This window comes from Chiloscyllium punctatum, chromosome 34 (genome assembly GCF_047496795.1).
Source record: "Chiloscyllium punctatum isolate Juve2018m chromosome 34, sChiPun1.3, whole genome shotgun sequence".
Taxonomy (NCBI): domain Eukaryota; kingdom Metazoa; phylum Chordata; class Chondrichthyes; order Orectolobiformes; family Hemiscylliidae; genus Chiloscyllium; species Chiloscyllium punctatum.
The window spans coordinates 58,986,190-59,058,278 of record NC_092772.1 but is presented as its reverse complement, the minus strand read 5'-3'; the positions used below and the strand labels follow the sequence as shown (position 1 = coordinate 59,058,278).

The 72,089-nt window shown below is 43.3% G+C and overlaps 1 protein-coding gene across 1 annotated transcript; it reads left to right on the top strand.

The window, feature by feature from the left end:
• Positions 1–39,921: 39,921 nt before the first annotated feature.
• Positions 39,922–67,524, top strand: LOC140458892 (sialic acid-binding Ig-like lectin 13). Its single transcript, XM_072553632.1, has 9 exons — positions 39,922–39,993; positions 45,193–45,558; positions 50,536–50,904; positions 51,689–51,970; positions 55,389–55,670; positions 57,733–57,829; positions 60,369–60,453; positions 60,901–60,990; positions 63,302–67,524. Exons 1-9 carry the CDS (start codon positions 39,954–39,956, stop codon positions 63,407–63,409), a joined length of 1,719 nt encoding a protein of 572 aa, XP_072409733.1. The 5' UTR covers positions 39,922–39,953; the 3' UTR covers positions 63,410–67,524.
• The last annotated feature ends 4,565 nt before the right edge of the window (positions 67,525–72,089 follow it).

Sequence of the window (72,089 nt, the reverse complement as noted above, 5' to 3'; positions counted from 1 at the left end):
TATTCTAATCCCATTTTCCAGCACTTGGCCCATAGCCTTTTGGGCTTTGGTATGGCAAGTGCATATTGAAATACTGATTAAATGTTTTGAGGGTTTCTGCCTCTACCACCCTGCAGCCAGTGAGCTCCTGATTCCTATCACCCTCTGGGTGAGAGTGCATCTCATCAAAACCCTTTTCTTCCTAACTTAAATTGCTGGTCATTGATCCCTCCACAAAGGAGAAAGGTTTCTTCTGTCTACTCTCTGTGCCCCCCCATAATTTTATTAATCTCAATCATGTCTCCCTCAATCTCCTCTCTAGGGATAACAACCCCAGCCGATCTGATCTCTCTTCATAACTAACCGTCGCCAGTCCAGGCAACAACGTGGTCAATAATTCTGCACCTTCTCCGGTGCAACCACATCCCTCCCATAATGTGGATTCCAGAACTGCACTCGATACTCTAGCTCTGGACTAACTAATGTTTTATACAGTTCTGGCATCACCTCCCTGGATTTGAACTCCATGTCTGGGCTAAAAAAGGCAAGTGATCCATACGCCAAACCATATCAGCCTTTTCATCTCTGTATTCACAACACAGAAAAATTAAAAATGTCCAAGACCCCGAATAGTCACTCCTGAGCAGACTTTTGAATAATTCCCATACTTCATGAATGATTAATTCCAGACACTGGTTTTATATTTTAACAATTGATAACTTTAGCAGAGAAAAATTAAACAACATGGTCGTCTAAACTAGTCTATCCTATAAACTGGAAACATTTGTTTTCAGCCCCATTCACACAGACAGACAGGCAAAGAAACAGGATTCGTGCATAAATAAAAGACAATAACAAAACTGGCCATATGACTTAAATGGTTTTCAGGATGCATTATTTCACAGGTATGAACATGAACTCCTTGGTTGCTTTTTTCTGGAAATGTTGATCAGGATCACCTTTTGAGTTAACTCAGATAAAAGTCGTCATGATTTGGAGACAGAGAGCACAGGGGGCTAACACCTTCAACATATTGTCTAGCTATCACCATTGTTAACAGCTAACCCGAGAATGCAACTTAAAAAAAAAGGTTTTGTGATTTACACATGAAAAAAGTGAAACTATCACTGTTTTCTAACAGATGAAAGGCTTAACAGACAATCAAGTTTTCAATCTATAATTTCAGTTACATCACACTGTAAATTTTTGCTATAAATTCTGTTACGATAGGCGGTGGGGGCGGGGGGAAAGGTGACAGGTCACAGAGGAGGGTGGAGCAGATAGATGGGAAATATAATGGACAGATCAAGATGGCGTTGCTGAGTTGGAGGCTTGGGACCGGGAGAAGGTGGGGGGAGGGCACAAATGAGGAAACTGTTGAAATCCACATTAATCCTGCGTTGTTGCAGGATCCCAGGGCAGAGGATGAGGTGTTCTTCCTCCAAGCATCGGGTGATTAGGGTTTGGCGACGGAGGAGATCCAGGATCTGCATGTCCTTGGTGGAGTGGAAGGGGGAGTTGAAGTGTTCAGCCATGGGGCGGTGGGGTTGGTTGGTGTGGGTGTCCCAGAGGTGTTCTCTGAAACAATCCGCAAGTTGGTGTCCTGTCTCCCTGATGTAGAGGAGACTACATCAGGTGTAACGGATACAGTGGATGACATTAATGGAGATACAGGGAAATTTCTGTTGGATGTGGAAGCACCCTTTGGGGCCTTGGACAGAGGTGAGGGGGAGGTGTGGGCGCAGGTTTTGCACTTCCTCTGGTGGCAGGGGAAGGTGCCGGTAGTGGGTTGAGGGTTGGTGGGGCGGGCATGGATCTGACAAGGGAGTTATGGAGGGAGGTCTCTCCAAAACGCTGATAGGGGTGAGGATGGAAATGTCTCCCTCATGGTGGGGTGTGTTTGTAGGTGGCAGAAGTGGTGGAGGATGATGTGGTGTATACAGAGGTTGGTGGGGTGGAAGGTGAGGACTTGGGGATTCTGTTCTTATTGTGTTGTGAGTGGTGGTCTTCAAGGGAGGAGGTGCGGGAAGTGGAGGAGATGCTCTTGAGGGCATCATCAACCACGTGGGAGGGGAAATTACACTCTTTGAAGAAGGATACCATCTGGGATTTTCTATGGTGGAATTGGTCATCGTGGAAACAGATGCAGCAGAGGCAGAGGAATTGGGAATGAGGGATGACGTTTTTACACCCCTGCCCTTGAACCCTACCCCTCCCATCACAATAAGGACAGACTCCTTCCCCCGGTCCTCACCTTCCACCCCATCAACCTCCATATACATAGCATCGTCCTCCGCCACTTCTGCACTACAAACAGGCCCCACTATCTGGGATATATTTCCCTCTCCATCCCTTATAGTGTTTCTGAGAGACCATTCCCTCCATGACTCCCTTGTCAGATCCACGCCCCCCTCATCAGCCCTTTGGACATCTACTGTATCCATTGCACCTAATGTGGTTTCCCCTCTATCGGGAAGACATTTGCCAAATTGTAGATTGTTTCAGAGAACATCTTTGGAACACTTGTATAGACCAACCCCACTGTCCCATGGCTGAAGTCTTCAACTCCTTTTCCCACTCCACTAAGGACATGCAGGTCCTGGGCCTCCTCCATCTTCAAACTTGAACCACCTGATGCCTGGAGAAGAATGCCTCATCTTCTGCCTTGGGATCCTGCAACCACACAGGATTAATGTGGAATCCACCAGTTTCCTCATTTTCCCTCCTCCCACCTTGTCCCAGTCGCAAGCCTCTAACTCAGCAGCACCCTCTTGATCTGTCCGTCATCTTTCCCATCTATTGCTCCAGCCTCCTCTACGACCTATCACCTTCTCTCTTACCTATATACCTATTGCATTGTCAGCTACCTTCCCCTCAGCCCCACTCTCCTCCCATTTATCTTTCAGTCCCTCCCCCTAGTCCACAAGCTTCATTCCTAATGGAGGGCTTATGCCTGAAACATCAATTTTCCCAGATGCTGTCTGATCTGCTGTGACTTTCCAGCACCTCACTCTCAACTCTCTTCCAGACTTGCTAGAACTAATTCCCAAGTGCTGACCTAATTAATAGCCAACTTCTGCTTAAACACCGTGGGCGGCACAGTGGCACAGTGGTTAGCACTGCTGCCTCACAGCGCCAGAGACCCGGGTTCAATTCCCGCCTCAGGCAACTGACTGTGTGGAGTTTGCACATTCTCCCCGTGTCTGCGTGGGCCCTCTCTAGGTACTCCGGTTTCCTCCCACAGTCTAAAAAATGTGCAGGTTAGGTAATCCTTATGGACCCCACTCATCCCAGCATATGCTTCTATATGCATAATAACCTTCGTTTAGCAATTTGTCAAATGCTTTCTGTAAATTGAAACACAGTACATTTACAGGCTCTCCATTGTCCACAATACTGATTATTCCTTCAAATAACTGCAATAAATTGGTTAAACATGATCTCCCTTTCACAAAACTTTGTTGAATCTTCCCGAGTACATTGAATTTGTTGAAATGCTCAGTAATAACCTTCTTAATGATCAATTCTAACAGCTTCACCATGAGAGAAAGTTTCATCAGAACAAGAGTTTCCTGTTTTTGGCTTCCCTCCTTTGAGTAGATGGGTTATATTTGCAACTTTATAATGCAGTGGAATCTTCCCAGGGCCCAGCAAATGTTGTAAAACTAAGAACAACCCATTAACTGCGTCTTTTACCACCTCGGTTAACACGCTGGGATGAAATCCACCAGATTCCAGGGATTTGTCAGCCCACAGCTCCATCAGTACCACTTACCTCATAATTGTATGCACTTTCATAAAGGTTCTCTCTCTCTTCCTTCACCTGATTTACATTTCTCTGTGTGGAGTTTGCACATTCTCCCCGTGTCTGCGTGGGTTTCCTCCAGGCGCTCCGGTTTCCTCCCACAATCCAAAAAAAAGTGCAGGTTAGGTGAATTGGCCATGCTAAATTGCCCGAAGTGTTAGGTGAAGGGGTAAATATAGGGGAGTGGGTCTGGGTGGGGTCACGCTTCGGCAGGTCGGTGTGGACTTGTTGGGTCAAAGGGCCTGTTTCCACACTGTAAGTAATCTAATCTAATCTAATTTGTTGGGGCAGAATGACGAAATAAATCACTAGACACCCAGAGTCCACCTCCAGCATCAAAGTTTATTGAAATTATATTGGTCGAAAGAAACCTCTGAGGTCAGACGCTTCTTCAATGAACAAAGGAAAGATATAAACTTTTATACGCTTGTTTTCAGTCTGCCTTTGGTATTTGCTGGGCAATCATATTATTATTAAATGCACACCCAATCAAGTTAATTATGTGACAGTATCTCAATGATGGGCAGTTTATGGATAACCCTCGGTCTTCCCCGATGTCATGATGCTTACCAGACACCTTATCTCTATCCTTGGGACTTTCTCAATGCCTTGTATTCAACCACATTGGAATTCTGCTGACATCTGCACCTATAATTCAATCCTCCCTGTAAGCAGTGTGGGGGCCTCTTCCTACGGTCTCAGGCCATCTGTTGGTAGAATCTCTTTAATGCTTATTGTACTTTAGAAGATTAGATATATTTGTATATATTCAAAATCTATAACTCTGATGATCTAGGAATTCTAACTAAAGTAATGGATTTGTAATGGATCTCAGCTAGGTATGGAGTTCTTCAGTCAGCATACTTAAGCATGTCCTTATTAAGCTGACTCGATAGAAAAATCTGCAACTGTTTTTGAAACTGGCCTCTTTGTCTGTTATCTTAATCTTGTTACCATCTCTACAGAGCTGCTATTGTTCTAATTTATGGTTCACCGTAATATTACAATAAACAAGCTATTCTAAGTCAACTGAAAACGACTTTCAGCGATTTTGTGCTGCTTTTAGCCATGGCAGCCTGAACATATTTATCACTGGAATGTTTTTGTATTCTCCATAGTGATACATGGGAAGAATACTTATTTATTTCATTCACTATTTCCATATTTTTCCCACACTCCCGAGAGCAACAATACGCACCTTACTTCAGTTACTCATTTTTAGATATGAATAGAAACAATTGCTAATCACTTTTTCACTTTCTGGTTAGTTACCTCGTGCTTCAATTTCTTTCTCCTGATTAACCTTTTAGGGATTCTCTACCATTTGATACATTATGATCAGTCATCTGACCCACCACTCATCTTGTGCACAACTACATGCTTTTCCTCAAGCTTGATGTTTCCTGAACCCCTTTACTTAACCACAGATTGTCAGATTTCCCTTTAGAATCATTCTTCATAGGATGGGTGTATTTACTCTAAATATCCTGAAATATCCATTTACTTGCTTTCCACTATGTCTCTGTGTCTATTGATCTATTCCTAGCCTGTTATGTAAATTTATTCCAGCTAGTTCAGCTTTCACACCCATATACTTGTCTTTATTTAAGTTTAAAATACCAATCTTAGTCCTAATTTGAGCGGATGCCTGTACTCTAAGGTCAGACATTAATCCTATCACATTAACCAATGTCAAGTCTAGTACAGCCTGCTGCCTTCCAGAATGTGCTGCTCTCAGAATTTATTTCAAAATTATTCTATCAACTCTTCATCCAGGCTATGACTGCAAATCTGATTTTTCCAGTTTAGATGTAGATTAAAGCCACCCAAGATTATTACCATCCCTTCATTGTGTATACTTTGAGGGTATTAGCTATGAGGAGACATTGGATAAACTTTGTTTTCACTTGAATGTTGAAGGATGAGGGATAGAACCTGATAGAACCTTACAAAATTATGAGAGGCATGGATAGAATGGATAGTCAGAGTCTCTTTCCCCAGCTAGAAAAGTCAATTATGAGGAGATATAGAATTCAGGTAAAATGTATAGGTTAAAAGGAGATGTAAGTGGCAAGATATGTGACTGATAAAGAGTGGTATATGTCTGGAATGTGCTGCCAGATGAGGTGGTGGAGGTGGAGACAATAGTAATGTTTAAGAGGCATCTTGAGAGATATATGAATTGGCAGAGAATTGAGGAATACGGACAATGTAGAGTCATCATGATGTGTGATGGAAGCAGATTCAACAGGAACTTTCAAAAGGGCATTTGGACAAAGTGTGAATGAGTGGGAAATTGGAACCAATTGATTAGGTCAGACAGCCAGAACGAGCATGATAGGATTAATGGCCTCCTTCTGTGATGTATCAACATGTGCTTTAATGAATTTTAACTGATTAGAGACAAACAGGTAGGCTCAATAAATTTATGACTTTGACAAAACTTTACCTGGTTTGTATTCTGTTTAATTCCCTTCTTGTGGTTGCTGTGTTGGGGAGAATGGGCAGGAAGTATGAGGCTGGACACTCTATTCTGAATGCTGATGTGTGGGGAGAGTCTCTGTGAATCTCCTCCAGCCACAAGGTTTAAGGAGGGAGTTCCAGATTTAACCCAAGATTTCAAATAGTGTGGGTAAGCTGACAAAATGTGATACTACTTTTAAGCCGACAATTTTCAATCAATGTAGAGTTTAATTGATGTATATCTGCAGATCAGCCTGAGTATTTTATTCCACTCTGTTAATAAATGTAATAATGCTCAGAACAGACACGCTCCTCACAAAGCCTCACTGCATTCAGAAAGTATGTTCCGGTCTGATAACAAAGTTGAGTGAAGTCATGTTTATGTACAGGACTATTCATCCACGTTGGCTACACTCAGTCTTGGATTTGATAGGGTCACACAGCAGCACTGGGGAGCAGAAGGGATGAGGAAAAGTCTCAGCTTATTGAGGAGGAGAAGCTCTGGTTTGAGGTTTCTCTCCATACACTAAGAAGCAACATGCTGACGTTTAATTGCACTCCATTCTGCTGGCAAATGGCTGTTTGTGTTGATGTTAAGAATAAGAACTTTATGTATTGAGCTGTCAAGGACAAAAAGAAGGAAGCAACGCTGAACATATATCAGGCTCTGTTAGCTCACAAAGACAGTATTGTGTCTAGTTCTGGCCACCACACTTTAGGAAGGACGTGAGAGGCCTTGGGAGGGTAGTTGAGAGATTTGAGAGGGAAAGAGGGAAGGGTGTTTAAGAGGGTGTGGTGGAAATTGATTGGAATGGTTCCTGGAAGCAGGGATTTTAGTAACAGAGTTCACTTGGAGTAGCTGGGATTGCTCCCCTCAAAGTGGAGGAGATTGGTGGCAGTCTGACCGAGATGGAACAGATAGAGACAGGTCTAGATCAGGAAGGCAAAGGAAAGCTGTTCCCATTTGCTGATGATACAAAGACCAGGGGGGGACAATTGGAAGATTCTTGGTTGGATAGACAGAGTGGAGTTTGTGAGAAAGGACTGTTTTACACAGCAAGTGACAATGATCTGAAACTCACTGCCTACAAGGTGAGGTGGTTGGGGAGATGCTCACTGATTTCAAATAGAAATTGCACAGACATTTGTGGCAAATAAACTCTAAGAACAATGAAGAGAGAATGGGGAGATGGGACTGATTGGCTTTTCAGAGAGAGCTGGCATGACACTGGATGGGCTGAATGGCCTTCTTCTATGCTGTAATAACTCTGTAATATGAAGATGATCCTAACCAGTGGTATTATCTGGATTCAGTGTAACTTAAACCAACAGTGCTTTGGTTGCACTGAAAAAGCTTGAAACAGCCTTTTAGTTTTGTTTAACTGTTTGCCTCTCACAGACACAAACACCAGCACAATGAATATCCCAGCTCGTATTTCCAGGATCAGGATTACATGCAGACTCTCTCCTCTGCAATCTAGAAAACACAGAGAAAGAATTAATCTCTTACTGTCTACTTGCAATCTCTTGCTGTGGATGAACACTCAGCTTCATTTTACTGCAACATTTCCTATAATATTGGTGGTGATGCAGTAAGAATGCCTTTGGGTTAGCAACTCAGAATGCAAAGCTAATATTCTGGGGGCACGGACTTAAATTCCACTGTGTTAGACAGTGAAACTTAAATTTAAGTAAAAATCTGGAATTAAAACTTTAGTCTAATCCAATTTGGTTCACTAATGGCCTTCAGGGAAGCAAATCTGCTGAAATTTTACCCGATCCAGCCTATATGTGAATCTAGTCCTACAGCACTCTGATTGACTCCTAACTGCCCTCTGAGCAAGAAGTGCTGGTCCATCCAGTGACATGCACAGCCCATGAATGAATTTTGTAAAAAAATCCACTAGGATGAAATGTAAAATATGTCTTTCTGAACATCTAATGGCTTCTCAGAGATCTCAAAGTCACCTAGACCTTTTCAATGTAAACCCTAGGAAAGTGCCCAATCTGGCCAAAACACCAAACCTGCACATCTTTTGATTGTGGGAGGAAACCAGAGCACCAGGAATAAACCCATGCAGACACAGGGAGAATGTGCAAACTTCACACATACTGTCACCCAAGGCTGGAATTGAACCTGCCATCGTGTTGCATCAGAGATGGTACAGGTGAATTTGAGGTTAGGGTGGAAGGTGTGGGTGAAGTAGATGAACTGTTTGAACTCGTCATGGGAGCACAGGGCAGCGCCGATATAGAAATCATTGAAGATTGTCAGCAAAACACATCAGGCTCACTATGATGTTTAGGGAAGGACAGCGTTGACATTATCAGGCCTCGCATTTGACTCCAGACCCACAGTGATGTGGGTATCTCTTAACTGTCCTTTGGGCAATTAGGGATGGGCAATAGAAGCTGGCCTCACCAGTTACATCTGCATCCGGCGAATAAAATCAAAGAAATACCGGACATTGGCGATAATGAGAATCAGCAGGTAACCCCCATGCCTCACAGTCCTCTGAGATCTCAACACTTCTCCACTTCCAGCCTGTTCAGTATTTCCTGATGTGTATCATTCTGCCTTCAACCATTTGGAGCCTGAACATTTGGAAATCCCATCCTCATTTTACACAAAAGCTGATCCCAAGCCACATAAGGAGATCTTCAGTTACTGAGCAAAAGCATGATCCAATAGGCAGAGTGTTCCCTCCCAGTTGGAGAACATTTCAGCAGTCCAGGACATTAGACCTCGGACCTTAGGGTGACCATCCTCCGAGGCGGACTTCGGGACTGGCAGCAGCAAAAGGTGGCCGAGCAGAGGCTGATAACTAAGTTCCGTACCCATAGGGAGGGCCTCAACAGTAACCTTGGGTTCATGTCACACTACAGGTGGCCACCATTGCACTATACACACACACAGACACTCCTATGCACGCGCGCACACACACACTCCTATACACAGACACGCACACAGGCACTCACGCACACTCCTACAGGCACACACACTGCCACACTCGGACATGCATCCTCTCACAGGCTTAGATCACTTTACAAGCACAGACACTCACACACACATACACACTCTCTCTCACAGACAACTGACAACTCCCAACCCCAAACACACACACTCCTACTGACACACACACTCCCACATTCACACATGCACCCTCTCACAGACTTAGACCATTTTACAAGCACAGACACACACACACATATGCACTTTCTCTCTCACAGACACTCACAAACCCCCACCCGAGACACACACACACACACACACACAGACACACACACACACACATATACATATACGTTTGTGTGATGAATTTGTACTTGTAGAGTTACATTGTATTTTGCTCAAAAACTGCATGAATCCATGTAAGTCTCTGTTAACTCACCTTTTAGATTAGAATCAGTCTAAACATTATAGTACAGACAGGGAACACAGGGGGCTAACATCTTTAACATCTCAACATCTTATCTGCGCTGACACCAATTGTTACAGTTAACCTGAGAATGTAACTTTTATAAAAAGGTTTTGTGATTTACATATGAAACAAGTGAAACTATCATGGTCATTCCAACAGATGAGAGACTTAACAAACAGTCAAGGTATTTTTCAATGTATAATTTCAGGTCCATCACACTGTAAACTTTTGCGATAAATTCTGTGTCTTACAAGTATGTACTTCACAACCACCTGATGAAGGAGTGGCGCTCTGAAAGCTAGTGCTTCCAAATAATCCTGTTGGACTATAACCTGGTGATGTGTGATGTGTAATTTAAAAACTGTCTTAAAGGAGGGAAAAGTATTATAATGTTTGTATCCGTGTTTACGCACATCTACATGCCTGTCATAGAAACTGTAAATCGAAGTCTTTTGAGGATATGATAGTCACAAATGAGGTGCTGGAAGACTGGAGGTTGGCTAACATGGTGCCACTATTTAAGAAGGGTGGTAAGGACAAGCCAGGGAACTATAGACCACTTGAGCCTGATGTAGGTGGTGGGCAGGTTTTTGTGGTGAATCCTGAGGGACAGGATGTACATGTATTTGGACAGGCAAGGACTGATTAGGGATACTCAACATGGTTTTATGCATGGGAAATCATGCCTCACAAACTTGATTGAGTTTTTTGATGAAGTAACAAAGAGGATTGATGAGGACAGCGTGGTAGATGTGATCTATATGAACTTTAGTAAGGCATTCGACAAGGTTCCCCGTGGGAGACTGATTAGCAAGATTAGATCGCTCGGAATACAGAGAGAACTAGCCATTTGGATATAGAACTGGCTCAAAGGTAGAAGACAGAGGGTGGTGGTGAAGGGTTGTTTTTCAGACTGGAGGCCTGTGACCAGTGGAGTGCCACAAGGATCGGTGCCGGGTCCTGTAGTTTTTGTCATTTACATAAATGATTTGGATGCGAGCATAAGAGGTACAGTTAATATGTTTGCAGATGGCACCAAAATTGGAGGTGTAGTGGACAGTGAAGAGGGTTACCTTAGATGACAACAGGATCTTGATCAGATGGGCCAATGGGCTGAGAAGTGGCAGATGGAGTTCAATTCAGATAAATGCGAGGTGCTGCATTTTGGGAAAGCAAATCTTAGCAGGACTTATATGCTTAATGGTAAGGGCCTAGGGAGTGTTGCTGAACAAAGAGATCTTGGAGTTCAGGTTCATAGCTCCTTGAAAGTCGAGTTGCAGGTAGATAGGACAGTGAATAAGGCGTTTGGTATGCTTTCCTTTATTGGTCAGAGTATTGATTACAAGAGTTGGGAGGTGATGTTGCAGCTGTACAGGGCATTGGTTAGGCCACTGTTGGAATATTATGTGCAATTCTGGTCTCCTTCCTATCGGAAAGATGTTGTGAAATTTGAAAGGGTTCATAAAAGATTCACAAGGTTGTTGCCAGGGTTGGAGGATTTGAGCTATAGGGAGAGGCTGAACAGGCTGGGGCTGCTTTCCCTGGAGCATTGGAGGCTGAGGGGCGACCTTATAGAGGTTTACAAAATTATGAGGGGCATGGATAGGGTAAATAGTCTTTTCCCTGGGGTTGGGGAATCCAGAACCAGAGGGAATAGGTTTAGGGTGAGAGGAGAAGACATAAAAGAGACCTAAGGGGCAACTTTTTCACACAGAGCGTGGTACGTGCATGAGGAAGTGGTGGAGGCTGGTACAATTGCAACACTTTAGAGGCATTTGGATGTGTATATGAATAGGAAGGGTTTGGAGGGATATGGGGCAGGTGCTGGCAGGTGGGATTAGGTTGGGTTGGCATATCTGGTCAGCATGGACGGATTGGACCGAAGGGCCTGTGTCCATGCTGTACATCTCTATCACTCTATGAGTAGTGGAATGAGGGAGGCTTAAAGTATTCCACAGAGTAAGCAAGACAGTGGCAGTGGAGCCTGTGACGATATTTAACAATGAACAAATCTCACATTACACAGTGATGGTTATGGAGCCCTCCAGTTCTCCATGTTCATTCTTGCCACACACTGATAGTCTCCAGTCTCCCTGTAAGTAATGAGAGGAATCTCCAACCACAACTCATTGTTGGACTTTGTTCTGTTCATTGTGACATTAAGATGTCTGCACATCAAGTTAGAAGTTGGGAAGCTCTCAACAGGGCAGTTAATTACTGCAGAATTCCCATCAATGGTAATGATGCATTTATTTGGATAGGCATGGACTGATTTGGAGAAAGTGAGAATTGCAGATGCTGGAGTATCAGAATCGAGAGTGTAGTGCTGGAAAAGCACAGCAAGTCATGGCAGCATCCGAGGAGCAGGAGAATTGACGTCTCAGGCATAAGCCTTTCATTAGAAATGAGGCTTGTGGGTTGGGGCTTAGATAAAGGGGAGGGAGTGGGGTTGGGGGGAAGGTAGCCGGGAAAGTGATAGATCGATGAAGGTGATAGGTCAGAGTGGGGAGTGATGGACAGGTCCGGAGGGACTGGGATAAGGTAGGGGGAGAAGAAATGAAGAAGCTGTTTCAATTCACATTTATCCCATGTGGTTGCAAAATCCTAAGGCAGAATATGAGGCATTCGTTCTGCAGGTGTTGGGGGGAAACGGTTTGGCAATGGGGGAGGCCCAGGACTTGCATGTCCTTGATGGAGTGGGAGGGGGAGTTGAAGTGTTCAGCCACGGGGCGGTAGGGTTGGTGGTTGCGGGTGTCCCAGAGATGCTCTCTGAAATGATATGCAAGAAGGAGTCCTGTCTCCTCGACGTAGAGGAGACTACACCGGGTGCAACGGATGTAATAGATGACATTGGTAGCGGTACAAGTGAATTTCTTATGATCGTGGCAAGATCCCTTGGGGCCTTGGACGGAAGTGAGGGGAGTGGTGTGGGCACAAGTTTTGCACTTCCTGCGGTGGCAGGGAAAGGTGCCAGGAGTGGGGTCTAAGCTGGTGGGGAGAGTCTGGACCTGATGAGGGAGTTACAGAGCGAATAGTCTTTTTGGAATGCTGATAGGGGTGGAGGGGGAATATGTTTCTGCTGGTGACGTCTGTTTGGAGGTGGCGAAAGTGGCAGAGGATGATGCGTTGTATGCGGAGATTGGGGTGGAACGTGAGGACCAGGGGGTTTCTGTCCTTGTTGCATTAGCATGAGTGGAGTTCAAAGGCGATGGTGCGTGAAATGGAGGAGATGCATTGGAGGGCATCATCAACCACGTGGGAAGGGTAGTTGTGATCATGGAAGAAGGAGGCCATCTGGGACTTCCTGAGGTGGAATTGGTCATCCTGGAACAGGTGTGGCACAGGCAGAAGAACTGGCAATAAGGGATGCCGTTTTTACAGGAGGTAGGGTGGGAGGAGGTATAATCTAGGTAGCTGTGTGAGGCAGTGGGCTTGCAATATATGTCTGTGGTTAGTCTGTCACCACAGACGGTCTAGGAAGGGAAGGGAGGTTGCCGAGATAGTCCAGGTGAATTTGAGGTCAGGGTGAAGGGTGTTGGTAAAGTTGATGAACTGTTCAACCTCCTCATGGGAGCATGAGGCGGTGCCGATACAGTCACTGATCTAGTGGAGGTACTGGTTGGAGGTGGTGCCGGTGTAACTGCGGAAGTTGGGCTGTTCCACATATCCGACAAACAGGCTGGCATAGCCGGTTCCCATTGGGTGCCCATGGATACCCCTTTAGTTTGGAGCAAGTGGAAGGATTGGAAGGAGAAGTTGTTGAGTGTGAGGACCAGGTCAGCCAGGTGGATGAAGGTGTCGGTGGAAGGGTATTGGCTGGTATGGTGTGAGAGGAAGAAACGGAGGGCTTGGAGACCTTCATTGTGACAGAGCGATGTGAAGAGGTACTGGATGTCCGTGGTGAAGATGAGGCATTGGGGGCTGGGGAAACGAAGCTCTTGGAGGAGGTGAAGGGCATGGATGATGTCATAAACGGTGCATGGGGAGTTCCTGGTGAAGGGGACAGGATGATGTCAACTGAGGAAGAGATGAGTTTGGTGAGATAGGCAAAGGCTGAGACAATGGGTTAGTGCTTAGGGATTCCCAACATGGCATTGCACATGGAAACTGGTTTGAATGAATTTTTTGAAGAAGTAACAAAGAGAATCAATGAGCACAGAGCAGTGGACGTAATCTGTACAGACCTCAGTAAAGCATTCAACAAGGTTCCTTCGTAGACTGGTTAGCAATCTTAGATCACATGAAATACAGGGAGAACTAGCCATTTGAATGCAGAATTGGCTCAAGGGTAGAAAACAGAGGGTGGTGGAGGAGGCTTGCATCTTAGACTGGAGGCCTGTGACCAGTGGTGTGCCAAAACAATTGGTGCTGGGTCCACTGCTTTTCATCATTTATATAAATGACTTGGATGTGAACATAGGAGGTATGTTTAGTAAGTTTACGGGTGACACCAAAATTGCAGGTGCAGTGGACATAGAAAAAGGTTACTTGAGAGTACACTAGGATCTTAATCAGATGAGCCAATGGGCTGAGGAGTGACAGATGAAGTTTAATTTAGATAAATGTGAGGTGTTGCATTTTGGAAAGGCAAATCATGGCAGTACATATACACTTAATGATAAGGTTCTGGGGAGTGTTGGTGGACAAAATGTCCCTGGAGTGCAGGTTCATAGTTCCTGGAATGTGGAGTCGCAGGAATATAGGATAGTGTAGAAGGTGTTCAGTACTCATGCCTTTATTAGTCAGTGCATTGAATAAAGGAGTTGGGAGGTCATGTTGCAGCCACTTTTGGAATAATGCATGTAGTTCTGGTCTCCATCCTATTGGAAGGATGTTATGAAAATTGGAAGGATTCAGAAAAGATATATAAGGAAGTTGCCAAGTTTGGAGTGTTTGAGCTATGGGGAGAAGCTGTATTGGCTGGGGCTGTTTTCCCTCAAGTATTGGAGGCTGAGGGCGATCTTATAGAGGTTTATAAAATCATGAGGGGCATGGATAGAGTAAATAAACATGGCTTTCTCCCCAAGTCAGGGAGTCCAATGGCAGCACGGTGGCTCAGTGGTTAGCACTGCTATCTTACAGCACCCGGGTTCCAGGTTTGAGTCCAGCCTCGGGGGTGACTGTCTGTGCGGAGTTTGCACATTTTCCCCGTGTCTGCGCGGGTTTCCTCCCACAGTCCAAAGATGTGCAAGCCAGGTGAATTGGCCATGCTAAATTGCCCCATAGTGCTAGGTACATCAATCAGAGGTTACTCTTCGGAGGGTATTCAGGTGTTTGTTCTCACCACAACATCATAATTCCACATGGCAAACTGTTCCATTCCTGAAGAAGGGTTAAGACTCAAAGCGTAGACTTTTTCCACCTCCTGGTGTTGCCTGGCTTGCTGTTTTCTAATAACGTTCTGTTTGTCTACTTTGCGCTTGTAATGCTGCAGTTTTATTAACTATACACCATGCGTTCACAGACTTACAGTTTAACCCTCTTTCAGAATTGAATACTTTCTCCCTTAATTGGACTTCACCTATTAACTGAATAAGTTATATATCAATGCTGCCTGCCTTTCCTCATGTTTTGTGCACACAAGTGTCTCTAATACTCTCTCTTGGTCCCTATACCCCAGCCCAATGAATATAAATCCTCCCCAAAAGCACAAGCAAAATACCCCACAAGGAAATCACTGCCCGCTCAGTTCAGATGAAGTCTATCAGGTATCTACAGGTATCATCTTCCTCAGAGCCAGTCCCAGTGTCACAGCACCCAGAAGCCCTACATCCTGCACCATCTTTCCAGGCACATTTCCACTTTCTCGTTCACTTGCAAGTGACATTAGGAGCAGTCCAGAAGTTCCTGCTGTATTTCTGTTTGCTCATTTTCTTCCAAGCTCACCAAATTCTGACTGTGGGCCCACATCTCCCTTCCTACCTGTGTCGATTGTACACTTGGGCTACAACCTCTATTATCATTCTCCCGGAAGCATTATCCTGTGATATCCCTGGCCTTAGCTGCAGGAAGGCAACACACTGCCCTAGAGTCACTTTGACAGCTGCAGAAACGTTTGCCTGACACCAAACTAAAGAATCCCCATTCAGTACTGCCCTTCTACACTTCCCACACCATTCCTGAACAGCTGGGCATTGTGTGTTGCTGCACACCTCCAGGGATCCATCACCAACATCCAGGTGGAAAACCAGCTGGTGAGTGGAACCTCTGAGAACTCCTGCACTACCTTCCTGGTTCTCTTGGACTGCCAGGTGTTCTCACATTCCCTACCTGCCTGCTTTCCTCCAACCTGTGCTACGACTGCCTCCCTGAATGTGCTATCCACATCGTTCACATACACAGCTCACTGACTGTAGCTGCTGCTTGAGCTCTGAAACCCAGAGATCAAGCTTGTGCAGCCGCTGTAACTTCCTGTACTTGGGCTTGCCCATGACTCCCTGTACACCAGAGGATGGGGTTCATGTGGCTGAGCTGACATTTTAGTGTACCTTTAGTAAAATTTACTTTCATTAACCTTTTTCTTGTACTGTTAACTAATAACTGATAATGAGCAGAAAGTATAAATCCTTGGCCCATGTTTACATGTTATCTTCCTCTTGTGCTTATAAATTCTACCTTCCCAGTGCTAGTTTACAAATTCACATTTTTCAGAACTGCTGATATTGGATCACAGACTTTAACAGCAATATCTCTCCTGTGATATCACTCTTAGATTATTTTGTGGACATGACCCAGCTCCCAGGATGGGTACTCTCATGTAGGCTTGACCTCCAGTGTCTTTAAGTTTCTCACCATTTACAGTTAGAATTGGAGCTTGTGACTTAGGGGAAGGTGCAGTCTTACTGCAAAATGATATATTTGACATAAAGAAGCTAATATGGCACTGTTCACATAAAATTAATTGACTTCACAGGACACACTGTTCATTGGAAAAAGAAAATCTGGTCTTGTTACTGCTCTGAAACATTTCAAAGTCTATGTCCATCATAACTACAAAGGAACACTCATATGTACTGACTGTAATCTAATGGCCTTTGGAGACAAATTTAAAAATCAAAATGCTGACTGTTTCACTGGGGTTTCCTGATTAAACTAAATAAAGAATTGTTTGTATGCCAGAAGGAAATATTATTATTGCTGATGCACTGTCAACAAAGTAATTATGCTGGGTTAGATTGACGATTAAGAAAATAATAAGAAACTGTATCAGTATTACGGAGAATGAAGATGAATGAATGTAAGTTTAACTTATATTATGTTTTTATGGCATAGATATTTTCATGTTTATATCACAATGAAATGCATTTGGAAATGGTGTTTCATTTTTCAAGGAGAGAGGCATGTTGGTGATACATTTTTTATAATTCAGGGCCAACACCAAATGAAATATTGAACTGTTTGGGTGTTCTGGATTGAAAATGGTTTACCAATGCTTGATGGAACACGTGACTTCTGGAAATTGTTCAACATTAATTTGAGCTGTGATCATTATTGAAATGTCAAGTAACTTTGGAAAGGAAAAAAGTGAAGCTTTTAAGAGGATTACTTTCGATTTAATTCTCGGATAAAACTTCATTGGAACAAATGGGATGTACATGCTGAAGGTTTTTTAGCAACACTCTTCTGGAGTTGGGTCCTGTTTTTCCAGCACATCTGTAAGTGTCATTGGGAGAAATTATCTCAAAATGTGTCGTTGGAAAGTCTCTTTCTCCTGAAACAATAAGAAGATACCTTACACCAGCACAAGCTGCACAGATCTCTCCCTCATTGAAATATTTCTGGGAATCTGAGAAGTTGAGATGTCAGTACTTCTGACAATCTCATCAACCCTGAAAGCATGGCTCTTCCTTCTACTCAAAGACCTAAATCTAACTGACCAGCCATCTGACTGAAATCTGATCTGAAGATATTCCATCATTCTACAGTGGACAGTGTTTCAATCTGATTGACAGGAAACTCCGTCTTCCCTTTGACTACTTATCTTAGGCTGTGGGTATTTTTGTTTCCCCCCCTTGGCTTTGAAAATAATATCATCTCTGCAGAGCCGGATGGTGTTTGTCATGTGAATATTCTCATTCGAGTTAATGGGATATTGTTTTAATTCTGGAAGATACCTTAGTTGTGAACAGTTTTTCCACCTTATTTAAAATGCAGCTTGATTATTGTGAACAGGTTATTTTTCTGTGCATTATAGAAACCTGGTGAAAGTCATGAATGTTCTAGATATTGGCATGAAAGGGTAGCAATATGGTGATTTAATCAGAACCATTTACACCAATGGTACAGTGTGGTAGTCGAGTCATGAAATATACCAACACTGGTTATCACATCCATAAAACAGACTACCCAAACACAAGGGGGTTGTGCAGTTTTCAGTTGGTGTGCTTTTGAAAAATTGGAATATATCACTTCCTTGAAACACGAAGCTGGGTTACAGGAAAGTTGCTGAATTTATACATGTTGAATTCCACTCTGAACCAATAAGGCCCTGCATCTTCCCATCTGATGTTGCTTATAATCAGGGAACAGTCATCATCTTTGAGGTTTCCAGACAACCAGATCCAATGGTGGAACCGTAGCAACTTGCGACTGTGATCCTGGGAGTGAACCGGACGATGTGACCGGTTTCTCATTATGAAACCTGATTCCAACTTGCAGTTGGTTTGCTGTGAAGCCTCACATGGAATCTGTGAACAGGAATTTTCCTGTACTGTCACCTCATGTGGAGTGTTGACTTTCCGCTCTTGTGCCAGTCCAGCTGGGGACAGTAATATTAGTAGTTAGCACTGGATAGGTTGTAGATCAACCAAACTCACTGGTTGAACAGTCTCAGCGCAGGTTTCAATATAAATCAGAGGCTGGCTGCTGAAAACCATGGGAGCTGAGAGACCCCATCATGTCAAAAGGGGACAAATGTTGGGGAGTTCTGAGAGAGGATATTTTCTCAGTTATACATGTGGGACTCACACTAACTCACATCCATTTATACAAAGTGAACGGCTTTCCCTTTCTCCCGTCTTACACTCCCTACTGCTGTTTCACACTCACTCTCCCACCTCATTGACTCTGCCAGGGAGCCCTTGGAATCCATAAATCACAATTTGAGAACATGTGGGACTAAAGTCACAGAAATCTGGATTGCAGACAAAGGCCCTATGGCATTTTATGTCCCTGCCCGTTAACAATTCTCATCCCATTTTCCAGCACTTGGCCCATAGCCTTGTAGGCTTTGGTGTGGTAAGTGCACATTAAAATATTGATTAAATGTTATGAGGATTTCTGCTTTGACTTCTTCACCTCCTGATGCTGCCTGGCTTGCTGTGTTCTTCTAGCCTCCTGCCTGTCTACCAACCTCACAGGCAGTGAGTTCCCGACTTTTCACCACTCCCTGGGTAAAAAACGTTTTTCCTTGCATCTCATCGAAACACTTTTCCCCTTACTTTAAATTGCTGGTCATTGATCCTTCCACCAAGGGGAAAGGTTTCTCCCTGTCTACTCTCTCTGCACACGCACAAATTTATTCACCCCAACACATCTCTTTCAATCTCCTCTCTAACAACACCAGCCTGTCTAATCTTCCTTCACAACTAAACCTCTCCATCCCATGCAACAACCTGATAGATATCCTCTGCACCCTCTCCAGTGCCATCACATCCCTCCCATAATGTGGATACCAGAACTGCACACAACAGTGTAGCTCTGGCATAACCAATGTAATATACACTTCCAGCATCAACTCCCTGGTCTTGAACTCCATGCCTGGGCTAATAAAGGCAAGTATTCCATATGCTGACCATAAGTAAAATTAAATTTGTCGATGACTCCAAATAGTTACTCCAATGACTCTGAACCGAACTTTTGACTGATTCCAGACTTTGTGAATGATTAACTCCAAACATTGGATTTGTATTTAAGAATTGATCAAATACATAGTAACATTAGCAGAGAAAAATCAAACAACATGGTACTCTAATTAAAAACCAGAAACATTTGTTTGTAGCCCCATTCACACAGACAAGCAAAGTAACATCGTTCACAGATGAATGAAACACAATAATAAAACTAGCCAGATGACTTAAATGGTTTTCAGGATGCATTGTATCACAAGTATAAATGTGGACTCCTTGTTGCTTCTCTGGAAATCAGGCTCACCTTTTGAATTTACTTAGGTAAAAATAGTAATACTTCTAACTCAGCTTTATACTCTTTGTTCTTCTGGAAGCTGGCATGGGAGATTCATCAGAGAGCATTTAAATCTTCATGCTATGTCATCAGCAACAAACTAATCTCAGCAGAAAGTACAGTTTAAAAAAAACTTCAACCCTGGTTTCACCTTGATAAGCTGATTGTCTTTGCCGAAAGTCTCAATTACCATTCACTATCTGTCACCTGCTTGAATGTAGGGTCTCTTCCAGACTAGCCAGAACCAATTCTTAGGTACTAACCTCATGTGTCGCCAACTTCTGTTTAAACACATTGATATTCCTGGGATCGCTGTGGCTGTTGGAATCATTTTAATCAAGAATCAGCATTCAACTAACCTGAAGGACTGGTATCACAAACAAATACAAAATTGTTTGGTCTCTTCTTTTCCACTCAGAGTAAACTATTGCAAAGTGAACAAGTTATTTTTGTCTCACAACTCTTAGTTCATAGGTCCAAACCAAAACTGACACAATAGACAGAAAAATAATGAAAAATCAATAAGCGTTCTAACACCTTCTGAACTATTTTATCCACCTGTCCTGATATCTTAAGGGATAAGTGTACATGCGCACCAAAATCCCTCTGATCTCGGTGCTTCCCAGGGTTTTACTATTCATTATGTATTCCTTTGCCTTGTTTGTCCTGCCCACGTACATAACTTCACATCTTTCAGGACTGAACTCCATTACTCACTGATCTGCCGATCTGGCGAGCTCATCTAAATCCTCCTTGATATTTTTAACCTTGCCAACATTCCTGTCATTTGCAAATTTACTGACCAATCCTCTGACTTTCAAGTGTGAATCATTTATATAAACCACAACCACAATAATCCCAATACTTACCCCGGTGGGATCCCACTGGTCATAGATGACCAGAGGAGAAAACACCTGTCAACCATCACCCTCTGCTTCCTGCCACTTAGCCAATTATGACTCCAGCTTGCAATCATTCCTTAGATCAAATGGGCTTTGATATTTGCTGTCACTCTCCCACACATGACCTTATCAAAAGCCTTACAGAAGGCCAAGAAGACGACTTCAACACCATTGCCTTCCATCCCACACTTGGTCACATCTTTGGAAAAATCAATCAACTTGTTCAGACATGACCTGCCCCTAACACCTTTCCTGCTGTAAGGAATCACTCTGGATCTTCATTGATGAAGGGATCCCTTTGGATTCTCATTGTGTAAGGGATTATTTTTGATCCAAATCTAATGTTGCTGTATTGTTAATTCTGATACAGCACAGGAGACCAACTGTTCCCCAAGCTCAGCACTGATCCTACTACAGCAGACACTATGAAACAGTCAAACAAAGTGTGTCTAACCTGAGATCTGCATGTGCTGACAGTAAAGATAAATATGGAATCAAATATTTGACACGTTTACTGACTGATTTGCCTTTCTTTATCTGTTGGTTATCTAACCCCCTTATTGAGGTTTGTAGCACTGTGAAATTCGACAGGAAGCGTGATGTTGAACAGCATGTCTATTCTGGGAGCTGCTGTGTTGTCTTCATGGGCAATTCTAATGAAAATCAGCATAAGACAGAAATTACAGACAATTGTAATTGGACTAGCAGTTTCAGAGGAAACATCAATCCCCAGTTTTTATCATGGCTCACTCCCATGACAAGATCATTCTTCACTGATCTGCATTGGTTACCAAAGCTTCAACTTTATGATAATCATCACTTATTTCCCATACCATCATCTCCCTTCTCCATTCCCTAATCCTGTATCCTCCTCTAGACCTGCAATCTACACTGCAAACTCTCCGTGCTGCTTCATTACTGTTGTCAGACTGGGAGCCAGTGTATATCGGTGAGCTCAGTGAGGATGTGTGAACCAGACTTGGTATGAGTTTGTACACTGGCTCACTGCTGGATTGGTTCCCAATCAGAGCTCAGTGCAAACAATCTTTAACAAAGACTATTAACCATAAATCTGTCTGAGGTAACGATAATATTAACTTGGAAAAATGACAGCAGGAAGTAAGATTTCCCAATCATTTTCTGCTCCTAGAAATTTCATCAGTTTCTCCCTCTCAAGGTCTGGAAGAGAAAGGAGTTAATGAGACCTCACATCTTGTCCAACAGCTGTGAAGAGATTAAGGCATCTTTTAAACAATGTCCTTATCTCTGCAGTATGATAGGTGCTCTGCAGAGAATTAGAAGGCTTCAAGAAATTAAAACAATGAAGAATTTGAATTTCTGCAGAGTTTTAATCTCCTCAGAATACCCCAAAGCTCATGGCTCTGCATATTACTTATCCTTTTATCACAAAAAGATGCTCTGTTCGACTGACATGAGCCTTACAGCCATATCACAATAATAAACAGAAACATTTCAAAGGCATCAATTATTGGAATCTGTCCTTACAACATCAACAAAAAATGATGTTGATCGTGGAAGTAAGTTCCTGTCATTATGTTACTTACCCTGGACCTGACCATCTCCTTGCCTGGGGAGTGATTGTCAATATGCACTGCCTGGGTTGAATATTCTCTTCCTGTGCTGCATCCCCATCGGTGTTTCTTTAGAATTGCCAACGTATCAGTGTAGGTGAGATCAGGAAGTTTGTTCAGTGAGAAGGCAGCAGTTTGTCCAAAATTTCAAATAAACTGTTAACCCATTTTGTGGCCTTCATATTGTCTCCGTGCAGACCTAGGTAGCATTTAATATGGTTCCAGGGGGCTAATGGATTTTCTCCTGTTTTTCTCTTAATGTTTTCTATTCCATCATCTATATCATTGATGTCAACTGTAAATAGCTGAGGCCCCACCAACAATCCAGCTTGTCCCAGCATATGCTTCCACTGTGCACAATAATCTTCATTGAGCAAGTTGCTAAATGCTTTCTGGAAATTGAAACACAGTACATCTCCAGGCTCTCCTTTATCTATAGCACACATTATTCCGTCAAATAACTGTAACACATTGGTTAAACACGATCTCCCTTTCACAAAACTATGTCGACTCTTCCCAATTACTTTGGCTTTGTCTAAATACTCAGTAATAAACTTCTAACAGCTTCACCACGATAGAAAGTGTGAGTTTCCTCAGAACGAGAGTTTCCTGTTTTTGGCCTTCCTCCTTTGAATAGATGGGTTATATTTGCTACTTTCTAATCTGGTGGAATCATTCCAGGATCCAGTAAACATTGTAAATCTAACAACAACCAATTGACTGTGTCTTTCACCACTTCCATTAACACCATGGGATGAAGTCCACCAGATTCCAGGGACATGTTAGCCCACAGCTCCATCAGTTTACGCAGTATCACTTACCACATGAATGTGTGTACTTTCATTAAGGTTGTCTTTCTCTTCCACCTCTTGATTTACTTTGTTGGGGCTGAATGATGACATAAATCACTTGATGCCCATAGTGCCCCCCAGCTCCTCTGTCAAAGAATTTATTGAAATTACACCAGTGGGAAGCAACCTCTTGGGGTCAGAAGTTTCTTCAATGAACAAAGGAAAGATGTAAACTTTTATACGCTTGTTTTCAGCCTGCTTTTTGTATTTACAGGCCAATCAAATCATTAATTGAGTACATCTGCACCCAATCACATTAATCATGTGACAGTATTCCAATACAGTTCAGCACCTGTAATTCAACCCTCCCTATCAGCAGTGTGGGGGCCTTACTGTCTAAGGCTACCCACGGTTACTCAGTGGAATATTTTTAATGCTTAGTGCATTTTAAAAGATTACATATATTTGTATATATTCAAAGTCTATCACTATGCTGATTTGGGAATCTTAACTGAAGCAAAACTATTTGTGATGGCTCTCAGACTTGAAATCAATGAGGTATGGAATTCTTCTACAAGCATACTCAATTCATAGGTTTAGGGTGAGAGTTGAAAGATATAAAAGAGACCTAAGGGGCAACTTTTTCACACAGAGGGTAGTACGTGTATGTAATGATCTGCCAGAGGATGTGGTGGAGGCTGATACAATTGCAACATTTAATAGGCATTTGGATGGGCATATGAATAGGAAGGGTTTGGAGGGATATAGGCCGGGTGCTGGCAGGTGAGACTAGATTGGGTTGGGATATCTGGTTGGCATGGACGGGTTGGACCGAAGGGTCTGTTTCCATGCTATACATCTGTATGACTCTAATTATTAACACAATTTCTTCCTGCAACCCATATCCAATACATGAAAATAATTTTCAACTTCTGTTGACTTGAAGTAATTGTGACTGAGCAGGGACGCTCAAGTTTATTGCTCACAGTGAGCTGTTGAGATGTGGAACACAGGTTCTGAACGGGTGGTGGAAGTAGATTCAACGGGAACTTTTAAAAGGGTATTTGGACAGATTGGAATCAATGGGTTCGATCTATCAGATAGCCAGAACTGGCATAAGAGGCTGAATGGCCTCTTTCTGTGCTGGTCATTCTGTGACATGAATTTTAACTTCTGTAGTTCAGAGACACAGGAAAATTATAAATTTCTGACTTTTACATATGAATTGGCTTGTGTTCTGTTTACCAGTCAATGACTTTACTTCCTTCTTGTGGTTGCGTGCTGAGGGGACTGGGTAGAAGGTCTGGACTCGTTGTTCTGACTGCTGCTGTGTTGCGAGATCCTCCTCTAGCCACAAGATTTGGGGAGGGAGTTCCAGATCTCAAGATCCAGATACGGCCACTAATGGGGGAGCAACAAAAAATGGGATATAGTCATGAGATCAGAATTCGAGAAACAAACAGACCTCAGAATGCTGTAGGTGCAAAGTTACATCCATAGTTGGGGGTGGGGTGTAGTGGTGGGGTGAGATGTCGGCATCTTTGGAAAGTAACACAGATAGGGAGGGTTGTAAGTGCTGGCAGAACTGAAGAGGTGCTAAAGAGATACGGAGGGTGTATGACCCTTCGTCACAGGGTCAGTCCTGAATGAGTGCTGGACTCATGCAGTGTTAGTACTGATGGTGTGCAACTTTGTCTGAGGGCTGTACTGAGTGAATGATGCCCTACTCTTGGGTACATTCTGAGTGTGCATCATCTTAAGAACATTTCCCTGCCGCCTGTGTCTGAGCAACTTCACAAACTCAACTGGAATATTTTCTCCTGTGTGTGTGTGTATGTGAAGCAAGGCATGACACGGAGGTTTTGCAGACAGTAAAGAAGCTGAAATGTGTTTACACGGGAAATTTCCATTCTACATTTAATCCAAGATTTCAAGCAATGTGGGCAATGTGAGAAAATGCGAGAACATCTTTGAGCCAACAATTTTCAATCAATATTGAATTTAGTTGTTTTTTTATCTGCAGATCAACGTGAGTATTTTATTTTATTCTGTTTATAAATGTAATAATGTTCATAACTAACATGCTCCTTGCAATTCTTCACTGCATAAACAAGATGCAACATTCAGAAAGTATGTTCAGGTTTGATAACAAAGTTAAGTGAAGTCATGTTTCTGATCAGGACTGTTCAACCACATTGGCTGCACTCAGTTTGGATATGATGGGGTCATAAGCAGCACTGGGGAGCAGAAGGGATGGGGAAAAGTTTCCGTTTGCTGAGCAAGAGGGAGGAGAAGCTCTGGTTTGACATTTCTCTCTGTACACTAAAAAGCAACATGCTGAAGTTTAATTGCACTCCATTTGCTGAAGACATTCTGCTTGCAAATTGCTGTTTGTGTTGATGTAGAGGATAAGAGCCTGATCGAGCTGACAAGGACAGAAATTGGGAAGTTACATTGAGCATTTATAAAGCACTGCTTAGTTCATGAAGGGGTTATTGTGTCCAGTTCTAGTCACTGCAATTTAGGAAGAATGTGAGGGTCTTCAAGAGGAGAAGATTGAATTGAATGGTTCCTGGGAGCAGGGATTTTAGTAACTTCATATAATCCCTGCAATGTGGATTGGCCATGCTAAATTGCTCATAGTATTCAGGGGTGTGCAGGTTAGGTGCATTAATTAGTGGTGAATGTGGAGTAATAGGGTAGAGGGATGGGTTTGGGTGGGATACTCTTCGGAGAGGACTTGTTGGGCCGAAGGTCTGTTTCCCTGGGACAGATTACTTGAAAGTGCTGGGATTATGGTTTGGAGGGGCTGGGGTGTGCTCAAAATCTTGGGAGAAGTGCATCGTCAAGGTGAAGCAGAAACTGGTCTTTTGGGAGTGCTGCTCCCTCTCCATTGTGGGCAAAAACCTGGTCATCAGATATGAGGTACCCTCTCTGTTGTTGCGTGTGGCGCAAGTCTGGCCGATTCCCCAAAAGTGGAGGTCGAAGATAGACTGAGTCTGCAGGGACTGCATACACAAAACTCCAGATAAGGGGATGGGGCAATAATCTACCCAACTTCATCATCATCATCCTAATGGCCACTTTGAGTGTGGCTGCATCAAGCTGTGCATAGATCCTTGATAGGCAAACACCAAGTGTCACTACATACTGAGGTTCTACCTGTCCATGGTTTTGCAAAGAATGGAACTGGCCTCGTTGCTGCGGAATGCTCCAAGTCATTCGACTGTTCCATTTCACCTTTACGTGGAGAAATTTGCAAAGAGAAACACCTTTGGCCACAAGTCCATCGGGAAGCGGTCAGCACATAGCATTCTCAAGACCCTGCGGGAAAAGGAGAGGGTGGAACCTGTCCCATGGTTCTCTCAGCACACTGTCAAAGTCCTTTGGTGGAATGCCTCATCACCAGAACGTTTCAATAAGTACCAAGACATTGCTTGGCTGGGCAGCAGGGGCTCCAAAAGAGCGAAGACAATTTCAGCTTTTGTGATACAAAATGGACAGTTTGGCACTCCCTGAACAATGACCCCTTCAATAGTGTGGTACTCCCTCAGTACTGACCCTCTGACAATAAGGCACTCCCTCACCAATGACCCCTCCAACAGTGCAGCACTCCCTCAGCACTGACCCTCTAGCAGTGTGGCACTTCCTCAGTACTGACCCTCCAACAATGTCGTGCTCCCTCAGTACTGAACCTCTGACAATACTGCACTCCCAGTGCTGATCGTCTGACACTATGGTGCTCCCTCAGCACTGACTCTCAGACAGTGCAGCTCTCCCTAACTAATAATAGTCCCAAAGTGTGGTACTGCCTCAGTACTGACCCTCCAACAGTGCAGCAAGCCCTCAGTATTGAATCTCCCGCAGGGTAGCACCTTGTGATGAAACCAGTTTGGAGTTCATATCTCCAGCACTGAGACCTGAACTCACAACCTTCAGTCTGAGAGGGATGACCCATATCCCCTTGAAACGAAGGGACTGTCAGAGGGGCTGGGGCTTACCTAGAACCTGTAGATGAACTATTTCTTTAAAGGTGTGATTTTGAATTCCTCCACATCAACATAAAAGTAACGGTTGTCACTGTCCTCGAGTCTGAGTTTCAAGGAACAATCCTTTTCCTCCAAGTCTATAATTACATCTGTGCATTAAACATAGGACATCCTATAATTGGGATCTTTGTTGTAGGCAACAGCGTATTTCCAGTAATACTAGTACTTAAACCAAGCCCCCTGCACGGCCTTGTAAGGGTGGGACAGAAAGTCGAAGGTACAGGGTACCGCCCTTCGAGCTGCAATTGTCATTGTCCATTCTTCTTTCGCCATATCTGAGTGTGTGTGTGAGAGAGAAACAGAGAGAGGTACAGGGCATTATACAGCCAAATATGATTGAATTAGGAGACTGAGTACAGAGGAGGCTGGCTGACCTTTAACATGGATAACAGCACATGAGTGCAAATGAACATCTGAATCTGGAACAGAAGTTGGCCATTCAGCCCCTTGATCCTGTTCCACCATTCAATAAGGTCATGCCTGATCTGTTTATGTTTAGAATTCCACATTCCCATCTATCCTCAATAACCTCTGATTCCCCAGCCCAACAAGAATCTACCCCACCTTAAAAATACTCAACAGTTCTCAGGCAATGAGTCCCAAAGTCTCACACACACTCTGTTTTAAAAAGGCAACCTGTAATTTTAACACAGGCATAAAAGTGGATACCTTTCCAAGACTTGATGTAGTGTATCCAGCATGCTGTGGGAGGTTAGGGGGGGAAATTGTGGTGTCCCTTTCAGAAAACCTGTATCATCTATAGCTACAGGTGAGGTACTGGATGACTGGAGAGTGGCTAACGATGTGCCATTGTTTAAGAAAGGCTGCAAGGAGAATCCTGGGAACTATAGACCTGTGGGTGGTGGCTAAGTTGTTGGAGGTGATTCTGAAAGATAGGATTTAGACCCATTTGGAGAGGGAATGAATGATTAGGGACAGTCAGCACGGTCCTTCTGACTATCTCTGTCCAACTTGCTTTGTCTCCTGTTCTCCTTTGATTTTGCTCTCTTTCTCTCTCTTGCTCCTCCTGCATCAGCTTTTCTCAAAGGCAGATTACAAACCAGGTTCAGACTTGACCTTAGAGCTCAGGCTAAGATTCTCCAGTATCAAGAAGGAATGCCGTATTGTCAGAGATTCAGTAATGAGGCCGTGCCGCACTATTGCACAATCAGTACTGAAGGAGTGCCACACGGTCAGAGGGTCGCTGATGAGGGAGCGTCGCATTATTGGAGGATCGATACGGAGGACGTGAAGCACTGTTGGAGGCTCGGTTCTCAGCGAGTGCGGTATTCTCAGAGGAGGAGTAATGAGGCTGTGCCGCACTATCGGAGGATCAGTGCTAAATAAATGCCACACTGTTGGAATGTCAGTGCCGAAGGAGTGCCACACTGTCGGAGGGTCAGTACTGAGGGAGTGCCGCACTTTCGGAGGGTCGGTAATGAGGCAACACCGCACTGTTGGAGGATCAGTGCTGAAGGAGTGTCGCACTGTTGGAGCGTCAGTGCTAAATGAATGCCACACTGTTAGAGCGTCAGTGCTGAAGGAGTGCCGCATTGTTGGAGGATCAGTGCTGAGGGAATGCCGCACTGTAGGAGGGTGGGTATTCAGATAGTGCAGCATTCTCAGAGGGTCAGTTATGAGGACATGCCGCATATTCAGAGGGTGAGTACTGATAGACTACCTCCTTATAATTAATAACTTGAATACTGTTCTCAGATTAGTTTCTCCACAAATGGACAGAGGTTTCATTTCGTGAGAAACCGACTGGTGAAATCACTACTTTTAAATAATGTGGGCTCAATTGAGGAAGGTGCTGTTTTTGGAAACATTACTTTCAATGGAGCAGTGCAGCTGGTAGAATTAAAGGCAATTTCTGCACCATGATTTGCACGTGCCTGTTTGTGCCGTGAGTGAGAATTGCTCAGCAGTTACTGACGAACGGCATTTTGTTGGCAATATTACACAGTCAGCAACCAGCCATCCTCAACTGAGCTAACCACTTTGGTAACATCGGCTCCTCCTTCACTTTCTCCTGCACAGCGGCAACACCCAAGGCCTGGGATCAATGCTGGGAACAATGCAATTCTTTCACTTGCTGAGCTCAGACCCTCTGGGGGCAGATAACACAGGATATTGCTCCACCTGACTCTATTTCCTCAGAGCTCAAGCTAAGATTCTCCAATTAGGGACAGGCAGTACACACTACTGTTCACCAGAAACTAAACTTTATTAAAAAATTATTCTTGGAAGATCAGTCCTGAGGGAGTGCTGCACTGTTGGAGAATTGGTACTGAGGGAGTGCTGCACTGTCAGAGGGTCAGTTTTGAGAGACTGCTGCACTGCTGGATGGTCAGTGGTGAAGGGAGTGATATACTGTTTGAGGGTTGTCACTGACAGAGTATCGCTCTTTGGAGGGTCAGTCCTGAGGGGATATTGCACTGTCGGAGGTCAGTGCTGACAGAATGCTGCGCTGTGAGACGGTGTGTACTGAGAGAGTGCGACACTGGCAGAAGGTCAGTACTGAGGGAGCGCTGCACTGTTTGAGATTCAGTACTGAGGGAGTGCCACATTGTTAGAGAGTCAGTATTGAGAGAGTGCAACAGTGTCCGCAGCACTGTCAGAGGGTCAGTCCTGATTGACTGCCAAACTATCAGACGTTCAGTACTGAGGGAGTGCTGCACTCTTGAATGGTCAGTACAGGGATTGCTGCACTGTCAAAGGGTCCATACTGAGGGAGCGCTGCACTATCAGAACATCAGTACTCAGGGAGTGCTGCATTGTGACAGGACAGTATTGAGTGAGCACTGCACTGTCGGAGGATCAGTGCTGAGGGAGTTGCACTGTCAGAGAGTAAGTACTCAGGGAGTGCAGTATTCTCAGAAGGTCAGTAATGAGGGCATGCTGCATATTTGGAGGGTGAGTTCTGAGGGGCTGCCTCCTTGTCTATATAATTAATAACTTGAATACAGCTTTCAGAATAGTTTCTCCAGAAATGGGTGGAGGTTTCACCTCGTGATGAAATCACTATTTTTAAATAATGTGGGCTCGATTGAGGAAAGTGCTGTTTTTGGAGACATCACTTTCGATGGAGCGGTGCAGCTAGTAAAATTGAAGTGATTTTCGCGATTTGTGATTTTAATGTGCCTGTTAGTGATCTGACTGAGAATTGCTCAGCAATCACTAACGAACTTCAATATTATACAGTCAGCAACCAGCCATCCTCATCCGATCTAACCTTCTTGGTAACATTGCCTCCTTCATCACTTTCTCCTGCACAGCGGCAACTTCCGAGGCATGGGATCAATACTAGGAACAATACAATTATTTCACTTCTGAGCTCAGACGCTCTAGAGGCAGATTACATAGGATATTGTTTCACCTGACTCCATTTCCACTTAACTGAACCCAGAAAAGACAATTCGGGACAAGCAGTACACACTACTGTTCACCAGGAACTAAACTTTATTAAACATTTATTCGAGGGAGGGACACATTTATGGAAGATTAGTACTGAGAGAGTGCCACACTGTCAGTGGGTCGGTTTTGAGGGAGTGCTACACTGTTAGAGGGTCAGCACTGAAGGAGTATTCCGCTGTCAGATGGTCAGTGGTGAGGCAGAGATATGCTGTCGGAGGGTTAGTACTGGGGGAGTGCTGCACTGCCAGAAGGTCAGCAGTCAGGGAGCGCTGCACTGTTAGAGATTCAGTACTGACGGAGTGCCATATTGTCAGAGAGTCAGTACTGAGAGAGTAGATCAGTGTCAGAGGCTCAGTACTGAGAGAGTTCTGCACTGTAATGGTGTCAGTACACAGAGATTGCTACACTGTCGGAGGATGAGTGTTGAGGAAATGCCGCACTGTCAAATGGTCAGTGCTGAGGAAGCGCCAAACTGTCAAAGGTTCAGTACTGAGGGAGTGCTCCACTGTCAGAGGGTCATTATTGAGGGAGTGCTGCACTCTCAGAGGGTCCATACTGAGGGAATGCCGCACTATCAGAAAGTCAGGGAGTGCTGCATTGTGACAGGGTCAGTACTAAGTGAGCACCGCACTGTCGGAGGATGAATGCTGAGGGAGTGTCGCACTGTCGGAGGGTAGTTACTCGGGGAATGCAGTATTCTCAGAGGGTCAGAAATGAGGGCATGCTGCATATTTGGAGGGTGAGTTCTGAGGGGCTGCCTCCTTGTCGATATAATTAATAACTTGAGTACAGCTCTCAGAGTAGTTTCTCCAGAAATGGGTGAAGGTTTCATCTCGTGAGGAGCCAACTGATGTAATCGCTATTTTTAAATAACGTGGTCTCGATTGAGGAAGGTCCTGTTTTTGGAGTCATTACTTTCAATGGAGCAATGCAACTAGTAGAATCGAAGGGGACTTCTGAATCGTGATTTGAACGTGACTGTTAGTGACAGTGACTGACAGTCGCTCAGTAGTCACTGAAGAACTTCATCTTGTTCACAATATTACACAATTAGCAACCAGCCATCCACACCCAATCTAACCTCCTTGGTAAACATCTCCCCCTCCTTCACTTTCTCCTGCACAGCAGCAACCTCCAAGGCCCAGAATCAATACCGGGAACAATACAATTCTCTCAGTTGCTAAGCTCAGACCCTCTGGAGGCAAATAACACAAGATATTGCTCCATCTGACTCCAGTTCCACTGTCACATGGTTGAGACTTAACTGTCCCCAGAAAAGGACACACCGCTGCTCACCAGGAACAAAAACATTATTGAACAATTATTCAAGGGAGGGCCGGACCTGTGGAGGATCAGTACTGAGGAAATGCCGCACTGTCAGAGTCTCAGTGCTGAAGGAACGCAGCACTGTTGGAAGGTCAGTATTGAGACGATGCTACACTATCGGAGGCTCAGTATAGAGGGAGTGCCACACAGTGGGAGGGTCAGTACTGAGGGAGTGCATCAGTGTCAGAAGTTCAGTACTGATGGGGTTTTGTACTGTCTGAGGGTTAGTACTGAAGGAATGCGGCACTGTCAAAAAGTCAGTCCAGCACTGTCAGAGGGTCATACTGAGGGAATGCCATCATGAGATGTTACATTAATAAAATGATTAAAACACCACATGGCTCCCTTCTGTTTGAACCTGAACAATTGAGGCGAGTGCAGAGGGACATTGCTGCACCATTAGAAATGGGTGGTCCTGGCTCGAGTCCAGGAATGACTTGAGTTCCCAATCACTGCAGCAAAGATGCAAAGACTCTGAAAATGGTGCAGGTGGGCTGGCCAGAATGATTCATCGGAGCAGGAGTTTTAGTGACAGGGCTCAGTTGGAGAAGCTGAGGCTGTTCCCCTCACAGTAAAAGAGATTGAGGCAGTCTGACCAAGGGGCAGCAGATGTGGACAGGTTTAGATAATGAAGACAAAGGAAAACTGTTCCCCTTCACTGATAATACAAAGACCAGGAGAGACAAATTGAGGATTCTGGGGCAGATATACGGAGAGGGGAATGTAAGAAAAGACAGGAGTTTAGAAGGATGAAGTGAGTTGGGAGGGAGGGATATCAAACAAAATTATAAAATTATGACAGGACTAGACAGGGTAAATACAGGAAGGATGTTCCTAATGACCAGGGTAATTCACAATCAGGCGGTGACAACCTAAGCATACAGGGTAAGCAATTTAGGACTGAAATGGGGAGAAATGTCTTTACCTACAGAGTGGGGAGCCTGTGGAATTCTCTGCCACAGCAAGTGGTTGTGGCCAAAACATTGAATATTTCCACAAAAGAGTTAGGTTGGTAATAAGGCTAAAGGGATCAAAGGGAATGGGAGAGAAAGAGGAGAACAGGGGATTAAGCTGGATGATCAGCCATGATCATACTCAATGGTGGAGCAGGTTTGAAAGGCTGAATGGCCCACAATTTCCCCTGTTTTCTATGTTTCAAAGAGCAGTAATAATCTGGAACTCACAAAGTCAGGTGGAAGGGGTTATAGTCAGTGATTCTAAAAGTAAATCAGATGGATATTTGAGAGAAATAAACTCATAGAATGATGGGAAAACAGCAGCAGAATGGGACAAACTAGATTGCTCTACAGAGCAAGCCAGCACAGAGTGGATGGGCTGAAAGTCATTGAGCTTTTATGAGTCCGTGATGCAAAACCATTGAACCAACCCCAACACCTTTCCAACGGATGCTAATATCTGGCTCTTTCCATTTTACAGATGCTCCCAACTGTCCTGATATGTTACTCCCGAGGGATTTATGGGTAGGGACATTGGCATATATCATCTGTAAAGCTCTCCACACCTGCCCTAATAACCCTCCCAAACTGACCTGGAGTCAACTGCCATTTTTCTCAGTTAGTGGCACCAAACAGCACAGGGCAAAATTTCCAGTGCTGACCTTTAACCCTTGTCACAAGTATCACTTTCAAACTGTCCACTGTACATGTGTCTGCCCTCAAACCAACCATCAAGTGTTCAACTCGGGTCACCTTGAGTGTGAACTGTAAATTATTGGTAATGCATCGCTCCTGCAAATGTGATGGTGTCGGTCTTGTACTAAATCAGATATTGGAGAAAGTGCAAATAGAATTTACAAAGATGATCACAGAGGTGAGAAGCTATAATGATCAGGAGAGACAGAACAGTCTGAGGCTTTTTTCTCTTGAAAAGAGGAAGCTGAAGGATGACCAGATTGAGGTCTTTAATATTCTGAAAGGATTTTAAATCAGGAAGATGTAGAGAACATGTTTCCACTTGTGGGAGGAGGGGGAGACCAAAACAAGGGGTCATTGGTAGAAGGCAGTCCCTCATAAATCCAACAGGGAATTCAGGAGAAACTGGGCAGGAGGTTAAATATGGGGCTCCCTCTCACGGGGAGTGGAAGGGAGGAATGTGAGCCTTGCTCCCCACAGGAAATGGGGGGAATGTGGGACTTGCTTCCAGAGGGAGTTGGGGAGGTGGTGAATGTGGGACATACCCCCATAGGAAGTGGGGTAGGAACCCACAGGGAGTGAGGGGAGAATTTGGGACTTGGTCCCACAGGGAGTTGGGGACGGGGAGAATGGGGACTTGCTCTCACAGAGAGTGAGGGAGAATGTAGGACTCGCTCTGACAAGAGTCAGGGAAAATGTGGGACTTGCTCTTATGGGGAGTGTTGGGCTGAATCGTGTTGACGTATTTAAGTGGGTGAAGTTGGGTCAACAGCCGAGGGAGAAATAGAGAGACGGTGATGGTGGGGGGGGGGTGGGGCGGTGGTCAGGGTGGGAAGGGGGAGTGCAGATGCAGAGGTCAGGGTGGGAAGGGGGAGTGCAGATGCAGAGAGGGCTGGTGTGGGCAGAAACACTGCCACGGAGTGGAGGGGGATGTTCCTGTATTGTAGTTTTGCTGTAATTCTGTGTAAAATTGTCTGTGGGTCAGGGACCAGCACAGTTTATACACATAGTAAACTTGCAGTTGTCTGTAGCTCATGGTTATTTTCAATTGCCATCCATATCTGGTAGTTAAACATTACTCCCTTGCATAGTCATTTACAGAATGTGGGCAAACCATGTTCCACAGATTTCTAACTTTCACATCACTACCACAACTTGCTGAGGGAAAACTATACCTTGAAAATGAAAAGTCATAAACTTATGTGAAAATAGCTTTGAAACTTCGACAGCTGTGCACAGTTTTGCTAACCTTATTTAAAGGATACAGAGGGAGTGAGAGGACACATTTAAAATAGTTAAAAGCACAATACCAGCTCTGTGAGGTTATGTGCTTTACTTCATAAGGTAGTGATGAGTGCGAAGTAAATAAAGGTTTGCAATGTTTTAACATGTTTTAATAAAGTCAGTTTGCAAATTCCCCTTCCAGAAAGGGGATAGCGTGGGATCATTATGTTAGAGAACCACCAACACAGTGTTTCATAGCAAAACAACTCCCCTTAACTTTCAAGGATGCTTCACATTATCACTTGGATAATCCAAGAAATGAAAGACCTTGGGAGGTGTATACCTGTACTGGGATTACATTGACAGAAAATGCTGTTTTGCACTTTGTAAGTAAACATAGGAAAAATATAACAAGGACAAAATGAAAAAATACCAGAAGTAAGTGAGAACAAAGACGATTGAACCACAGGTCCTGTAAAGATACAGAATTTGCCATTGGTGATATTGTTATAACAAAATCTGCAGTAGTGAGAAAACTGTTTTGTTCAAATAGGAAAGTACTCTGTTAAGATACTTTCACTTACCTCACCCATGTCATTAATATATGCTATCAATAATTATGACTTCAGCATGGACCCTTGTAGGACATCAGTAGTTGAAGATTGCCATTCTGAAAAAGCACCCATCATTCCAACATTTTGTCTTCTATTAAATAGCCCAACCTCTATCCATGTTCATGTACAACCTCCAACATGTGAGCTCTATCCTGTTAAGTAGCGCGACATTTTGCGATATGCCTTCTGAAAATTTCAATACATTCCATGCTCTGTTTCACCTTTATATATCCTGCTTGATACCTCCTGAGACATAAGAACATTGGTAATGGGGAATATTATTATTCTCAAATCGGCAGGAGTGAGAAAATTCCTCTGGTCAAAAAATGGAGTTTGCATTTTACATTAAAGGCGTTTAAAGGCTAATTCCATTTTGCACTTGAATAGGCATTAAAGTCCTGAAGAGCATGCCACACAGATTTCCTTGAGTTTATCAGAATGACAGCACTGAGTTTATTCCAACTTAAAATGTAAGATGGTAAAATAAACATATTCCCAAATTCATTGATGCATGGATGTACATAAACAAACACATACACACTAACATGCAAGTAACATTATGGGGCATCAAGGAAATAAAACAATAGGAAATTTGAGGGGAATGGAGGGAAAGTGAGTCTTGTTTGTCCAGATATTGGGAATAGTATCAACCCCAGATAGATGCACTGGTTAAAGAAGCTTGTTCGCTACTACTGTCTCAAGAGCAAATCTGCATGAACAAGAAATGCTGTTCCTTTCATTGATGATCACATGTTAACAATGAAAACAAAGATGATGAAGTAGCCAATGAGGTGTTCAAGTGATTATGCAAGGAGGGCAATGATACCAAGAATCAGATGCTAATAAAGTGATAAATGTGAAACTGGCTAAGCATGTTGGTACTCAATATTTATTTTTAGCATTCCTTCCTTGAGCTGTGGGGGTCAGAATTCTGTGGGATTATAACACTCAGGTCAGACTCAGTCCCAAGTGATTGTTACTTTAGGCTGCTCTAAAATATCAGTGACGTGTAATTTTACCCAGAATTGGGAGCTGGTCTAGTTGCAAGCTTTCCTCTGGTTTATTCAGGACAGGATTTGGAAAGGGAGTTTAGAGATGGAAGGCGGTGAGGCTGGAAGTTGTTGAGTGCATTACCATGTATTGAATTTAGTTGTACTTCCAGGGTGACAACTGAAATGCTGAGTTTTCTGTGTATCAATCACAGAGAGAAGGTCCAAAGGCAGTCAGGCATTAGGACTCAGGCAAGAAGTTTGAGGAGTTGCCTGGCAGCTCAAGGATGGTATTGGGGTTCCTGAAAACCCATGAAGCTCGAGGAGATCAGAGGGATTCTGTGCAACTTATAGTTCAGCGCAAGAGAAAGTGGGTCAAAAAGAACAAGGATCATTTTCTTGATGCAATTGAGCAAGAAAAGAGATCAGGGAAAATCCTTGGTGTTTTGTACCTGTGAAGGAGCACAGCAATATCATTTACAGATTATTCTGAAGGAGAATCTAGAAAGGCATGGTAGTCAATTCAAATGTGAACATTCATTGAGCCCCCAAGGATATGTCCTCAGCTTCCTATTGTACTCCCTGTACATCCATTACTGCGTTGTCAAATTCCAAATGAATGCCATGTATAAGCTCGCTGATGACACCACCATAGTTGATAGATATCTAACAACAATAAGTCAAAATACACAAGAGAAAGAGAGGGCTTAGTGACGTGGTGCAATGAGAACAACCCCTTTCTCAATGTCAGCAAAAATAACAAACGGATCATTGATTTCAGAAAGAGAGGAGAACATGCTCCCATCTACATCAATGGAACTGACATTGAAAGGGTGGAGAGCATCAAACTTCTCAGAGTGATGGTAACTGGCAATCTGTCCTGGACTTCCCACGCAGGTGCAACAGTCAAGAAGGCACAACAACACCTCTTCTTCCTCAGGTGGTTCAGAAAATTTGGTGGTCCACCAGGACCCTTACCAAATTCTACAGATGCACCATTGAAAGCATACTGTGCAGGTGCATAATGGTCTAATATGGCAACTGTCCTGCCAAGGACTGTAAAACTACCGAAGATGGTGTGCACAGCCCAGACCCTCACAGAAGCCATTGGACTACATTTACATGGCTCGTTGATGCAGAAAGGTGACTGACATGATCAAGGATCATCACACCCCATTAATGATCTCCTATCATCTCTTCCATCAGGCAGAAGGTACAGAAGCTGAACACAAGCACCAGCAGGTTCAGGAACAACTTCTTCCAGGCCATTATTAGACTGATGAATGAACTCTCTGGCCTCAAATAATGCTGACCTTGCTCATGTTGCTCTCACATGGTGCACTCCCTGTGCAATGAAACCTGTATTCCTCTGTACATCCTTGTTTACTGTTATCTGCCTGCATTGCTTGTAAACAAAGTTTTGCAGTGTAATTCAATATGTGACAATAAATAAATCAAATAAAATCACACACAGCATGATGCAATGTCTCTGTAGGACATTTCAAGGTGAGGTTAGGAAAAGTGAAGAATTGCAATCTATTTCAGGATAAATGAGATGCACTGATCCAGCATGTCAATAAAGTATACGAGTATAAATTCAGAAACATGAGTGTCATAATCACATTGATGATTTGCTTATCACATCTTTTTAACACACAGTTAGAATTCATGTTCTACATGTATTGTTTATTGTCCTACTACTTATCAAATGTTGCAATATAATGTTTATTTTTACTTGTCTAAAACCGTGATATGTTGCATTTTGTATATTTTGCATGTCTTTAGCTATGACACTCTGTCTCCTGTAAAGCAAAAGTTGCTGGCCTCTCACTAGATTGTAGCATTTAGTTGGTAGTTGTTCATGAACATAGCAATGCTGAAAAGGTTTTTGGGAAAACAGATAAATCTATATTATATTTGTAACACAATTGGCCTGACTTAATTGTGAGCCTCCAACAGTGTGGCACTCTCTCAGTACTGACCCTCTGACAGTGCAACACTCTCTCAGTACTGATTCACCAAAAATATAATGTTTCCACTGCTCTGGTGCTTCCTACACCAAGACTCCTTATACAGCTTCGCTGAAACCCACGATCACTTTCATCTGGAAGGACCACGGAAACAGATACATGGGGACACCATCCTCTATGTTTCTCTCCTGTGCACTCAGGGAAATGGTAGTAAAGTAGATCTGAGGAATATCTAATCAGCCATGTTCTTTTTGAACAACTGAGCTGGCTCAAGGGACCAAAAGACCTACTCCTGTTCTTAATTCTTATGGTGAAAGGGTCATTCTCCATTTGGACTTGGAAATAAATTGCTGTACCTTCAGTGTCACTCTCAAACTCCTGGAGGTCCTTCTCTAACAGAATTGTAGGTTTAGCTACAGCAACATAGACAGCACCTTCATGGGGCAGTTAGGACAGACAGTGACGCTTACACACTGTGGAATAAATATTCAAATAGCCTGTGTGGATTGTCAACCTGGTTCATGGCAGATAAAGACTCTGAACTGAGGACTGTACCAATTGAATACGACATATGACCAACTGCCCAACTCGGAGTTTGATTCAAATGTTCAACAATTTCCTTATACTGGGCGAAAGTAATGCTGCCTGACCAGCTGTGCTCTTCCAACACCACACTTTTGACTCCAATTTCCTTATCACTGGCTTCTTACTTCCTCATTTTGAATTGGTGTGTCATCCTTTTCTAATTAAAAACACAAATGGAACAGCACAGGAAAGTGACACTCAGTCTGAGCAGAGCATCTCGACACTTACTCCCCAGACAAACTGTCAGGCAAGTAACACAATGGTTGGAATTCACTTCCACAACCACCATCATCCTTTTTTTGATACTGTCAATCTTTTAATGTATTGTTTTACTGGAGGCAGTTCAGAGAAGGTTCACCAGGATAATTTCTGGTATGAAGGGATTGTCTTATGAGCAAAGTCTAAACAAATTAGGACTGTACTCACTGTAGTTCGGAAGAATGAGAAGTGATCTGATTGAAACAAATAGGTTTTTAATGGGTTTGGCAGGGTGTGTGGATGTTTCCCCTCTTATGAGTCTAGGACCAGAGGGCACAGTCTCAGAATAAATGGATACAAATTTAAACTCTGATAAGGAGAAATTCCTTCTTTCAGAAGGTTGAGAGTCTTTGGAACTCCTTGCCACAGTGAGCTGAGCTGGTAGAGTTCTTGTGTATATCAAAGGCTGAAACAGATTCTTCATCAATCAGGGAATCAAGAGTGACAGACAAAAGTGAATGTGAGAAATGCTGGATTAGCCATTATCAAATTAAATGATGGAGCAGACTGAAGTGGGCAAAAAGCCTATTCGTGCTCCACTTTCTTGCGGTCTTAATTTAAGAACAGATTCGAGTGATTGATGCCTTTGAAACATTTTTACTTTGAGTAACATCAGGGCATATGGCTCAAGTCTGTGAAGACATTGCCTCAAAGCAATTCTGATCTCTCAGTAGGTAAGGTCTTGTTAATTTCTTTCTTTTTCAGAAGCTGATAAAATATCTGGGAGTGCACAATGATTGGGAAATCTTACTTCCTGCTGTTACTTCTTCAAGGTAATGTCATTGTCAGCGCAGACAGCTTTGTGGTTAATAGTTTTGAAAATGATCATTCTTATTGAGCTCTGGTTGGGAACCAATTTTGCAGAGAACCAGCATACAAATTCACACCAAGTCTAGTTCACACATCACTCCATGATCACTGATATACATTGGCTCCTAGTCTAACAACAGCAATAGAGGAGGATAGAGATCTCAAAGGGTCCAACAGTTGGTGGAAGTTATAGAGATAGGGAGTAGGACAGTGGAGGGCTTGGAAATAGATGGAGATAATCATAAAACTGAGGTGTTGACAGACAAGGTACAAATGTAGGTCAGTGCATGTGGGGTGACAGGGACAATTGGATAAAAACTGGAGGGTAATGTGGATCTTGAAACCAGAACTCTGTTAACTCTGCCTGAAATTTGTGTCTTTTGCCAATTTTATTCTAAATGACCTCCAGCAGCTCCTAGGATAGACAAGAGAGAAGTTATCCTGATTGTCTCTGATCTGCTGCACTGTGTAAATTTGCAGACTCTGAAAACATTGCAGCTCCAGAGGAGATCAATTAGTTGCTGCGTGAGAGGGCAGTGGAATCAGAGTGGAGAGGAAGTTTGAAGAGCAGGAATTAAAAGAATATTGCAAAGGAATACATTTTCAGGGCTGTGGGGGAAAGAGGGTATCATGGGGATTAATTTGAGAGGCCTTTCAAAGATCTGACTCAGGTAAAATGGATGGAATGGTCTCCATCTATGCCATATAATTCCGAAATCCAGTGATTTAAGTTCCTTACCAGTGCTGAGCTTGGGGAACAGTCAGTCTCCAAAGTCATATCAAAATCAACAATACAAGAATATGGGGGTTGGATCAGAAATAATCCCTTAGGCAATGAGGATCCAAAGAGATCCCACAGAAATAATGAGGATCCGAAAAGAGTAAGTAGTCAATGAGGGCCGAAAGAAATTTCTCAGACAAAGGGAATCCAAAGGGATCCTTTAAATAGTAATAAGCCAAAGAGATTCCCCCAGACAATGAGGATTAAGAGATCCCTTAGTATATGGAGTTCCAAACACATTCCTCAGATAATGAAGACTCAGAGAAATCCCTCAGTCAATGAGAATCCAAAGCGGTTTCAAACAGGCAATATGATCAAATTGAGGGCAATACTTTCCAAGGGGTCCTCAGTAGATTCACTCTATCACTGGGAGCGAGAGTGGGAGAAACTGAGAGTGAGTGCGAAACAAGAAAGTGGGAGTTGAAGACAGGAGAAATGAAAAACTTAATTTTGGATTAATTAATGAAAGTGTAGCTCAGAAGATATCCTCTTCCAGAACTCCCCAACACTTGCCCCTTTTCAAGATAACAGAATCTCTCAGTTATTATGGTTTTCAGCAACCAACCTCTGATTTCCTTTCAGTTGAGTGGTGGTGATGCAGTACACTAGGAGGCTGACAGCTGAGATACTTGGGGATGAGCGGAGCACTCAGTTTGGATACGTCAATCAAGAACGAGAGCTTCCAAATCAGCAATTTTTTAATAACTCATGAAACATGGGCATTGCTGGCTGAGTCCAGCATTTATTGCCCACTCCTCACTGCTCCTTCAGAAGGTGTGGGCGAGCTGCCTTCTTGAGCTGCTGCAGTCCATATGCTGTAGGTAGATCTACAACGCCCTTAGGGAGGGAATTCCAGAATTTTGACACAGTGACACTGAAGGAATGGTGATATATTATCAAGGCATGAAAGTGAGTAACTTTGGAGGGGAACATGAAGGTGGCGGTGTTCTCATGTACCTGCTGCCCTTGTACTTCTAGATGGAAGCCATGATGTGGAGGTACCAGTGTTGAAGTGGGGTGGATGAAGTTAAAAATCATACAACATCAGGTTATACTGGATTAATGGTGCTGGAAGAGCACAGCAGTTCAGGCAGCATCCAACGAGCAGCGAAATCAACGTTTCGGGCAAAAGCCCTTCATCAGGAATAAAGGCAGTGAGCCTGAAGCATGGAGAGATAAGCTAGAGGAGGGTGGGGGTGGGGAGAGAGTAGCATAGAGTACAATGGGTGAGTGGGGGAGGAGATGGAGGTGATAGGTCAAGGAGGAGAGGGTGGAGTGGATAGGTGGAAAAGAAGATAGGCAGGTCGGACAAGTCAAGGAGACAGTAACTGAGCTGGAAGTTTGAAACTAGGATGAGGTGGGGGGAAGGGGAAATGAGGAAACTGTTGAAGTCCACATTGATGCCCTGGGGTTGAAGTGTTCCGAGGTGGAAGATGAGGCGTTCTTCCTCCAGGCGTCTGGTGGTGAGGGAGCGGCGGTGAAGGAGGCCCAGGACCTCCATGTCCTCGGCAGAGTGGGAGGGGGAGTTGAAATGTTGGGCCACGGGGCAGTTTGGTTGATTGGTGCGGGTGTCTCGGAGATGTTCCCTAAAGCGCTCTGCTAGGAGGCGCCCAGTCTCCCCAATGTAGAGGAGACCACATCGGGAGCAACGGATACAATAAATGATATTGGTGGATGTGCAGGTGAAACTTTGATGGATGTGCCTCCTAGCAGAGCGCTTTAGGGAACATCTCCGAGACACCCCCACCAATCAACCAAACCGCCCCCTGGCCCAACATTTCAACTCCCCCTCCCACTCTGCCGAGGACATGGAGGTCCTGGGCCTCCTTCACCACCGCTCCCTCACCACCCGACGCCTGGAGGAAGAACGCCTCATCTTCCACCTCGGAACACTTCAACCCCAGGGCATCAATGTGGACTTCAACAGCTTCCTCATTTCCCCTTCCCCCCACCTCATCCTAGTTTCAAACTTCCAGCTCAGTCACTGTCTCCTTGACTTGTCCGACCTGCCTATCTTCTTTTCCACCTATCCACTCCACCCTCTCCTCCTTGACCTATCACCTCCATCTCCTCCCCCACTCACCCATTGTACTCTATGCTACTCTCTCCCCACCCCCACCCTCCTCTAGCTTATCTCTCCATGCTTCAGGCTCACTGCCTTTATTCCTGATGAAGGGCTTTTGCCCGAAACGTTGATTTCGCTGCTCGTTGGATGCTGCCTGAACTGCTGTGCTCTTCCAGCACCTCTAATCCAGTATTTGATTTTCAGCATCTGCAGTCATTGTTTTTACCTAACATCAGGTTATAGTCCAATAGGTTTATTTGGAAATACAAGCTTTTGGAGCACTGCTTCTTCATCAGGTAGGAAGTGGAGCCCCCCCCCCCAGCCTGAGAAATAAGCCAATAAGTTGATCCAATTGTGAAATGCACTACACTTTCCTGCCTGCCCCCACCCCCATGTCTTTCTTGTCAATCAAAGCTTTTCCTGTCTTAGCACTGAATATATTGAATGACCCATCTATCACCAGTCTCAGGTGCGGACATGTCCAAACATTCAAAATTCTTCCTTATTTCGGTCTTGAATAGCAGTTCCACTCCATCCATCCCCAATGCTCAAGGAGCAGCAGTGTGTACTATCTGCAAGATGCACTGCAGAAATTTGCCAAAGATTCTCAGACACCACCTCCCAGAACCATGACTACTTCCACTTGGTAGGTTTTGGAATGCTGTTCCTTCATCAGATAGCTGTTATATCTAATCCAATGGATTCACAATTATCTGCAATTCTTGGTCTTGCTGGTCTGTCTCGTCATTGTTTACATCAATGACATTGTCCTCAAATAGTCCTCCAAGTGATTGCTGGCCTCCTAAATCCCACAATTAAAACTGTCTTCAAGACAGTACACTTATGTTAGGAATTTGAAACTGTATCATAAAATGTGATTGAGAGTCGAGTTGTGAAACCATCTAAAAAGGAGTTCTTCAAACAAAACGGTTTAAAAATCACTGCCTTAGATCATGAGTAAGGCATTCAACAAGGTTCTTCATGGGAGACTGTTTAGCAAGGTTAGATCTCATGGAATACAGTGAGAACTAGCCATTTGGATACAGAACCGGCTCGAAGGTAGAAGACAAAGGGTGGTGGTGGAGGGTTGCTTTTCAGACTGGAGGCCTGTGACCAGTGGTGTGCCACAAGGATCGGTGCTGAGTCCATTGCTGTTGTTCATTCATATAAATGATTTGGGTGTGAACAAAAGAGACATAGTTAGTAAGTTTGCAGATGACACCAAAATTGGAGATGTAGAGGACAGCAAAGAAGGATACCTCAGATTATAAGGGAATCTTGATCAGATAGTCTAATGGGCTGAGGAGTGGCAGATGGAGTTTAATTTAAATAAATGCGAGATGCTGCATTTTGGAAAAGCAAATCAGAGCAGGACTTGTACACTTAATGGTAAGGTCCTAGGGAGGGTTGCTGAATAAGGAGACCTTGTAGTGCAGGTTCTTGGTTCCTTAAAAGCAGAGTCGCAGGTAGAAAGGATAGTGAAGAAGACATTTGGCATTCTTTCCTTTATTAGTCAGAGCATTGAGTATAGGAATTGGGAGATCATGTTGTGGCTGAACAAGGCATTAGCTTGGGCACTTTTGGAATTCTGGTCTCCTTCCTAACAGAAACTTGTGAAACATGAAAAGGTTGCCAGGGTTGGAGGATTTTAGCTGTAGGGAGAGGCTGAATAGGCTGGGGCTATTTTCCCTGGAGCATCGGAGACTGAGGGGTGACCTTACAAAGGTTTATAAAATCATGAGGGGCATGAGTAGGATACACAGGCAAGGTCTTTCCCCTGCGGTGGGGGAGTCCAGGACTAGAGGGCATAGGTTCCGGGTGAGAGGAGAAAGATATAAAAGAGACCAAAGGGGCAACTTTTCCACACAGAGGGTGGTATGAGTATGGAATGAGCTGCCAGAGGAAGTGGAGGAGGCTGATACAATTACAACATTTAAAAGGTATCTGGGAGCTGTGACAAATTAGTGATTCATCATGGTGATAAGTTGTGGCTTCTGAGGGTTCCTCATTCATTGTGCTGCCCTGTAAATCAGCATAGAATGTTATCTCCATTGGCACATGTTTTGGACACTCTGTTGGATGGAAAACTGGCATTACTAAACAGGGGCATGAGAACTTTGAGCCAATGTAGAGTGAAGTTGTCCACTCCTGTGTCCAGGGTTCCCTCCATCAACTGCATAACCTTGGTCAGGTTTTTGTGTGTCCTGTAGATGGTCCACACTGCAGGCACTCTGTACCAGTGATGGAAGACGTGAATATCAAAACTGGTGGATCTACAGGGAATCCAGTGCTAAATACTGATATTTCTCCCCCCAGCTGGACTGGCACAAGAGTGGAAAGTCCACACTCCAGGTGAGGTGATGGTACACAAAGGTTCCTGTGCACAAATTCCATGTCATTATACTTACCCTTCCCATCTGACAAACCAACCGCGCATTGGAATCTGGTTTAATAATGAAAATGGGGAAACATCATCAACAGCCTTTCATTCCAAGGACCATAGTCACGAGTTGGCACGGTTCCGTCATCGAACTTGGTTGTCTGGAGACCTGAAAGATGGAGATTGTTCCTTGATTATAAAAGACATCACACTGGAAGATGCAGGACCTTATTATTTCAGGATAGAATTTGACAACGTGAATAGTTACAACTACTTTCCTGTAACCCGGCTTCAAGTGTCTGGTAAGTGCTAAGTTATAATTACTTGACAACCCTATTATACATTCAAAGGGAGAGGACACACTATCAGGTCAGAATTGTTAGTTTCATAGCTGTGTTAATCAGGTGACACAGCTTTCAGGGTTTCACCTGTTTGTTCTCCCAAATCCACAAACTTAGGACAGGTGATAGCATCCACATCAGAACCTGAACCGAAACTGAGCTGCAGACAATGAATTTTAATGCATCCTCCCTTCCTTGCATCATCCAGCAACACCATCCCCAGAGACTCGTGTGGTGACCATGTGGCATTTATCATCAGATCATCCTGGTAGGCTGATGAAGAAGGTGAAGTCACATGGGGTCCAGGGTGTACTAGCTAGATGGATGGAGAACTGGCTGGGCAACAGGAGTAGTGGAAGAGAGTTTCTCAAAATGGAGAACTGTGACCAGTGGTTTCCACGGGGATTCGTGCTGGCACCACTGTTGTTTGTGATATACATAAATGATTTCAAGGAAGGTATAGGTCGTTTGATTAGCAAGTTTGTAGATGACGCAAAGATTGGTGGATAGCAGAAAATGAAGGGGACTGTCACAGAATACAGCAAAATATAGAAAGATTGGAGAGTTGGGCAGAGAAATGACAGATGGTGTTCAATCCAGGCAAATGCGAGGTGATGCATTTTGGAAGGTCCAATTCAGGAGCGAACTGTACAGTAAATAGAAAAATACTGGGGAAAGTTGATGTACAGAGAGATCTGAGTGTTCAGGCCCATTGTTTCCTGATGGTGGCAATGCAGGTCGATAGTGGTCAAGAAGACATACAGCATGCTTTCCTTCATTGGATGGAGCATTGAGTACACAAGCTGGCAGGTCATGTTACGGTTGTATAGGACTTTGATTCGGCCACATTTAGAATACTGGTCGCAACATTACCAAATAGATGTGAATGCTTTGGAGAGGGTGCAGAGGAGGTTCACTAGGATGTTGCCAGGTATGGAGGGAACTAGCTATGAAGGGAGGTTGAGTAGGTTAGAATTAGTTTCATTGGAAAGATGGAAATTGAGGGGGGACCTGATTGAGGCCTAGCACATCATGAGAGGTATAGACAGGTGGATAACAAGAAGCTTTTTCCCAGAGTGGGGTCTTGGTTACTAGGGGTCACGAGTTCAAGGTGAGAGGGGAAAAGTTTAAGGGAGATATACATGGAGTGTTCTTTACACAGAGGGTAGTGGATGCCTATAATGTGTTGCCAGCAGAGGTGGCAGATGATAGCATCATTTCTTGACAGATACATGAATGGGCAGGGAGCAAAGGGATACAGACCCTTAGAAAGTAGGCAACAGGTTTAGACAGAGGCTCTGGATGGATGCAGGCTTGGAGGGCCAAAGGGCCTGTTTCTGTGCTGTAATCTTCTTTGTTCTTTGCTGCACTGCGACCTGACCACCTCCTCTGGAACATTCTCCTCTGAATATTTAAGCGCTTTCACCTTTATTTCAAAGTCCTTTTCCATCATCATAAGAATGCCATAAGATTGCTCTCACCAGGATATCTTCACTGCTTCCCTCCCTCAGCATCTGCAACAAAAGACTTCCCATCTTCAGAAATTTCAAACTCCGTCTCAGCTCATCATGTGTCACTGCTCTAACACACTCCTGGCTGGTCTTCCACATTCTACCCTGTAGAAAGTCCAGGACACCCAAATCTCATTTTACAGCAAGTCCTGACCTGCTACTATCCACTGCAGGTGCTGTCCTATACTCATTCCTCGTCAAGCATAGAATCACAGAGTCATACTGCAGGAAAAGATCTTTCAGTCCAACTCGTCCATACTGACCAAATTTCAGAAACACTAGTCCCATTTGCCTGCATTTGGCCCATATCCCTCTAAACCTTTCCAATTTATGTACCTGTCCAAAAGACTTTTTATTGTGGTAATTGTTGTTTCCTCTGGCAGTTCATTCCACATATAAACCACCCACTGTGTGAAAAAGTCACCCCCCTGGCCCCGATTGAATCTTTCTCCTCTCAGCTTAAATTATGCTCCCTAATTCACATCCTCGTTACTTCCCTCTTCTTATCATCTCCTTCAGCTCCATGGGAGATCCAGAGTTCTGTCCTTGGGTAGAGACTTGTCTTTACTCGTCCCACCATTGGTGGATTGACATTCTAGCTGCCTGGAGCCTGGAGTTCAGGAATTCCCTCCCTCACCTCCCTGCCATTCTCTTCTGATATCCTGCTTAAGACCTTAAGACCATAAGAAATTGGAACAGGAGTAGGCCATTCTGCCCATTGAGCCCGCTCTGCCATTCAGGAAGATCATGGCGGATCCAATATTCCTCATGTCTACTTCCTGAATTTTCTCTGTAACCCTTGATTCCTCAACTAATCAAAAATCTACACATTTCGGTCTTAAATATGTACAAGGCACTGCCCCACACCTCTCTGTAGCAAGGAGGTCAAAAAACCTCCAACTCTCCAACATAAGAAATTCCTCCTTATCTGAGTCTTAAATAGGTGCCTTTTTATTCTGCAACTAGGCCCTCTTGTCTCAGACTTTCTTCGTAGAGGAAACATTATCTCAGTATTTACCTGAGAAGTCTTTTCTTATTTGTTTCAATGAGATGACTTCTCTTTTTTGAAAACTACAGTGAGTAGAGTCCCAAACTGTTCAGCCTTTGCTCCAAAAAAAACCTCGCCATACCAAGGATCATCCTAGTGAACCTTCTCTGAACTACCTCGAATGAAATGATATATTTCCTTACATGAGAGAATCTAATCTGCTTGCAGTACTCCAGATGTGATCTCACCAACACCTTGTACAATTATCCTCCTACCCCCTTAAAATAAGGACCAACATTCCATTTGCCTTCCTGATCCTTTGCTGCCCATGTCTGTTAGCTTTCTGCGTTTTGTGCACAAGTATCCATACGACCCTTTGTGTTGCAGTTTCCTGCAATTTTTATCCATTGAAAAATACTCTGTTCTTCAGTTCTCTCTTCCAGAGTGAACAATTTTGCATTTTCCCACAACATATTCCATTTGCCAAACTTTCGTCCACTGACTTAACAAATCAATAACCCTATGCAAACTGTTTGCATCTCTCTCGTAATCTGCCTTTCCACAAATACCACCTTGGCCTTTCATCAGTTGCCCTAATATCACTTCATGTGACTTGGTATACTTTTCCTATGGTTTTTTAAAAATAACTTGGGACAGGGAGATTAGTGTGGAGCATGCTAATATTCCAGGACACATTGAGATCAAGAAAGGCGTGGTGTTGGTTCTCTTGAAGAACATTACCATGGATATGTCCCCAGGGCCCAATGATATCTTCCCTCAAGTTATTGTGAAAGCTAAGAGAGGAGACTGCTGGGGTCTTGACCAAGATCTTTGCATCCTCACTAGTCACTGGAGAGGTTAGAGGGCTGACGAGTAGCTAATATTGTTGCTCTGTTCAAGAATCCCTTCTTGGGGGATAATCTAGGAAACTATAGCCTGGTGAGTTTCATATCAGTGGTTGGGAAACTATTGGAGAGATTTCTTAAGAATGGGATTTACGCGCATTTGGGAAAGCATGGCCTAATTAGGGACAGTCAGCATGGATACATGGGATACATGTTATTTTGGCTGCTTGGATTAAGAATTGGCTTGGCCATAGAAGGCAGAGGATAGTGGTGGAAGGGTGTTTTCTGGCTGGAGGTCAGCAAGGATTGGTATGAGGACCTCTGTTGTTTGTAATTTATATAAAATGACTTGGATAAAAATATTGAATGGGGGGGGGGTTACTAAGTTTGCAGAAGGCACAAGGTTCAGTGGAGTTGTGGACAGCGTAGGATGTTGTCAAAGGATACAGCAGGATGCAGATCAATTGCAGATATGGATGAAGAAATGGAAGATGAAGTTTAATCTGAGTAAGTGTAAGGTACTATTTTCAGAGATTAAATGGTAAGGAAAGGCATACAGTTAATGGCAGGACTCTGAACAGCAGTAAGGTAGAGAGGGATCTTGAGGTTCAAGTCCTTAACTCCCTGAAAGTGGCCACGCAAATGGATAGGGTGGTGAAGAAGGCATATGGCATGCTTGCCTTTATTTGTTGGAGGAATTGAGTACATGATGCAGCTTTGTAAGACTTTGTTTAGGCCACACATGGAGTATTGTGTTCAATTCTAGTCACCAGATCACAAGAAGAATGCAGAGGCTTTGGAGAGTAGGCTCAAGAGATTTATCAGGATGCAGCCTGGATGCGAGGGTGTGAGCTATCAGGAGAGGCCAGAAAAATTCAGTTTGCTTTCTCTGGAGCAGCGAAGGCTGAGGGGAGGCTTGACAGAATTCTATGAATTTATAAGATGCATAGATAGGGTTGATGGTAAGAATGCTTTTTCCCCCAGAGTTGAAATATCTAATACCAGGGAGCATGAATTTAACGGTGAGGTGGGCAAAGTTCAAAAGAGATGTGAGATGCAAGTTTTTTACACATTGAGTGATAAGAATCTGGAATGCGTTGCCAGGTATGGTGGTGGAGCAGATGCAATTGGGGTGTTTAAGGGACGTTTAGATAGCACATAAATATGCAAGAAATGAAGGGATATGGACCAAGGACAGACAGAAGGGACTAGTGTAAGTTGGTGTCATGTTCAGTACAACATTGTGGATTGAAGAGCCTGTTCTTGTGCTTACTGTTCTATACAAAAAGATAAATTGCTGGAAAAGCTCAGCAGATTTGGCAGCACCTGTGCAGAGAAATCAGAGTTAACTTTCGGTCCTGGTGACCTTTCCTCAGAACGGTTCTATGTTCTATATTTTGTAAATTGAGTGTGTCATATAAATACAATGTTGGAACACATTTTGCTAATTACAAGCGTGATCTGCAAGTTTATCATGCCTTCTAATAATTTGTTCTAATCCACCTCAGCACTGACCATCCCTCAATCCAATCTCATCTGTAAATTTGGAGTCTACAAGCCACTTGATACTAAATACTAATGTTTCTCTCCCCAGCTGGACTGTCACAGGAGTGGAAACATGGTACTCCCCAAGAGGTGACAGTGCAGGAAGGTTCCTGTGCACAGATTCCTTGTCATTACAATTATCCATCATGTCTGGAAAATGAACCACGTAATGGAGTCTGGTTTAACAGTGAGAACCTGAAGCCCTGGGCTCCCATAGCCTTTCACTCCAAGGATCACAATCACGAGTTGCCACGGTTACACAATCGGACCCGGCTGTCTGGAAACCTCAAAGATGGAAACTGTTCCCTGATTATAACCAATATCAGACGAGAAGATGCAGGACCTTATTTTTTCAGAGTAGAATTTGAAAATGGCCCCAGTTTTAACTATTATCCTGCAACCCAGCTTCATGTTTCCAGTAAGTGCTGTGTTATAATTGCTCAATAGTTCACATCCAACACTCAACGGGAAACAACATAAATTGTGACAACATTAACACAAAACCAGTGTGTGATAAACCCATGTCTGATTTTCAGTAACCGGGAGGTAGCTTCCAGTTCAGTCCTGGATAAACCTCTGATACTGACTTGAAGATTAATGATTCAATGTATTGACTAAGTCCATCAATGCTATAAGGTGACCCACTCTTACTTATCTCTCTAATCCTGTTTAAAGGTCTTAAAAAGACAAAATAGACTCACTTTCCTGTCACGCCTTTCACCATCTCAGGGTATTCCAAAGAGTTTTATAGACAATAAAGTCATTCTTTAATTGGAGTTGCTGCTGCCATGAAGAATTCACAGCAGCCAAATATTGCACAGCAAGCTCCAAAACCAGAATTTTGACAAAAATCTGATTGCATGTTCCATTTTTCTGGCTGAGATTGTTCCAAATAGGTGCTGCCCTGCTGCATGCAGGATTTAATTGGAATATGGCAGATTTTGAAGAATGTGAGGAGCCTGTTCTCCATGGACTCTGAGCTGCTCCCCCACCTCACCCAGTACTGTTCAATCATGGGTGTCAGAGTGAAAATGTGTTTAACCAAGTGAGATACACTTCAAGTCAGAAACAAAGGAAGTCTTTATTTGTATTAATTGTACTCAGTTCTTATATCATGCTGGGAAAAGTGCTTTCTAGGACTGTGATTTCTATTTGAGTTGACGCTTCATGTTATATTTACCTAAAAGGATCTATTGTGTTAGATTTCACAGATAAACCCATGATAGTCCCTGAGGAAATTATCGCAGGAAAGCAAGTGAATCTAAGCTGCACATTCAACACAACATGCATTAGAGTAACTCCTGTCTTAACCTGGGACACTCATGGATCAGTGTCAAACACTGTAACTCAGCATGGTGTCACTCTGACCTATACTTCTGTTCTGAGCCTGACACCATCACTCAGACACCAGGGACAAACTCTCACCTGCAAATTGAGTTATCCAACCTTTTCTTCAGAGGAGACCCTCACACTGACAGTGCAATGTAAGTATGGACTTCATTCATTCTACAATGGAACAACAAGCTAAATAGGCAAAGCAAGGTCCCACAAGCAGCGCTCTAGTTTTTTACAAATACAAACTGACCATAGAGAACTGTAATAATTGCTGAAAAGAGGCATCTATTTGAAGTCTTGCCTCTTGCACTCATTAGGACCGAAACACAAGAAAATACTCTATCAAGGAAAAAAACAATTCACAAAGCAAGTGAAAGGGCTGCTGAATGGAGGATGGTGGTTTGCACAGACTATGTCCTGGCAGCAGGAACCGTTAAATGTCTCATTTAACAGATAACATTGAGAACTGGCAAAATGACTCTGATTGCTCAGCGTGTTCCCATGGGATTCAGCAAAGATTGTCTATTTCCACAAATCTTTCTAATTGAAAATGTTATGCCCATTTGAATTGATCATGTGACCACAGCATGTGAGCAAACCTATTCCAAATTTATTTCCTACATAGTTGTTAGCTCAGTCAAGATTATTGCTTCAATATTGTCCATCAGTGGAGCCATATTTAATACACTAAGGCTTGGCTGCAGCACAGATGGACATTGCTCTTAGGGACAAGACTCCAACAAGGAAAAAACAATGACTGCAGATGCTGGAAACCAGATTCTGGATTAGTGGTGCTGGAAGAGCACAGCAGTTCAGGCAGCATCCAAGGAGCAGCGAAATTGACCTTTCAGGCAAAAGCCCTTCATCAGGAATAAAGGCAGTGAGACTAAAGCGTGGAGAGATAAGCTAGAGGAGGGTGGGGGTGGGGTGAAAGTAGCATAGAGTACAGTGGCTGAGTGGGGGAGGGGATGAAGGTGATAGGTCAGGGAAAGAGGGTGGAGTGGATAGGTGGAAAAGGAGATAAGGCAGGTAGGACAAGTCCGGACAAGTCATGGGGACAGTGCTGAGCTGGAAGTTTGGAACTAGGGTGAGGTGGGGGAAGGGAAAAGGAGGAAACTGTTGAAGTCCACATTGATACCCCCACATTGATGACTGCAGTGGCATCACCTCGTGCTCCCGTGAGGAGGTTGAGCAATTCATCAACTTCACCAACACATTCCACCCTGACCTTAAATTTACCTGGACCATCTCTGACACCTCCTTCCCCTTCCTGGACCTCTCCATCTCCATTAATGATGACTGACTTGACACTGACATTTTTTTACAAACCCACTGACTCACACAGTTACCTGGATTACACCTCTTCCCACCCTACCTCTTGCAAAAATGCCATCCCGTATCCCCAATTCCTCCGCGTCCGCCGTATCTGCTCCCAGGAGGACCAGTTCCACCACAGAACACACCAATTTCCCTTCCCACATGGTTAAAGATGCCCTCCAATGCATCTCGTCCACATCCCGCACCTCCGCCCTCAGACCCATCCCTCCAACTGTAACAAGGATAGAACGCCCCTGGTGCTCACCTTCCACCTTACCAACCTTCGCATAAACCAAATCATCCACCGACATTTCTGCCACCTCAAAAAAAACCCCACCACCAGGGATATATTTCCCTCCCCACCCCTTTCCGCCTTCTGCAAAGACCGTTCCCTCCGCGACTACCTGGTCAGGTCCACACCCCAAAATAACCCACCCTCCAATCCTGGCACTTTCCCCTGCCACCGCAGGAACTGTAAAACCTGCGCCTACACCTCCTCCCTCACCTCTATCCAAGACCCTAAAGGAGACTTCCACATCCATCAAAGTTTTACTTGCACATCCACTAATATCATTTATTGTATCCGTTGCTCCCGATGCGGTCTCCTCTACATTGGGGAGACCGGGCACCTCCTAGCAGAGCGCTTTAGGGAACATCTCCGGGACACCCGCACCAAGCAACGCCACCGCACCGTGGCCAACATTTCAACTCCCCCTCCCACTCTGCCGAGGACATGGAGGTCCTGGGCCTCCTTCACCGCCGCTCCCTCACCACCAGACGCCTGGAGGAAGAACGCCTCATCTTCCGCCTCGGAACACTTCAACCCCAGGGCATCAATGTGGACTTCAACAGTTTCCTCATTTCCCCTTCCTCCACCTCACTCTCGTTCTAAACTTCCAGCTCAGTAACTGTCCCCATCACTTGTCCGGACTTGTCCTACCTGCCTATCTCCTTTTCCAACTATCCACTCCACCCTCTCCTCCCTGACCTATCACCTTCATCCCCTCCCCCACTCACCCATTGTACTCTATGCTACTTTCTCCCCACCCCCCACCTTCCTCTAGCTTATCTCTCCACGCTTCAGGCTCACTGCCTTTATTCCTAATGAAGGGCTTTTGCCCGAAACGTCAATTTAGCTGCTCCTTGGATGCTGCCTGAACTGCTGTGCTCTTCCAGCACCACTAATCCAGAAACAAGACTCCAACAGTTCTGTGTTAGAAATTTAAGATTTGACTCAGTAATTTGCCTTTTCACGTAACCTTTGAACTTACCTATTTACATAGGAGAAGTCAAAGATTCTGATGGAATTAAGTAAAATAGTTATTGAGGGAAAGTTAGATTATTTACTGACCTTTTTCCTGAGGAACAATTCAACTGACTCTATACTTACCCACCTCCACATCACCTCCCCCATCAACAAATACACTTATCGCCAGTCCCAGTCCCTCACCAGTCACCCGCGCTCTCTCCCAGCCCCAATCCTGAACTGAAACCTCTCTTTCACATGCTCACTCTTTGTCCTGCTCCCCCCATTCCCTCACTCAGGACCTGACACCATATTTCACCCACACCAAACCCGCTGCTTTCTTCCTCGTCTCTGAATCTGATCTTCATAGGCAGTCAGAATGGCAGTTTGGTCGCATTTCTGAAGCAGTGTTGATCAGAATCTCTTGTCACAAATACATTCTCCTTCTGTAAAGAAAGAGTAGAATGGCATTCTGTATGAGATTGCCACTATTCAGAGCATCTGGCACTCTATTCTCAGTTTCAGATTAAGAACTCACGACTAAATGGTGCCAAAGGATCAGTTAAATTTCTTGAGAAAACATCTGGGACTACGATTGATGACTAAGATGTTATTTCCAGCTGTGCAGCACTCCCTCAACAATAACCCTCTGACAATATGCCATCCCCTCAGAACTCACCATCAGACAGCGCAGCAGTCCCTCAGTACTGATTTTCCGACAGGGCAGTGCTGTCTCAGTACTGACCTTCTGACAATGTGGCACTCCTTTGGTACTGAACCTCTGATACTGAACTAAAGTGTCTGTCTGCATTACATGCATGAAGTAACTGACACTGATGTCACTTTTTTTCTTGTTCTCAGAGTCTCTCAAAGTTCCTTACACTGAAAAAGTGTGAACTGATCTCTCTTTGCTTTCAGATGCACTGCAGGATCTCTCAACTACTAGATAGATATGGAGTCTTGCTGTGCACTTTGCTCACAATATTCACTTCCCTTGTTTTTAGACTCACCACGGAATCTCTCAATTACTTCTCCTGCTGTGATTAAAGCTTCATCAATCAACATAATTGAAGGGAAATCTGCAGTGATAATCTGCTCTGTTGAGAGCTTTCCAGCTTCAAACCTGACGTGGAGACGTCTTAATGTCATAATGAACAGAACAAGTTCCAACAATGAGCTGTGGTTGGAGATTTCTTCCATTACATGCATGGAGATGGGAGACTATCAGTGTGTGGCAGAGAATGAACATGGAATAATGGAAGGATCCTTAACTATCGTTGTGGAATGTGAGTATACACAAGACTTCAAAATTGCTCACACACATATGAATACATTTGTATTTCCCTGCAGACGAAAGTGATTGGTTCTCTCTGGTGCACTGAACTATAAATATGAGCTTTAATTCAAAGTGGATAGAATGGAAACTCTTTGTTAAGAAAATGCTGCATGGAACGTGCAGGTACCTGCCCCCTGGGTTCTACATTTATTTGTGATGAAATTTGATTTGTGTCAGTGGAATAAGAATTTCAGTGGCTGCTACTTACAATAACGCTGAGAAGGCAGGGTTTGTTGCAACATTTTTAATATCTCACTCAGATCAGTTCAAGGGTCTGAATCTAAGTTTGAATCAGTTCAACAGTTAATGGGGGAGAAAGTGAGACTGTGAGAAACAGGAGCTGGCTCCGTGCAAGAAAAGTATCATTAGCTGTGCTGCTGAGAAAGTTATGGAAGGATCCTGATTCTGTCTGGTTGAAGTTTAGGATTAATTCCAGGAGCAGTATTAAAGCTAAGTGAAGTAATGAACCAAACAAGGTTCTGGAAGCTAGTAGATGAGGCTAAATGACGCAGTTAGGACTCAGGCTTTGATGCTATATTGGGTGTTCAGAAGAGGTTTATGCTTTATTAATAATTCAGAAAGTGGGGAACTGGAGCCCCATGTAAAGTTTGAATGAGATTTTACAATCCACAGGACCATTAATATTTTGGAGTGTTGCTGAGAAATCTATGGGATTTTGGAAATTTGGATGTACATTGCACATATATTGTCGATTGTGTTACTGTTCTAACTTTAGATTAGAGTCGAAAGTGTGGTCATGGAAAAAGCTCAGCAGGTCAGGCAGCATCTGAGGAGCAGGAGAGTTTCGGGCAAAAATCAGGAATGTGAAGGAGGAAAGGGGCTGAGAGATAAGTAGATGGGTGAGGGAAAGGTTGGGGGGGGGCGAAGAAGATAGGTGAGACGGCGATAGGTGGATGTAAGTAGGAGGTGATTGTGCTAGGTTGGTGGGGACGATGGAGTGAATGGATGGGAAGGAAGATAGATAGGTAAGTCAGGTCAAAAATCATACAACACCAGGTTATAGTCCAACAGGTTTATTTAAAATTGCAATCTTTCAGAGCTCTGCTCCTTCCTCGGGCATGGTAATGATAGGGAGGTATAAGACAATATTTATGAGCTAAAAACTTAACTTTAAAGCTACCTGCCCTTGTTGGCTCCTTTAATCAATTCAAAATCCAGATACTTTTCAAGCCTTTGCCCCTAGATAATGAGGATTTTATACAGAGAGTGAAAGAGACAGAGAGAGAGAATTGAAGTGGCACCTCACACCTAAAGTGCATTGTCTAACCTGAGATATCATCCCTTGTACATTGTTAAAACATTTAATTATCTAGGGACAAAGACTTGAAAGGAATCTGAATTTTGCACTTCAATCATTAGCCTACCTCCTGTTTAAAGATTCGATACGGAGAGCTAGTTTTAAAGATGCTCGCTTTTTACTTATAAATACAGTGTCTCATGCCTCCCTATCATACCACGCCTGGGGAAGGAGCGGATCTCCAAAAGCAGATGCTGAAAGTTGTGACTTTGAATGAGATAAGTCAGCAATAATTCATAAGTGTGCCTCTTGCAAAGCAGTGGAGGCATTCAGGAGAAAGGAGGGATGAGGAAGAACCTTCAGATCAGTAAGAACCAACACAATTGGTCTTGAGAATAAAGACTACAGAACTGTTTTTCATGTTATCCTTCCACCCATGCATTTTTTTTTCACTTGGAAAATGAGGAGTTTATAAACAGGCTTTAGAGTTTTAACTTATCGAGGTTACTGAATTTAGTTAGATTGTTTACCTGTTCCCAGAATAGAATGACTTGTAAGAAATAGTGATTCTTGTGAAATACAAACATCTGGTCCCTGCTTTCTATCAACCTGGGTCTAAAATAGGTGGTTTGGGATTTCACATTTTTTTTAACTTTTAACATTTGTGAATAGTAAGGCACAATAGAACAATTACATGTAAGACTGAGCATCATTTTAAAACTGTTTTGGAGTCACCCGCTGCCTGCTTTTCCAGGTAGAGATTTTCGTGAATGGAAAGCGGGATTTTTAGCAGCTGGAATCACTTTGAGTATTGGACTGAGTGGATTCTTCATCTACAAGTGTGTGAGAAAGTAAGTGCCAAGCTTCAATTTGCTGTTCTTGAATTTGCAATTCTACAGTTTTATCCCATAGCATCTCTCAGTCCTCTAAGTATTTCTCAAGTGTTGTGTTAGAGGAAACATAGCAGTCAATTTACATGCAGCAACCTCCCAAAAATAGTGAAGTGACAATGATCCAGATAATCTGTTTCTAGTGACGCTGGTAGATGGATATATTTTGGTTTCTGATCTTTCTTTTCCCTTTGGAGGGGGCTGTGAACTTTAACTCAATGTCAGTGTCTGCCCAGCCTTACATAGCAATATTGCTGCAGTCAGGAGACAATCCACTGCACTTTGTTCAAATTGTGGTCACAAGATCATTCACAACAATACTTGGGGGTTGGTTTCACATCTTATCCAACAATGCAGCCCACCCTCAGTACTGTAACTTCCCAAGTCAGCCAGCCAGATTATAAAATGTCTTATAACATCATGAGGTTGTGAAAAGGATGGTATAAATGCAAGCCTCTCTTTCTTAACTGGATGCCTCCCTTTCCATTATCCCTGATTCATTCAACTTCCTTTTTCTACTGCTGCTTTGTGTCTCCCCCTCTTTCTCTCTCTCTCTCCCTCATCATCTTGTACATTGTCCAGTTTCTCACTGTGTTAAACAGCACTATGTAACATCTGATCTTTGGGAAATTTCTTCTTCACCCTCTGGAGCGAGCAGTGAACTGAAACTCAGTGATGTGGAGGTGCAGTGTTGGGCTGGGGTAGACAATGTTAAACATCACACAATAGCAGATTATAGTCTGACAGCTTTATTTGGAAGTCCAAGCTTTCACAGCGCTTCTCCTTCATTAGCTAGCTACCTGATTGAGTTTAAGAAGTAAAAATCACACAATGTCAATGACTGTCTCGCCTTACGCTGCAATGGATGTAGGTTTGATCGCTGAGCTAGAAGGTTTATTTTCAGACATTTTGTCATCATACTAGGTAACTTCTTCAGTGAGCCTCCAGACAAAGCATTGCTGATGATCCCTGCTTTCTATTTATAGGTTTGGGTTTATTTGGGTTGGTGAATTCATTTCCTGTGGTGGTCATTTCCTATAGTGATGTCATGTCCTGTTCTTTTTCTCAGGGGGTAGAAAAATCGGGTCCAAATCAGTGTGTTTGTTGATAGAGTTTCAGTTGGAATGCTATGCTTCTAAGAATTTTTGTGCTTGTCTCAGTTTGGCTTGTCCTAGGACGGATGTGTTGTCCAGTCGAAGTGGTGTCCTTTCTCATCTGTATGTAAGGATGCTAGTGAGAGAGGGTCAGGTTATTTTGTGGCTAGTTGATGTTTATGTATCCTGGTGGCTAGTTTTCTGCCTGTTTGTTCAATGTAGTGTTTGTTACATTCCTTGGGCGGTATTTTGTAAATGACATTAGTTTTGCTTGTTGTCTGTATAGGTTCTTTCAAATTCATTAGCTGCTCCTTTAGTGTGTTGGTGTTTGTGGGCTACTATGATGCTAAGGGGCCTGAGTAATCTGGCAGTAATTTCTGAGATATCTTTGATGTAGGGGAGAGTAGCTAGGGTTTCTGGACATGTTTTGTCTGCTTGTTTGGGTTTGCCGCTGAGAAATTGGCGGACTGTGTCCATTGGTTACTCATTCTTTTTGAATACTCTGCGTAGGTGATTTTCCTCTGCTCTGTGCTGCAGTATGTGGTGGCTCATTGAAATAATGTTCTGATGCAGCCTTGCTTGTGGATGTTGGGGCGATTGCTCCTGTTGTTCAATATTTGGTACCGCATGTGTTGTTTTCCTGTAGATGCTGGTTTGAAGTTTCCCCATTGGCTATTCACTCTACTGTGCCATCTAGGAATGGCATTTTGTTGTTGTTTTCCTCCTCTTTAGTGAATTTTATGCCACTAAAGGGTATTATTGATGGTCTTGAAGGTTTCCTCTAATTTGTTTCATTTAGTGATGACAAAGGTGTCATCCACATGGTGGACCCAAAGTTTGGGTTTGACAGTTGGCAGAGCATTTGTGTCTGCATTACTGTCTCTGCTAAGAACCCGGATATTGGAGATCCATGGGTGTTTTGTTGATTTGTCTGTAGGTTTTGTTGTTGAAGGTGAAGTGGGTGGTAAGGCATAGGTCCACTAGCTTGACTAAACTGTCCTTGCTGATGAAGTTGGTGGTGTTTGGTGCATGTGTCTTTGGGTCTTCGAATAATGTCGTCAGTGTTTCCTTGGCCAGGTTGATGTTGATTGATGCGAACAGGGCTGTTACATCAAAGGAGACCATTATTTCATTCTCTTCTATTTTAGTGTCTTTGATGGTCTTTAGGAATTCTTGGGTGAAGTGAGTCTTTTACTAAGTATTTTAGCCTTTGGTCCTTGGCCAATCTGTAAGTTGTACATTGTGCACTGCAATATCGTCACAGAGTCAGGATGTAAGGATTAACATTTTACAAAAAACGAAAGATAAAGGTCCTGCATATCAGCATAAAAGCATTTCACTTCCTTCTCAACTTCCTGATCTGACCCAGAATGAAACATCTACTGTTTTCAATTCAATACACACAGAATGAGAACCACAGGAAGAGACCATTCAGCCCACACCAAGAATGTTAGCAGAAACACCCCAGGAGAACAGTCAGACAGGTCAAGGGTAAGTAATACAATTATTGGAATTCATTGCCATGACCAACATTTTCCTTTGTTGATGTTGTGACTTGCAAAGGCAATTTCCAATGATGGACGCTTTCAAAGGTTTCTAGTTATTCATGTGATCTGGGTGTAGAGCTCAAGTTTATCCAGCAGAACATCATTCCATTCAAATTTCATGGACAGGTTTCCTTGTGATCAAACCAAAATGTTTCCAATTATTTAAGGACTCCAGAGTGCAGAGTCTATCCCATCCGATGAAGAGGTCTAGGGAAAAGTCTGGATCAGGAACAGGATCCTTAAAAATCACAGCCAGGGCATACAGGTGTGATGTCAGGATGTATTTCTTTACAAGAAGGGGAGTTAGATAATCTGGAACTTCTTCTAACAATAACTAGAGCAGATCCAGATCCTATTCATTTTTGCTGTGTCCATTCTGTTTCTAATACAGGAGGGAAGGATGATGAAACAAGAAACTAAAGCTAGACGTTGTACACATGAATATCAAGGCATTACTTCTGAAAACTGTGAGAGTCAGAAAGTGAGTCACATGCCACAGGATACCGCGTCACTTACCTCCTCTTCTGGGTCTGATATTGAAGTGTCTGGTCTAGTCTTGTGTCTGGAATCAATGGCACAGCTCAACCCTAACTCAAAACAAAATGCAGGATGTACACTATTCAGAATCAATAATCAAACCCCACCTTGTTCTGTACTGATAATCAAAGTCCACCATGTTCAGTATCAATAATCAAACTCCACCCCATTCAGTGTTGATCATCCAACCCATCACTGTCAGTATCGATAATCAAACTCAACTGCTCAGTATTGATCGTCAAACCCAACACTGCTCAGTGTTGACAGTCAAATCCAATATTGTTCAGTATCAACAAGTTCACCCACCCAGTATTGAAAACCAAAGTCCATTCAGTGTTGATAATTAAAACCATAATATTCAAAATTCAGTCAACAAACTCCATTCAATATAGATAATTAAACCCTAATACTGTTCAGTATTGACAATCAAACTCCACACCATTATTTATCAATAATTACCAGACCATACAATATTAATATTCAAAGCGCATACGGACCTTTATGCACTAACAGTCAAGGCCACATCTTTCAGTACGGATAATCAAACCTGATTTAGTATCGATAATCAAATCCCACACTATTCAGTGTTGATAACCAAACCTCAAACTGTTCAGCATTAATAACCAAGCCTCAAACCATTCAGTGTTGATAAGCAAACCCCAAACCATTCAGTATTGATAACCAAACCCCAAACCATTCAGTGTTGATAATCATCCTCCCCGAGAATCATTAATCTAATCCCACACATGTTCAGGAGCGCGCATCGGACCCCAACCCATTCAATATCGATAATCATATCCCATTTAGAATTGATAATCATCTCCACACAGTTCGATAATCAAGTTCATTCAGTATCAATAATCAAACTCCAATCAGTATTGAAAATCACTCCCCACACCATTCAATATCGATAATCAAACTCCATACCATTCAGTATCATTAATTAAACTCCATATTGTTCTGTTTCAGTAATTAAACCTCAGACTGTCATTATTAATAATCAAATCCCACACTGTAATTTATCAATAATCAAAATCCACACTGTACAGCAGTGATATTTATACACCAACCTGATCTTTATGAATATTCAAAGCCACATTGTTCAGTATCGATAATTAAACCTGATTCACGATCGATAATCAAACTCCATGCTGTTTTCTATCAATAATCATACACTATTCAATATAAATAATCAAATCCCACACTGTTCAGTATTGATAATCAAATGCCATACTGTTCAGTATTGATAATCAAATCCCACACTGATCAGTATTGATAATCAAACGCCATACTGTTCAGTATTGATAATCAAGCCATTCACTACCAATAATCAAATCCCATACCGTTCAGTATTGATAATCAAAGTTCGATCAGTGTCAATAATTGAACTCCATTCAATATTGGTTAACAAACTCTACTCTGTTCAGTATCAATAATCATCTCCACACCATTCAGTAACGCCAATCAAAGCTCATTCAGTATCAATAGCGATTCTGTAGCGATAACCGAATCCCATACAGTTCAGTACTGATAATCACACCCCATTCAGTATTGATAATCAAACCCCATTCAGTATAAATCAACAAACCCTATTCAGTATAAATAATCAAACCCCACACTGCTCCATATCAGTAATCAAACCCCAAACCATTATTTATCAATAATCAAAACCCAGACCATACAGCATGAACATTCTAACCCCATACCAGCCTTTATAAATAGTCAAGGCCACATCATTCGGTATCGATAATCAAACCTGTTTCGGTATCAATAATTAAATCTAATTCAGTATTGGTAACTCTCACAATGATCAACATCGATAACCAAACCATAAAGCATTCAGTATCGATAATCATTCCCACATTATTCAGTCTCAAAATTCAATCTCCCACTCATTAATTTATTGCCACACATATTCAGGAGCACACATCAGACTGCACACTGTTCAATATTGGTAGCCATATCCCATTCAGTATGGATAATCAAATCCCAGACTGTGCAGTATTGATCATCAAACCCGATACCGTTCAGTATTGATAATAAAATCCACACGGTTCAGAATCGCTCAAAGCCCACACCATTCAGTATCGATAATCAAACTGCACGCCATTCAGTATCAATAATCAACACCCCCCCACCATTTAGTATCGATATTCACCCTCATTCAGTATTGATAATTAATATTTATTGCGGTCAATAATATTGAACACTGATCATTCTGGTTGTTGCTTCTCTCCTCTCTGTTTCTATTTCAGAGGAAAGTTGAGGAAATGAAAACGAATCATCATATCAATGCAAATCAGGACAATGATATCTATGCGAACTGGAATTTTCAGGAGGAGGCTGTGTATGGGAATATTTAAACAGAGCAAAACTAAATAACACTCATGTGGGGCAACACAGATCGAGGGAACCATTAAAACTCCAACTTATCTTCCTAAAATCTGCCAAAATCACCCCCAAGAAATAGTTTGAAATCTCTCGAGATCATATACTGGAGTTTCTTAGAGGTGATGTCATTTCACAGAGTTGAGTGTTGGCATCTGAGATATTTCTGTCTGGATTTAATTTTAAACAACTTTGTTTCCAACAGCAAGGTCCCGTCTCTCCATTATGATTGTCAATGTCTTTTGAATTTTATCAAACTTCTATCAGGATTAGACAGACACATTCAACTTGGTGTTGGTTCCCTCCTTTTCACTCATCCACTGGATCAATGGTCTGTGACTATTCCCCTTGCCCAGAAGTCTCCTTTCTCACTATTTCTCTCCTATGGTCTCTCAAGTCCTCTCTGAGCTCACCATCAATGAAAGCCTGCTCCACTTCCTTGGATTCAGTTCCCACTAAACCATTGATCACCCAACATAACCTCCTGGCTCTCATTCCAGTCAACAGTGTGATTGTTCACTGTTCAGGAACTGGTCCTTTCTCTTTTGAGTCTCCTATTCACTCCCTTCTCCTCTAAACATCAACTTTTCACCTCCTTAAAACTCCTGCTTCTCCCTCTCCTCCTTCAAGATTCTCCAATAACCTAAACTCTTATCTACCTGTCCTTTCCTTTTAACTCTATATTAATGATTGTCCAGCAACTCTTTATAATCTTGCTTTTCAATTCAAAAACCAATGATTCAGTGGAAGTAAGCCTTTGAGGTTTGCAGTCAATCTCTCTCGAGTTCAACATTAGTCAGTGGAGACTTCTTCACAGACTTCGAAAAGAAGAATGGACGGTTGTCCCTCAGATACTGATACCATCTGGATACAATAAAGAGATCAAGTTGGCAGCAGATCAAATTTCTCTGATATGAGGTAAAGAACATGGAAATCTCAAACATTGATAAGCCTCATTTTTACTGGATGGGCATTCACAATGATGTGGTGCATTTTTTTTAAAATCATACCATCCTTGCCACATTGTGGGTGAACCTCAACACGTAATCAAATCAGCATTTTCAATATGCACACCAGATATCACAGAACCATTCAGTTAGATGTTACTAAATAGACAGGATCATTACCAAATCAGTCAGGGACATGGTGGCCTAGTGGTACTATCACTGGACTGTTAATCCCAATAATATTTGCGGACCCAGGTTCAATTCCTGCCAGGTGGATGGTGCAATTTGAATAAAATCTGGAATTAGGAATCTAATGATGACGTTGAAACCATCTATCTAGCCAGCAACATCTTCATCCTGTGAATTAATTTTTAAAAAAGGAAAACAGGACACCAGCATATTCTTATTATTATGACTATGGCTGAGGGGTGACCTGTTAGAGGTATAAACAATCATGAGGGGCATGGACACGTTGAGTAGCCAAGGTCTTTTTCCCAGGGCAGGGAAGTCCAAAAATAGAGGACATAAGTTTAAGTTAAGAGGAGAAAGATTCAAAAGGAACCTAAGGGGCAACTTTTTCATACAGAGGGTGGTGTGTGTATGGAAGAAGCTGCCAGAAGACACAGAAGCAGGTACAATTACAACATTTAAGAGGTATCTGGATGGATACACCAATAAGAAGGTTTAAGGGAATGAGATGAGATCAGTTTCAGATATCTAGTTGGGATGCACGAGTTGGACCAAACGGTCTGCTTCCATTCTGTGTAACTCTATGATTCTATAAATCACTTCCCAAGGCCATCCTTTTGAGGACAATCTCAGTTGAAATAGTAATGAATAAATTAAGTATGATCAGACCACATTTGGAGTACTGTGCACAGTTTTGGGCCCCATATCTCAGGAAGGATGTACTGGCCCTGGGGGGTTTTCAAAGGAAGTTCACGAGAATGGTCCCAGGAATGAAGAGCTTAACGTATGAGGAACATTTGACGACTCTGAGTTTATATTCAATGAAGTTTAGAAAGATGAGGGGTTCGAATTGAAACTGACAGAATACTGAATGGCCTGGACAGAGTAGATGTTGGGGGTTGCTTCCATTAGTAGGAGAGATTAGAATGCGAGGGCATAGCCTTAGAGTAAAGGAAAGACCTTTTAAAACAGAGATGAAGAAAAACTTCTTCAGCCAGAAAGTCGTGAATTAATTGCGACAGAAGGCTGTGGATGGCAGGTCATTGAGTATGTTTAAGACTGAGACAGATAGGTTCTTGAATATCAAAAGGATCAAGGGTTATGGGGAGAAAGTGGGAGAATGGATTAAGAAACTTATCCGCCAGGATCAATTGGTGGAGCAGACTCGATGGGCTGATTGGCCTAATTTCTGCTCCTATGTCTTAAGCTCTGAAGAACGTTCTCATTACGGACTACTCGTAGCAATGCATTCAGATCAAGTTTGCAATTTTGTATTTAATAATTTTGAAGTCATGATGGATAAATTGAGGATCAAAGAGTTCAGCCAATAGCAGTACTGACCCACCAACAATGCACCACTATATTAGTAATGATCCTCAGTAGTGTAGCACTCACTCAGTCTATACTCTCTACATTGAGATGGGGTCTCACCAATGCTCTGTATAATTGAAGCATAATATTCCTAACTTTGCGTTCAAGTCCTCTCATAATACAGGACAGTGTTTCATTAGCCTCCCAAATTACATGCTGTGCTGGCATATTCATACTTTTTGAGTCAGGCATCACAACACTGAGATCCCTCTGCACTCCAGAATTCTGCAGTTGTTCTCTGTTTAACCTACTTTTGTTATTCTTCCTGCCAAAGGAAACAAATTTACATTTTCCCACATTGTAGTTCATTTGCCAGCCCTTTGCCACTCACTCAGCTGATCTATAATCAGCCTGAAACCTCCTCATGACCATTCCACATTATACTTTCTGACCTGTCTTTTTGCCACTCTCAAATTCATGCCTTGGGTCCCCTCATCTAAATCATTTGTATAAAATGTAAAAAGTTGAGGCATCACTACAGTCCCCAACAAACCCCATGCATCACAACCTGTCAATTATTAAAGGGCCTTTTTATGCAAACTCTGATTTCAACTGGCCAGCCAGTCTTTTATCCATTCTAATCAACTGTTCAACCAATGAGCTAAGCAAGAGCAGTCTTTGTTCTGCTAAAATTATAATGACTTTAACTTTATGTTATCCATGCTAATATGCTTCGATTTTTTTTTGTCATAACTTTATGTGTGCAGTAGACAAACAGGAAGCTGGGAGAATTCAGCAAGTGAGGCAGCATCAGGAGGTGCAGAAGTCACTGTTTCAGATGTAACCCTTCTTGAGTATTGGGGGTGAGTGTAAGGGGAGCTGCAGATAAAGGGGATGAGGGGACAGGTCAGTGAGGTGGAGACAGGTACAGGGTGCAATCTGATTGGTTGATGTGAGGGATGAATCAGATAGGTGGCTGAGAGAAATGGAAGGGAGGGGGAGGGAGGTTTTTTTTGAAATCTGAGAACTCAATGTTGAGTCCTTCGGACTGCAGGCTGCCCAGGCGGAAGTTGAGTTGTTGTTCTTCCAATTTGTGGTTTGACTTGTTGTGGCAATAGAGGAGACCAAGGACGGTCAAGTCAGAAAGGGAATAGGAAGGGGAATTAAAATGGATGGTGGCTGAGAGGTTCAGTCAGCCCCTGGCCCAGCTAAGATGCTCAGCGAACCATTCCCTAAGTTTACATTTGGTCTCACAATATAGAGAAGATCACATCAGGATAACCAGATACTATGGTTACAGAGGTGCCAGTAAACTATGTTGGAGGAGAGGCAGATGAACCTCTGTATCACCTGGAAATACTGTTTGGGGCCCCAGATGGAGATGAAGGGGGTGGTATGCAGAAGATTTTGCATCTTTTCCGGTTGCAGGTGAAGGTACCTGGGATTTCAGGGATGTTGATGGGAAGAGGGACACAAACCAAGGATTGGCAAAGGAAATGGTCTTTGCGGAAGGCAGAGAGGGGTGGGGAGGGAAAGGCGTCCTTGGTAGTGGGGTCTAGTTGGAGTTGGCGGAAGTGTTTAAGCATGATGTAGTGCCTGGTGGGGTGGTAGGTGAGGACAATGGGGACTCTGTCTTTATTGCATTTGTGTGTGTGTGTGTGTGTGTGTGTGTGTGTGTGGGGGGTGGGGGGGGGGGGGGGGCGGGGGGGGGGGTGCATGTAAGTTAACATTTTGTATGACACCTTGTCACATGCCTTGTGGAAGTCCAAGTTCAGAACATTAACAAGCTCACCTTTATCTACAGTTCCTTCAAAGAACAACAATAAATTGTTTAAACACAATTTCCGCTCCACAAAACCATGCTGAATGTTTGTGATCACTCTGAAATTTCCACATGACCAGTTATAACTTGCTCAATGACCGATTGAAACCCCTTCCTCATTAGAGATTTAATCTATCTGGCCTGCAGTCCCCTGTTTTCAGCCTCACTCTCTTCTTGAACACTGCAGTTATATTGCAACTTACCAGTCAAGTAGAACCTGTGATGATACTTTGTCCTTAAGAGATATATTTTGTCCTTTATTTTAAAATGAAGAAAGGTTGAGGCAGAGGTGCCAATCAGCAGCATTTTCTGGAGTGTTGAAGCTGGGTTTAGAAGATGTCAGACATCGCTTCCTGCTGCTTTCTCCCTGCGAATTTTCTGTTGATGTTTTTCCTCCTGGACAGGAGAACTGTATGGAAGACAGACCATTTTACTGCCTAAGTTTATGGGATGTTACTATATTGTAACATTACTGCTTAATATTTAAATAATCTATTATCTGTTAAGTTGTCCAATAGATTTGTTATTCCAATTTCGTCTTTATTTTGTTGTATTTTGACTAGAGTATATGAATAAAGTGTGTTGTGCTTCATGACCGGTAGTTTGACCAATTGAATTGGTTCCGGAAAGCAACACCTGACACTTGCCTTTAAATAAGAAAAACAAATACAACAAAGACTATCTTCTTAATATATTTTGAGGGCGTTTGGTCTGTTCCAAAACAAACCTTTCCAGAACCTAACAATTTTGGAAATTGACACCATCACATTACTATCTCATTCACTACCTCCTTTAAGACCCTGGAATAAAATCCATCAGGACCTTGAGATTTATCTACCCACAGCTCCATCAGTGTTTCCACTGTTCATTTGGGGATCTCTGTTGGGAATCGGGTTGCCAGTGGAGATATTGTTGTAGATATCTGGGTGATTAGGGCCTTGATGTTGAGTGTGCTATCTTGATAGAGATGGCTGCTGCCAGTCTTTCTTGCCACCACCTCTGCACAGCCTGTCATCCAACATGCACACACATTACTCCCATTCTCTGTCTCCTCCCTACATACATCAAGAGGTTATCTCCAATTCATTGGGCTTTCACTTTTGCTATCAGTCTCTCTTGTGGATCTAAATGCAGTGACTTCTGGAAGTCCATAATTGCAAAAGTCATACGCTATCCTTTGTCATCCACTTTAATAATCCTGCTCAAAACATTCAACGATATTCATTGCTTAAGACCTACCTTTTATGAATTCTCTCTGGTCATCTCAGATTCCCCCAAAGTTCCCAGTCACTCAATAATTGTTTCGTGTCATGTCTCCAGAGAAGCTGTTCATGACCAGGTTAATAATTTCAAAGTGATCCCTCTGTACTCTTAAAGCAAGAGTGAGTTCGGGAAACAACAAGGCTAACAACTGAAAGAGACCTTGGGAATAAAAGCAGAAGTAAGAGCAGAAAAAAAAATCAGATGGTTGGATAACATTGAGGCGTGGACTGAGGGAGGTTTGATGAAAGCCAGAAAAGATGAGCAACTTGAACTCTGGTTATGGGTGACCCACCCATGACCAGACCGTTCTCTTAAAGGTTGCAGTGGCCTTGTTCATTTTTGTCACTCAATGTAGCCATTCCTGAATAATGAACATTCGAAAGATAAACATTCACAATTTCCTCATTGCGTTCTCATGGAATCCTAAACTGGAAATCATTAGATCCAGAATAGTTTACCAGCTTCAGTCTGGTTATTTTCACCATTATTATTGGAACTTACACTGAATCCATTCAGCTCCCCCTCCTGAATCATTTCAAGTTTCCCCTCAAGTGCCGACAGAGCTCTCTCCCATGGAAGGAACTGTTTGGGCCGTAAGGATAAAAGTCCATTGGCCTCACCATCCCATCCAACTGGTAATGTTTGCCAATTCTAGCTGGCCATTTTCCTGCAGGTGAAATCCGCTGACTTTTGTACTTTGAACCAACCATTGACTCCTGCCAACTCCAAGCTCTCCTGGCATTCCCATTAGTCACTGATTGTGACTGACCTCAGAGCCATGCCCCAACTGGGCATTTCTCGCCCACTGGTCAATGGCAACACCTCCAACCTTCAACGTGATGATAACTGAGGAGGGAGAGGAGATGGAGGGACGTCTTGGTTTTCCAATCCCTATTGGGATTGGGTTGACCCTCATTCGGAGTTTGCTGAGGAAATGCGCCTCGCCGTTGGCGCCAAGGGGGGCCATTCCGAGTCGGTTGGTGGTGGCGATGGGCGGGAAAGTTTGAACCTGTAACGAGCATGGCCGCTGGGCGCGCGCGAGGAAGCCCAACCGTCACCTCTGCTCCCCGCCCGCCATTTTGGGAGGGTTTTGTTTTTCTGCGGGAGAGAGTTCCCCTTCACCCCAGAGAGCGGGGGCTGACGGGGGGGACAAGGGGGACAAGAGAGGGTTTGCGCAGCCGATTGTGAAACTTTTTAAACGTCGGAGGAGTTTGTTTGGAAATTGGCAGGTGGTTGGAATTGAGCACACTTTGACCCGCAGAGTGTATGCGTGCGTTCATTTTGATGTGAGCGAGGGAGGGAGGAGGGATGTGAGGGAAAGAGAAGGACCTGAGGGTGGGGTGTAGTCGAGGGGCGGGATGTGAGGATGATGACCATGAGGGAGTCGAGGATGGAATGGATGCGTTGGAGATGTGAGGGAGGGAGTGACATGGAGGTGAAGGGTGGAACAGAGGGGGAGGGGAAAGCACTGAGGGCGAGGGAAATGATGAGGAAGGTGCATGAGGGGAAGGACAGGGGGAATGTCATGGAGCAGGAAGGAGGAGGGTGCCATGGGGATGGTGTGGGATATAGGTACAGTAGTGTTACTTCTGCAATCATATTTACTCCTGAAAATAAATGAAATCGCACCAGTGTGTAATTGTTTCGGCCAAGAGCTGAGTCAACAAGAATGGAAACTATGTGGAGGAAATACATAATTGTTTTTGTACTAGCTGAAATGTGCCTACCAAGAATGATAGATGTTACAGACAAATAGATAAGGTGCTGTGAGGGGAGGGGGGACAAGCTACATACGCCTGTACAAACAGTAGTTATAAGCATCTATTTCCCGCTTCGGCAAAAACAAGAACAAACCACAATCAAGAAATCATGAGGTCATAAGGTTATAACAAGTAAGGGAGGATGTGGTCAAACAGTCTTGTGAGGCCTGAAATAAGTATTCTGTCACAGACAAGGCCGGATAAGGCAAGAGATGAACAAGAGTAATGGGCGCTGGGCTTGGAGAGGTGTGAGGTGTAAACAGAGGAGGAGCAATGGGAGGAGAGAATAGGTGTTGTGTACTAGTTGAATTCAGTGTGTGTGTGTCCCTGTCTTGTGGACAGTGGACTCCACACCCTCTTGCAAGAGTAAAATAAATGACACTACTGATTCAGATCTTGTCTCGGACTGAAATGATTGTAGTGAGTGAGCTTCGTTTCTCACAATGGTATCTGTGAAAGGACTGGTGCTGTTGAGGAGGGTGCTGTGTGGTGTTTGGGGTGGGGGTGAGGAGAAAGGTGTGGTGAGGTGTAGGCTTTGTGAGGGATGGGTGCTTTTTGTTGGGATGTGTCTGAGAGGGAAGGAGGTGACACATTCTTTAAACAAAAGGATAAGGTAAAAAAGCAGCTGTTCCCTGGTGTATTCTCCTTGGCAACATTTCAACACATTGCTAACCAATTGGTCCCTATATTTTCATACAGTATAAATTGTTGTTCCCTTTGAAACTTGCTATTCCTGCATCTGTCCTGATGAGTGCAAGATGAAAAACTTGACGCCGTGTCACTTGTTTCAGCAAGGCTCCAGTCCTTTTTAGCCAAGTATTAGCCAGGGGATGAGCTTTTGCTGAATGAGACTGCGAATGAGAGTTTGTGTATGCAGGTAAGACTTCTGGGTCAAGTCCTTCCAGTTTGGATTTGTGAAGCTTTCCTCCCCCTCTCCTTTGCATATGTTATCATTTTGAAGTTTAGATTTTAAAACTGTAGTTTTAATTTCAAAAATATTAGATTAGATTAGATTACTTTCAGTGTGGAAACAGGCCCTTCGGCCCAACAAGTCCACACCGACCCTCCGAAGAGCAACCCACCCAGACCCATTCCCCTACATTTACCCCTTCATCTAACACTACGGGCAATTTAGCGTGGCCAATTCACCTAACCTGCACATCTTTAGACTGTGGGAGGAAACCGGAGCTTTCATAAAAAAAATTCAATGCGTATAAACATTGTCACAAATTCAGTTTGGTTCTGTACAGTAGGATATCAAGTAAATAAACAAATGTATGAGTTTGACTATCTCAGCAAACCAGAGGCAACTATTTCATGCCCAAGTTGAGGCACTAGGAGGGTTTGATAACCGAAAGCACCC

Bases quoted from the DNA above. Each gene is read 5' to 3' on its own strand.
- LOC140458892 (XM_072553632.1), top strand. From the start codon at position 39,954: ATGATTGGGAAATCTTACTTCCTGCTGTTACTTCTTCAAG. The intron at 55,671-57,732 runs GTGAGTATACAC...CTGCTTTTCCAG, and splicing joins CTTAACTATCGTTGTGGAAT to GTAGAGATTTTCGTGAATGG. The intron at 60,991-63,301 runs GTGAGTCACATG...TTTCTATTTCAG, and splicing joins AAAACTGTGAGAGTCAGAAA to AGGAAAGTTGAGGAAATGAA.